The sequence below is a fragment of the Nyctibius grandis genome, chromosome 1 (genome assembly GCF_013368605.1).
Source record: "Nyctibius grandis isolate bNycGra1 chromosome 1, bNycGra1.pri, whole genome shotgun sequence".
In the NCBI taxonomy this organism is placed as follows: Eukaryota; Metazoa; Chordata; class Aves; order Nyctibiiformes; family Nyctibiidae; genus Nyctibius; species Nyctibius grandis.
The window spans coordinates 92,038,961-92,111,049 of NC_090658.1; the positions used below are offsets into that span (position 1 = coordinate 92,038,961).

At 40.8% G+C, this 72,089-nt stretch overlaps 2 protein-coding genes across 3 annotated transcripts; both read right to left on the reverse strand.

Moving 5' to 3' along the window:
- Window positions 1-8,561: 8,561 nt before the first annotated feature.
- CYB5R4 (cytochrome b5 reductase 4) lies at window positions 8,562-55,437 on the reverse strand. 2 transcript variants are annotated; one of them, XM_068402410.1, is made up of 16 exons: window positions 55,316-55,437; window positions 53,936-54,089; window positions 50,939-51,039; window positions 48,771-48,855; window positions 45,030-45,071; window positions 39,277-39,331; window positions 37,639-37,696; window positions 37,440-37,533; window positions 36,348-36,380; window positions 35,527-35,649; window positions 18,848-18,988; window positions 17,513-17,665; window positions 16,711-16,861; window positions 11,538-11,624; window positions 9,987-10,151; window positions 8,562-9,168 (listed from the first exon to the last, which is right to left on the reverse strand). In XM_068402410.1, the coding sequence occupies exons 1-16, from the start codon at window positions 55,388-55,390 to the stop codon at window positions 9,114-9,116; spliced, it is 1,572 nt and encodes a 523-aa protein (XP_068258511.1). In that variant the 5' UTR covers window positions 55,391-55,437; the 3' UTR covers window positions 8,562-9,113. The 2 variants fall into 2 exon arrangements, with proteins under 2 accessions (XP_068258511.1, XP_068258522.1); XM_068402421.1 differs by lacking the exon at window positions 45,030-45,071.
- A 1,731-nt stretch (window positions 55,438-57,168) lies between these two features.
- RIPPLY2 (ripply transcriptional repressor 2) lies at window positions 57,169-59,566 on the reverse strand. The gene is made up of 3 exons (XM_068415217.1): window positions 59,336-59,566; window positions 59,119-59,183; window positions 57,169-57,334 (listed from the first exon to the last, which is right to left on the reverse strand). The coding sequence occupies exons 1-3, from the start codon at window positions 59,549-59,551 to the stop codon at window positions 57,169-57,171; spliced, it is 447 nt and encodes a 148-aa protein (XP_068271318.1). The 5' UTR covers window positions 59,552-59,566.
- Between the last annotated feature and the right edge of the window lie 12,523 nt (window positions 59,567-72,089).

Genomic DNA, 72,089 nt, shown 5'->3' on the forward strand with positions numbered 1-72,089 from the left:
GCTTGTAGCTCACCCCATCTCAGATAGAAGGGGGCTGCCACATCCCTCCCTCACTGATGCTCAATCCTATTAAAAAAAAAAACAACAAACAAAAAAGCCCCCACAACTGCTCATGTTAGCCTAGAACCTGTGGAATTAAGGGTTGGTTATCTCTGAAATGTGAGTAGCTCAGGGTAGTAATCACAGTTACTCACAAATTCTTCATCGCCACATTGGTATACTGGTCAGTCTCTGAAAACTGTGTGCATTCCACATGCAGGGAGGCTTTTATGTACATTCAGAGGAAAATAAAGACTCCTGAGGCAACCAACTGTGCTTCAGACAGGTAGAAAACATTGCCTGACAGGCATGAACTGAAGGGGGGCAGGGAGAAGACCCTGTATATAAGCTCTGAGTTGCCACTGTACATCTCAAATGGTGCTGGGCACCCTCAATCCCACACCCAACTCAGCTGAACCAACTCTCCAACCTGCATAGGCTGGGCTGATTTGAGCTGTAATGATTGCAAGGGGAGCACAGAAACTCAGCTCAGCTGCAGGCACCTCATTTTAGGCATCTCACTTTCAAGCTAAATCCTGCTCTGGAAAGATTCTTAAAATAGACAGCCAAAACTCTGAACTGGAAGGTGTTTAAATTTTTTTAATGATTTTTTTTCTGTCATCCCCCCTCCCATATAACTTTTAAACATGTAATAATGTGTATGGATAAAAGAATGGGGAAATATCTCAACTTGACAAAAACAGTCGTGGTACTTTCAATATCATCCTACAAAGAAAAAAAAATTCTCTACAAGTCAGTGCTTATGTGAACAAAGATAATTGTTTTGTGTGTAAAACACATGCTGATATTCATCTAACTGCAGAATATATCCCACACACACAAAGAAAAATTGCTCCTAATTAAAGCAGAACGTGTATTGCATTTGCCTGCCTGCTGCTCTGTTTTCCTGTCTTTAACTCCTTGGAATTAAACTCTTTCTGGGCTCATGATGAACTGATCAGACTTTGACCATGGATCCTAAAAAAAAGCCTCAGACAAGCTTGATGATGGGACCATCTTGCCTAAAAATTGGCTGGTGCCAAGACGACAGGTTCTGCCTGAGCAAGTGTTGGCAAGAGCTATGGCATGTCAGTTCTGAGTTATAAGCAGGAAAATCAAGTTTACTTTTTAGTTACAGTTGTGGTAAAGCAGGGTATCAGTATCCGTGTACTTCTGTACACAGCCAGCACGCTTGAACCTCTGTAACTGAACCATCACAACTGACTCCTGACAGGAACTCAGTGGATGGAAATTTGGAACAGTTCTTGAAATTCCCCCACGTGGCTCCCACTGTATCTCATCCAGTTTGTATGCTTAAATGTCTTGATTAATATCAGGGGTGGTCCCTGCTGTGGAACTCATCAACTGGGTACATAGAGAAGATGTTTGTAAATCGTTAATAGAAATTGTAACTGCGGAAACAGTAACACAAGACCAAGGAGTCTTTTCTGCACAGTTAAGGTATTCAAGAGATGCTTTGTCTGTACTGAAGATAATCAAAAGCAATGGATTGTGCATATTCTGGACTGTTCACGCAGGACTGTTGGTTACAGGAACTGAGCAGAACTGGTTTCCAGACCTTCACCTGGTCCAGCTGATGACACTGCTGCAAAGCCCATTGCAACAGAGACTCCTGTCACCCTCCAGTTAGCAACTGACTGCCCTGCCTGGGAGATCCGATTCCCCAGCGTGGGTCAAGTTACCCACTAAATTACATTTTCTTTTTGAATAAACACAGTCCATGAGTACCTGAGCAATCCCAGCTAGACACTTGGCCTTTCCCTTATGTCAGCCTTGATATTCATCTTATTTCTCTTCAAAAGTTAATCAACTCAAGGTGGTAAAGAACTTACCCAGAAGAAGAAACAGATGAAAAAGCACTAGCTTAAGGACCTGAAGGACCTCCTCAAGGCTCTTCACTGAGCAGACTTGTCCACAGCTTGCAGGAGAGGCCGTAGGGGACACCCCTTTCCCCAGCACCCAGCTATGGGCTCAGCGCAGCCACATGAGGAAACACAGACAGTGGTTCCCCTGCTGCAGCTAATTGCTGTGGGTTCCTACTAGCAATCATCATTGCTTTGACCTCGTTACAATTTATCCTTCGCTGTTTTATCAAAGGAAACTGTTCGGCTGAGTCGAGTGACTTCACTGGCAAGGCCTTCCCCCCCTTATTTGTAATAGATGAGTATAGTTTCCTATAAACTAACACATTGCTTTCCAGCTGTATTATTTGATTATTACTGTCTCTGCAAGCTTTCACCTGTAATCTCTAATCACCCAGTCCTGATCCATTAGGATTTCCTTTTGTAAAAACCTGTCATCAGTATACACAAACAGTACCTACATTCTGTTACTTTCAGCAAAGAGAAAATTACTTAAATTGTGAATTAATTATTACTTTTAAAATTTTCCTAAAGAATACTTCTATACCTTCTATTAACTATTTATACCTCTAAAACCATTAAATATGATATATAGCTTTAACCTGATTTGCAGGTATTAAGAGTGACACATTAAAAAAGCCAGACACAGCCACTGAATATCAATACAACTCTAAGTCATAAGAATTCCTCCTTTTTATAAATACAAGTTTTCCTAAGTAAACTAGCACCATACCGTAAATAAAGGGACATTATGCAGAAAATACCTTGTGCTGGATACTCAGGTATCCAAATTTACAAACTTTGTCCAGGTATCCAGTACCATAGGCAAAGTTTCTTGTTATTTATTTACAAAAACACACATACAGCTACAAGGAAAAAATCAGCTACTGCTGCTGTCGTCCTTACTGCAAAACAACAAGTTATGTGAATACAGATGTGAAAAATTATGATAAACAGATGAGGTGTGTGGCCTTCAGAACATGATGGGTGGGTTATACTCTCTAACAACAGAATCTGCATGAAACTGAACTATGGACTAACAGGAATTGCTACCATGAAAAAGTACATTTGTGCACACATTCATAGACTCAAAGGATAATTTAGGTGTGAAGAAACCTCAGGAAGTCTCTAGTCCAGACCAGGGTGCTCAGGGCTGTATCCAGTCAGGTCCTGAAAGCCTTCGAGGGCAGAGACTGCATCACCTCTCCAGCAGGCTCTTCCAGCCGAAGTGTCTGCAGAATCCTATTCAAGAACCGCGCTGGAAGCATTCATCTGAAGATGTGAAGTACTTTATTTCTTTGGCGTGTTTTATAAAAGTCACAGAAGCCACTTTGCAACATGCCTTATAAACACCAGCTCACAGAGGAACACAGAGCAGTTGCAGGAATGTCAGTTTGATCACATCACCAGCCATAAAGGTTAATTACAAGAGAAAACCAGACTGTCACCAGCTCCATTTTAACAGCCACACAAGGTTGTGACGCTGCGTAATGCAAACAGGCAGACCACGAGCATCGCTGCCTTCAAAAAAAAAGCATTTTCACTTGTTAATATAAATTAGCCTTGATATTAGATGTTCAGCTTGATGTCCGTCACTTCAGGAATTTATTATAAAATTTATAATCTGCAACAAGTCTTTCAAGTATTAGAACAATATAAGTAAAACTTGAAGTTACACTTCAGCTACTTTTAACAAATAGTATCATATCTAGATTAGAAAGTTGAAATCATGTCAAATGGCCATTTGTTGCTAAGCTACTCGTGCAGAGCAAGTTGTGAGTAATAACAGATCTATTCAAAACTTCAAAGGGAATCAGAGGCTTTTAGAAATATGACAATTCATCCTAAATTACATCTTTAAAATCCTCAGAGTGCCTGAAGTTTTGAGAGCCTATCTTGCAGGAAACAAGCAACTCTGCTCATCTCACCAGAAAGTCCACTCTGGAACTTGGAAACAAGTGTCCCTCCACTACAGATGTCAAATTATGACTGCTCTCAACTACACACTTGGAAGTGATCTGGACTTCAATCATTGCAAAAATGCTTAAATAGATATTTTCCCCACTTGGAAATGTAGAATGCCATGCTTAAAAAGGTCCTCCTGAAGTGGTCTAGAAGGGATCACTGTAGGGATAACATCCTTGACAAGGTCAGAACAATGAAGACTGTAGGTGGAATGGAAACATTTGGGGACTATTCTCCTTTTTCCAAACCATGCAGCTCAAAGAGCCACATTACAGATCTATCTGCAAGAGAAGAATGAGAGAGGGGAAATGCATCAGTCTTCTACAACAGCATTTTATGAGATAGTGAGTTCATAAAAAATAGTTTGTTTCTGAAAATTCCCACTCAAATTGTGATTTCATGTGCAGATGTTGTGGGTGTAACTTCCACAAATCGGTGTGGTGGGTTTATGTTTTAGTTTGGTTTTGGTTGGTTGGTTTTAAAACTGCAAAATCAGGATGCAGCAGTCTGATGTAAAAGGCAGAAGACGTATTTCCAAGACATTGATAATATACCTTCTTGTGAGGGAGAAGAAACTGTTTATTTCAACTGCATGTAACGTGAGCCACTGATGTTAGGGGGTCACTGATGCATAGAATTTATGATCATCTTTTACAATAAGATGGGTGTTGCACAGTTTTGTAATGCAGGGATTTTTCTAGAAAAGCAGCTAAGGGCTAGTATGAAAAAAGATACACCTACATGCACGTTTCTGTGGCTTCTCCCCAAAATCAGTTTCACTCAGAAAAAAAAAAAAAAAAACACACAGGAGGAGACAACAGAGGAAATTTTCCCACCTTACTATGTAACAAATCTCCTCCAGAAGAGATGGAATGACTGATGCAGTGAAATAACAAACACTGTGTAAACAAAACATTAGAATGTTTTTTTTGTTGTTGTTGTTGTTGTTAATGAAGACCTACTGAATATTGCATTCTTCAAATCCCTTGTATTTACTGGGTGGTTTTGTTAGGGATGCTTTTCTATAAACAATTGTCTCTTAATGAACATACAAACATCTCCCTGAGCAGCAGCAGAGACCTGATCAACTACACCCCTTCATGTTGCCTCCTCTGACCTTGTTTTAATCAGTCTTTGAATATGTAAAGTATTCCAGAACTAGAACTGATGTATCTGCAAACTGGATTTTCCCATAAGCAATTGTCTTCCTCACATTTACTAAAGGCAACAAAACCCAAGAAGCTGAGGTTTTAAAAATACAACTGGAAATAATTGTTACAATTTATCATCCCTTTTCATGATAGCGAAAGCATGCAGCAGCTAGCTGCAAAACAGTCTTAGTAACACATTACAATGTATAATTGGGATTTCAATCTGCATATCTTCAACAACAAAATGCAACATAAACACTGTATTAACTATTGTATTTTTCATGTTTCTCATGTGTGGACAAACTTAAATATTTAATGAATAGTCTCTTGGCAGACTTATTAATATACTGTACTAAAGTATTTGCTTCTTCAAGCTCCTGTATATATCTACAGCTGCAAACGTAACAAATCACATGAAGAGTTCATCCAAGAATATGTTCCAAAGAGCTGGGAGACTGCAGAGGTCCCTTTTTCCCCATAAATGATTTTCCATACGAGTTCCCTGTTTGACCCTGACAACACAGTAATTAAGCCAGTGCCTTTGATAAATGTTTCAAATTTCCTTTCGGAAAACTAAAAAGGGTTTGTTTCCTGGTGAAATACCATCCAGAGATGGCACAGAGCATCAATTCAAGAGTGTTTGTATGACATTAACCAAGTAATAGGAGAATATTCTTCTGATGTCATCTACCACTTTTAGTCTTATCTCCTAGGAAAATGTAGCTCTTCTCTCATCAATCTCTGCACAGCACGTGAGAGCCTCTTCCCTCTCTCCTCTTCCCATTCAGTAACTCTGAATCTGCAGGCCAGCTTCAACAGAAGCTGGGTAGTGCATCATTTTGTTGAGCACAAACTTACTGTTTAACCAACTGAAAGCTTATGGGAAGATTCATTCAATTTCACCAAGGCAAGTCACTGCACTAATGCTGAAGAACTGAAAGTTGTACCAGTAGAGGACAAAAAACCCATTTTTTGGGAAAATAACATGTTGCATCCCTAGAGATGTGCAAATTCTTAAAAACTTACACACCACAGGCTGACAGTCTAGCTCGGGAAACATCAGTTACAAATATTGGATATACGTATGTAATTTTTTTTAACTTCCAGAAAGTATTGATCTCTTTCTCTGTAACAAAAAAACCCCATAGAATGTGACCACCAGAAGTTGCAAGATAACCTTAGGTACTTGTTGAGAACTAGATGCCACCACAACACAATTGTAGTGCAGATACATTAAAAAAAACCCCTCCGCTTCAACAAAAAAAAGAATAAATTAAGTTACCCACCCTAATGGATTACAATTTGTGACAGTCAAAATACCGAAGTATGAAGGTCTGCATAGGAATACTAGTTCTGTATTACTTAAAATAGACAATTTGGCAAGTCTATTTAATCATCTTAAAAGCAAGCAGAAACACTCACCCACTATTCAATGCTCAACATGTACACACCTACACACCTCAGGATCACCAGCCTTTTTCTCTCCCCCACCACAGTGCACTGGTCCAAATGGTAACTTCATGTTGATTCATGGATGATCTCGTGCAGGAATCTCCAGCCTCTCCACTTTACTAGGCCAGATTTAGATATTCCATTTTTATTACAAACAGAAACACTTCTGAATTCAGTGCTTGCCAGTGACTAACAATGAATGAATCAGAAACTACCTACCAACAGCAACCATCCAAAAGTTTTCAAAGGTAAAAAATTTGCATATTGAGACCTCCAAGGATGTCTCTTTTGCCTGTCACAGTCGTCTTTTGCTTCTCATCAGTAACATCAGCATCTCAGTATTACTCAGTTTTTGACTGAGTATTAATATTGCCAGGAAAAATACAGTTTCAACAAGCCCTGGAAATAGACTCCTCTTTCCCCTGTGGACAGATGCAGCCCAAGATCCAGGAAGTTTACTCCAACCCCATAAAGATCTGACCTGGAAGAACCACCACAGCAGAACACCTCTGCACTCAACATCTGGTGGGACTTGCAAGGGCAGCTACCAATTTGGTTGCTTTTCTTGCTTTGTATTTAAGATCCACATGCCTTATGACACTTAACACAACCAATCATATCAGGGTCTTCCTTGCTTTAGAATGACAGTCCTAAAGTCTCCAAGAGCACAACTTCCTTCAAGCTGCAACTGTAAACAGCAATTACCACTAGTAACCAGACTGGAAATAAACTTTCAGAAAGCAAAGGGGATGCACACTAACTGTACAAGCTTCTAGACCTACTCTGAAGTAGTTCCATATCCATGATCGCCACCTGGACTGCACGAAGCCTTCGAGAAGTCATCATCTATTGACAAATATGGCCTATGTCCTAAGGCAAAGGATAAAGTCATTGATGTACTGTGTCATAACAGCTACTTATCCAAAACACTTTCTTTTGTCCTTCTGGATAAAGGCAGATAAAAACAATCAAAGCAAAAAGGGCAAGATATTGGCAAAGTAACCCATTAAAACCAAAAAGCCCGAGAGGGAAGCAATTAATGAAATTCCTTTACACAGGAGACTATCCCATTACATCTTGGATGACAGGAACATGAGAAATTCCTTAGTATCCTATGGAAGATGTAAGGTTTAGTCATTAACACCAAAATGTAATTTTTTCAGTCACCACAGTAGTCTTGCATTTGTGACAGAAAACATGCTAAAATTCAATGAGTGCTTTGTTTTTCCAGCATAGCACTGATGTTTCTGCTCAGCAGAAGAGAAACCTGTTCAGAGGTAGAACAAATCTCCAAATAATACATTGCAAAATTGTAACTGAAAACATTTAGATTCTTCTAGATGACAAAATGATGACACTACCACTGTCTCTTCTGAAATAACTTGTGACCTACAGGCAACGACTGACAACCAGACCCTTTTCTAACTTCAAGTCTAATAAATGAGAGGGCACTAAAGAAACGACAGCTGAGTTTAGCATAGCCAGTCACTGTCAGACAGCAATTTAACCTTTTAAAAGGGTATTATTAAAACATTTTTCATGAATGCTGAAGTATTAATGCCACAACCGCAAGTCTGGCTTCTTCAGAGGAAGAAATACCCATTCAATACAACAGGAGGATGCAAACAGTACTAGATGTGATATGAAACAATGCCTACAGATATTCCTGACAACATGTAGAAGGCGAGTAGCTGCTTTGCTGCTTTTTTCTCCAAACTATTATTAGACAGTAGATTACTGCCTCATGGTAACATACTTTTAGTAATGGAGTAAAAAAATCCCACTGATTCAAATAACCTCATTTAATACTAATGGAACCTGTCAAATATTTTTAGGTACTTTTACAGTCCTTACCCTGGTATCTGCAGGCCACAAGCTGTCATGTTTTTACCCTCAGAATGGCTCATGACAAGGGATGCCTGATACCAGTGAGGTCACACAGAAAGTTTTGTGGGAGACCAAGACTATGTGCCTCTGTTCTGAGTTCTCAGCTGGCATCCTAAGTTTGTGCAAACATTTCTGTATGACATTATAAACTGAAAATACAAAAAATTTACAAAACTACACAAAGTAATGTAAAATTATTATTTTTTATTATTTTATGTAAATTTTTATATTTTTTCAAAGGAAATTCTATTCTTTGTTTACAAAGCCAAAAATGTATCTGGATCAACTTGCAAGTCAAATAGAGATTTCAGATGAAAAAGAACATTTTTCCATAAGTGGTTACCTGAGTTACAGTGCAATATTTAATTTCAGACAGTATCGCTCTTAAGACTTTTTACAGTCAGAAATAATAAGCTTTTCAAGTCAAAACTTGAATCAGTGCTCGTCATAAATTTAAGAATTCTCATAAACCAACAACAGGAAATATCTTACATAACATATACTGTACATTTTTGCTTGCCTCCACAATAAATTAGTAACCTGGATTAGCAAAAATATTTACAAAACCAAGATAAAACACAGTATAAAATTTTTTCAAAGATGTATTTCTTCCAAGAAACAGTTTGGTACCAAGAGTGAAATTTCAAGTCGTACAAAATTGCTTCTCACTTAACTAAATTCATGAAGGTAAATAAATAAGATTGAATTATACAAACATTGATATCCTCGTATGTGTTTATGCAGTAAAAGCATGTATCTCTTCCTGGGAGTATCCAAGATCCTTCAGATACCTGAAAGTAAAAAAACAAATTTGTAATATTAATATTTGGAACCCAAACCCCAACACAGGCACAGATGAAGCGTAACTTCAGCACCACTGCCTTGTTTTTATTCAGACATGCACAATGAAGTTTACCTTTGCAAATACATTTAGAAAACATTTCATGCCCAGGAGCTCGTATGTACTACGTTATCTTATAGGATACTGAAAGAATTTCTAAAAAAAACATATATCCGTTTAAAGTATCTCAAATTTCTCAAGAGGTTGGCTAATTCCACCCTCCATGCACTTGACTTCAGTAGGGCTGCAGAAATGCAAGCGATTTCCATATTGGTTCAATATTTTGAAGCTGGACAAGAGAAAGTTTTAGGTACAGACGTAAATAAATGCATTAATAAAAATCAAGAGAAGTGCTTGTGATAGGATAGCTGCTTTGAACTTTTAATAACTTAATTTGTCAAGCTAACACCAACAGGGAAATATTATTTCTTATTATAACAACTTTTCTATGAACATCAAATTAAAAAGCAGCATTTAAAACCTTTAGGAAAAAAGGTCATTGTTAAAGAGATGCTCTTAGAAAGTTTTGGACAACTTACTAGAGCTCATGAAATTTGCATATTGCTGATATTTACTTATCTACACACTAAATGTACTCCTAAAGTATGATGCCAGGTGCTTTTTTTAAATTCATTTTTAAAAAAATTAAAAAACGTTTCTTACAAAGCAGAAAATGGAGGGCCTTTTTTGAAAGTCTACAAAATCAGAAACACTATAGCTAGTTAGGTGATGAAATTTTAGAAGATTCCTTGTTCTCTAAATACTCACTGTACTCCTTGTTCTGTAAAAGGTGTTGGACCACAGATGCAGATAAGCACTTTGGAGTCTTTTCTGCTTCTTTTCACAAACTCAGAGAGAAGAGATGAAGAAATCTTTCCCTGTTTACCCACCCAGTCCTTTGTTGGTTGTGAAAGAATGAATTGAACCTCAAACCTGGAAGGCAGAAAAATATTTCAGAAATATTGCCTCCGATGAGAAATCTGCCACACAAAATGCAGATTTTGTTTCCTGTGATTCCTTTCTTGTTCTGCTCAGCTCCCATTGGCACAGTATCAGATCTCACAGACATCTAGTTTTTCCTACCAATCAAGTCAATCAAATCACCTCCAGTATTGTGCATTTAATTACTTAACCCAAACTTTCAATCTTAAAAATCTTAGCTGTGTATTTCACCTTACAAAGAAAAACAGCTAGTACCAATTAAGATTCTAAAGCACAGATTTTATTGTTCCGTTACTCACATAAATGTTGGTGTAGCTCAATACACAAGTAGTGAAACAAAAATGCTTAGCCAAACTTGTGAAAATGTCAGTACAATTTCACTGATTAACTGCTTTAAAAAACCCACTAACAGCATAGTTACTGAGTAAAAAACAAGCACTTGTGTATCTGAGGCTCCCAGTGAAAGGGAGAAAGGGTTTTTACTGTAAATTTGCACAGTGTCTAAACTATGAAGCTTTGAATGTGCCAGACATCACCAGGTCATGAAATAATATTGATTTTTCACTTCAATGTTGTGAAGGAACAAGTGAAATGAATTTGTTCATAAAACTTCAACTAAGAATTAAGTAAGCATATACAAAACGTACTTCTACCATGTAAAATCCAGGCAGTGACAACTTATCCAGTGATAAAAACAAGGGTACTGAAATTAAACAGCAACCTGATACTATCAGTAGTCCTGATAGAACTACTGCCTGCTAAACTAAGTTAACATTACATACACATGAGTGCATTTTAATCCATAATTACACTGTAATTGAGGAAAAAAATGCAAAAATTAGTAAGTAAAAATGAAACTAATGGGCCTAATTTAAACTTGATATTTCTAGATAAACATCGAATTTCTAGATAATAATTTTCTCAAGTACACCAAGGAGACTTTTCATGACTCTCCTCTAAATTCAAAATGTGGCTCCAAGGGTACACTACCCTTGTCTATCACTTCTGTGCTTCTCTTTGCATATCTGTATTTTCTATTGCTAACGCTAATTTTCTTCACCTTTAAAAAGCTTCTCAGTTTTAACGATCATCTCATCTAACATATTGTCTCCAATAAACATCTATTAAACACTGTCATATCAATTCCCTGGCTTCCTATGGGAGCTACAGAACATAATGACATAGCCTGCTGCTACGCATCTGTGACCAATATCAGGCACATCTCCTTCCGCTCCCCAGGGCTCATTAAATTCTTAGCTAAGCGTTTCCAGAATTGGGATCTGTCTTTGTGCTAAAGCTTCACAGTTAGTCTAAGCGCCAAGACTTGTTCTTCTATACACTGGCATGGTACAAGTTCTCCACCAGACTTTTAAATACCTTTCATCTTTAAGAGCTAATTGCTCTAGTTGGTTTCTCCACAGTATGTCATCTTCTGTTTTGTTGAAGAAGATCAGCTTCACTGCCCTTAAAAAAAAAAGTTAACTGCAGATTGTTTCTGTATTTGAAACACGTGTTAAAGAATAAGAACTTACTGCATTATACAGAAGCCTTTTACTGACATTTTGTTTGTTTTGCAACTCTACAATCCTCAAATCTTTTTGCCACTAACCCAATATAGTATCTTTCTTGCTGTACCTGAAAGTCTCTTGAACTTGTGACTTCTCTTCTACATGTCATAACCCTGTCTGTGTCTGCAACCTCTAGTTCAGAAACTGCTGTCCTAAGAAAAATAAAATCTCTTGAAGCTACTAAGACGTGACTGAGAATACAGTATAATTTGTCAAGTTTTATCTAGTGGTTTCTCAATATTGTTTGAGCACTACTACTTCAATAAACAGCTGGTACATGAACTCTGTACACCTTTTTAATATTACATACACCACCTTGTAGAGGTGAAAATGGAATTTCAAGAAGGTTATGTCAATGTTAATTTCATAAAGATGGAATCTAAACACATATGAGTAAGAGAAAATTAACTCATAACTTGAAGAGCAGACTACAGCTCTGTACCAGGTTATGTTATTCCTACTTTTTTTGTTGATTTAGAAAATCTATTTACCTGAAAAGCTACTGATTGCAAGCGTTATATTTGCCAGATAGTCCACATTAAAAAAAAAAATTATCTGTCATTAAGGTCAGTGCTATTATGTCTTCAGATTTTTACGCTACAGTGGAGGTAAAACACAAAGACTGACTTTATAAAACAGAATTTCGCATTTGATGAAGCCCCATAAACCTAACTTCTCCTTTATTGTTCATGACAGACTAATACCTTGGGACAAGTGATGTAAGACACAAGATCTGCTGTCAAATGCAAGCAGTTCCTGAACTGCACCCCACAGGGCTTTAAGTTACTGTTGTTTTTTTCCACTCAGGCACAGCTCTGAACAGAGAGAGCATGTTGCTGTGGTGCCAGAAGCACCAGTTCAGTGCCACACTTGCAGGAAGCTGGAGCACTGGGACAGAAACGCATGCAGAACCACATGGGTACCTGTCAGAGCCACCACTGAAGCTCAGCTAAGCCTGCTGGTCCCGCAAACCACAGAGTCCTGCAATTCCAGCTCTGTAACAAGGCACTCCACTACCCAGCATCCCTTTTACATGTGGCCGACCTTGCCTCTAAGAGACTAGCACTAGACACAGTAAGTTTATATGATGCTGCGCTAAAACTATTAATTCCCATCACCTCATCCTCTGCACCTTGCAAAGAGCCATCTTTCATGCATGAGCATCCCGTGTGCTAGGGCTTCTGCAGAGAGAGTTCATGATCTCCAATTCAACTGCAATTTAAAAGACTATATTCTCCCAGTCTGAAGATACCACATTTTTCTGACTTCTAACCTTTTCCCCTTTTGTAGTTTGGCAGCACTTCAAGATACCAGGAAACCTCTTACAAGCTACATCAGATGCCAAAGACAAGAGATTATCTTCTACTTATGAGAAGTACATTCATTTTCTGCTGCCAAAATATAAAGCTGAGGTATGACCGTTGTATATAATACACATCATCAGTAGTGTTATTGAGAGAAAGAAGTTCCAGATGCATTACAACTCAAAATAAGTTACAACATAATAGCTTTGGAAAACTTGCCTGGTATAGAACAAAACAGCCCCAAATCAGCTATGCTGCATCTTTAAATACTAAACATCAACTTATTCAGAAGCTAGCATGTGCCAAAAATCTAGGTTCCTTGCATGCTTCCCAGGGCCTGTTTCCCTGAAAACATGGAAAATAAAGCTCACTTCAAGAATGCAGTGCTGTCAAAGCTGGCATGGTGCACCACAGCATCAAGTGTTACTCGGGTGGGGGAAAAAGTCAATTAAAAGTGCATATTTGGAGACTAATGCTTTAAGAAACCCTTACTGATGGTCCCCAGTGAAGATAAATATATCTGCTGCAGTACTGCTCAGTACGCAGCACTATAAAGAGAACAGAAAACCCCAAAACTTGGAATGAACTGGTAATAGTTTTGCTAGAAATGAGGGAGAAAACAGCTAAAAGGAAGAGGTGGAGATTTAGATATGATTCCCACCAGTAGAGAAGAGCTGGCTGAGAGCAGTTTAGATGACAAATGAGAAACTTAATCAGCTCTTTGGAAGGAAACAGGGAGAATCTGACATACTGGTAATACTACAAGGGATGCAGGTTTTAATAAACTCAAAAACTGGTATGCAAGGTCTTATGGAAAGCTGCATAGGGAGAGAAGTTAAAGAGATCCTTAGGTGATTTTAACACAGAGGAAGAAGAGGAGGTAGAAAAAGTTACAAAATCACCTTCAAAACCAGAAAAGTGATGATGAAAGTTGAACACGATATTAAAAGTGAATATGAGAACAGAGTGGTAGTTTACAAATGAGAAGCTGGAGACAAAACAAGATATAACTATTAATGAGAATTAAGAATAGACTGCAAGCATCCTATACTTTGCGAAGAATGTTAGCCCTCTACCTAGTGCTTAGTGCCTTTGTGCCTCAGTCTTCCTTAAGAAACATATCCATCTGATTGCAGTTATACACCACCAGTAAAAAGGAGCAAAAAATCTCATCTTAAAAAGGAAAGAAGAGTATAGAGGACCGATATTCTTTTTAAATTAAAATTTTGGCAAAATACAATTTGGCCTGTAAGAGAAGAAACAAAACTGAAGGAAGATTATTATGACTTCATGCATAAAAGGATACTGCAGACAGGAAGAGAACAAATAGTTTTCCACATTTACTGTAGGCAAGAAATAACAGATTTAAAAGATAATAGGGAGACTTTGGCTAGACAGTCAGAATGGAAATCTAATGACCCAAGCCTGTTACATCACAGCAAATGCCACCTAGGGAAGCTGCAGGTTCTCCAGCGTTTGCAGTGCAGCCCCAGAGGTTCAGCAGCACTCGCCAGCACCACAGACAGAGGCTGCTTCTGCACCCTCAGGCGACAACTCCGTCATTACTCAGATCCTTCCTCAGCTTTCTGCAATTCGTGTTCCAGCATGTGCAATCCAAGTTTATGGCAACCATTACTTTTCGCAGTAAGATAATTTTATGCAAATTATTTCATATAATCTCATGTATACAAATAATACATATAAATACATATATATATACACATATATTAAAGACACTCTTGTAATATTTTCCTAAAAGACAAAGTGAGGGTTAAAGAGCAAATATAAGGCCAAGAAACTATAAGTTTCTATATAAGTTGCCTAGAGCAGTCAGAAAAACCAAGCTTTAAGTGTCTGCATATAAACAGAACCTGTACCAGATCAAGTCACTCCAGTGCCTAACAAGCTTCCACGGCGAGAAGGAAAAATCCATTTACTTCGACTAGTAAGAAAACAGATGTTGCTGCACCCTAAGCTAACTGTGAGCATTGAGTTCCCGCAAGAAATTGTGCTGAAGAGAGTGAAAATAAGCCACACTGGTCATCTTTCAAGGACAGAGTAGATACAAACACTATCCGTGCAGTAGTAGTCTTTCACACATTATCTACTCTGTTTATTCTGGTTATGGATAAAATGTCTAGATTTGCATCTTTTACTATGCTGTCCTTAGTTTTGCTTTCATATTATCACAGCTACCTTTACCTGACATACCACTTTTCCCCTCAAGAAGAACAATAATAAGTGTATTCTAAATTCACTTAGTAGTGCTTCCCAAACATTTTGTCAGATGGCAGATTTATCTTTTGGATTCACAAAGCCAGCCAGCCACATGCTATTCACTACTGACAAAACAAGACGCTTTGGAAAGAGCCAAACAGTACACAGTCTCTCTGCTCACAAAATAGGATTATATGTAACTGCTGGACAATAAACAATACACAAATAACGTCTGGGTTTAGATTTTTTTTCTAGAAACAGATTTCTGCAGTACATGTCATCCTTTTTAGCTTTACTATGAAGACCAGTGTCCACTTAATCTCTCTCTGTTGTTTCAAAATGTGCTTCATAAAGACATAATGAACCAAAACATCCTGTGCTTATATTGAATAAAACTCAGTAGTAGAAATTAATCTCCATTACAAGAGTCCAAATTCAAAGGTACAGGGAAACAGTAGCAAGTCTGTTGAACTCTCCTCTGTAACAGCTTTAAAGAAAATACAGTTCAGGCATTTTTTCATTTTTATACTCTCCCAAATTACAATAGTTCACATTGACAAAAATGTAATCTGCTAAGAAATTCTGCAAGACATGATTCTAGAGGAAGATTTTTCCTAAAAGCAATGCAAGCACACCTCATCTCTATCAAAGTATGACCCTACAGTAACTCTTTGCATTTACTTTTAAAGTTGAGCTATTGTATACTCTCTTGCAGTTGTAAATGGACAATCATATCAAGCAGAAGTACTAGTTCTGGGTTTCTGAAGGACGTAAGGGGCCAAAACAACCTGTTCATCTGACCAAGAACAAGTAATGCTTCCTTCTGTAGCATTTACGAGTGGAGTACCGAATGCATATGCAATACACACCTTTTTATGCATTTGAATATACTTAATGCTATGCTTACATAAGTCTCACTTCTGTGAAAATCAGAACTCACCTGGTAAAAATGTGTAACTGTTGCTTAACAGGTGAAAAAAGTATGCTAGCTATTAGAATAGGTTAAAGAGAAGCCACAACTAAACAGTTGTAAACCTCCTCAGTCAGAAAAACAGTATCTACATTGAAATATTTCAATTCTAAAAAAAAGGCACTCAAATGCAAAGCTAGTTTAAAAAAAAAACAAACAAAACAAAACAAAAAAAATAACCAAAAAAACACAACCCAAAAAAGAACCCCCTCAGATTTTCTCCTTGGTAAGCTCATTTGTATGATAACTAAAATGAAAATGCAAATCAGTCCATTTTCTTGATGGTAGCCAATAACCAAATGTGTCAATTCCCTAGGACTTTGAAAGACTCTTCCCTAAAGCATGCCAGCTTTTTGCATAAATTGAAGAAAAATGCCTTCATAACATTTTAGTTTGTTATTTGTTTTATTAACACTGAGGCTTGCCCGTTACATTTCATCCTTCCTATGGATTACTCTAGCTTGGGGTTAAATCATAAGAAGCGTACATACCAGAGGCAACTAACTTCAGTCAGAGCAAAATTCAGCAGTTTAACCATTGGTGTGAAGCCTGTGCCTGCTGCCAATAAAAAGAGATCTTCTGAAGTTTGAACCTGTGACTTCTTGAAGTTACCTTCAGGATTGCTGACAGAAATATAATCTCCTTTATAAAAAAAATAAAATAGAATGGTAAACATTAATGAGATGAAAACAAGCTAATTATTATTATGATGTTTTAAAGGCCCTTTCATATTGTTTTCATCTTTGTAGTATTAGGGCTCCTTTCAGAAAGGTACTATACATTTCACACAAAGATCATTCTTGTTAAAAGAACAGATGTTCAATTAAAATGTCTTGTCTTGATGGATTTTACACTATGTGAGTACACAAACATTTGCCAAGTCAGTGTTAAAAATCTACCTCCATATCAAACAGAAAAGGAAGTGCATCTTAAGTCCAATAAAACAGACCTAGCTCTCTTTATTCAAAAGTACAAAAAGTTGTTCTTGGAGTATACACAATCAAAGTGATCAACTATAATGTGCGATACAGTTGACATATCTGAACAGTTAAACATGAACACATTTGGAAGATCAGTCAGGAGAGCTTTATGTAATGGACGACTCCTACTTACAGTAAGGATAAGCCCATACATTTGGGGCATGGAGAATAAGGTTTAAAAATAAAGTTATAAGTATGTCCCGATGTATAAGTAGGTAAACAATAAGAACATCAAAAAACCCAGACAGTGAATCTGAAAAAGATAAAGCAATCACTGCAAAATCAAACACAAAAAACCTCAACATATACTTACCAATTTGTAGGTGGTCAAGTGCCTGTGTGAACAGTCCACAGGAATAAATTTTAATCATTAAATATATATGTGCACCATCATGATGAGATGGTTCTTTGAAATCCAGTGGCAAAAAAGGCAATACAGGTGTGTATGGTTTTACTACCTCTGTCCCTAGACAGAAGACAAAAAGGCAGCTGAAATAACATGAAAAGTACTCTACATCCAGCAAATTTACTGCAAACAAATACCAAAATAACCAAATGGTAAACAAATAACCTGTATATCCCATAAAAATAACATCATCACCCGCTTTTACGCAAGTACATTACTTTCCACTGCACCAGTTCTTATTACCGTAGCCTTCCACTTCCAATTAAAATCTTCAGGCCACTGTACAGTATGTTAGTTCTACACTACTTCGCAATTCAAAACACTGGAAGAAAAGATCTAGAGTCATCCCCAAAGAACATGAAAATCTAAACATTTGCATTTAATTCCAAGTACAACAGCTTGATTTTTTCCTAAATTAAAATAGCAGATTTTCAGTACTACATGATTATATTTTCTTCCACTATCATTTCAAAAAGCTATTGTATAATGATAGAAAGAAAGATTGCAAGAGTTGAACACCAGCAAAGAATTAGGTAGCAGGGAGGAGGCAAAACCAGTTTGCAATTAAATGGTATTTAAAAATTCTTCTGAGAAATCTCTCTACCATGCATAGTGCAATGCAAGTACAGTGACTAGCTTAATCACTAATATGTAAATTTTATAAAGTACCCTTGAAAAAAATAAACAGATATTTCTTTGATCTCCCATTTTGTTTTTTTAAGTTCGCCTTTTACAAAATTTTGAATAGCACTTAATGCTTTTCAAGATGCATTCCTCTCACAACCTCATGTTATCATTAATATCATGCAACTGGCGTGTAAAGTAGTGTTACCATGACTGCTATAAATCCCTCAGAAGAAGGAAAAAAAAAAGCTAAATTGCAGCATTACACTCCACATGCCAAAAAAAATAAAAGGAACTGACTAATCATACATAACACATATACAATGAGCTTCCCCCCCTTCGAAGATGAACAGCACTACTTCAGTAGAGAGAACGTTTTAAAGGGAGAGTTGAAAGAAGTGCCAAGAAGGTCAACAGTAAATGCCAGCCACCTCGACAGTTAGCTTTCCAGCAATATTAATCCAGTCAGTTCATTATTAAGCGCCGACTGTGATCCTGGAAGCAGAGACTTTCTAACCACAACAAGAGAATTAGTGGCCATGGACCTGGCATTCTCCCAAGACTATGAAAAGGGATTTATGTTAATATATCCATGGCTACATTTGCAATTTTTCTTACCTGCAATGTTTTGTTTGAGGTAAACATGTTGTCCAGTGGGAACACGGAGATGTGTGCTCTTGGGCAACACCAAGCAGAAGAGCTTGGTGTCGTGGGTGACTTCCTTCTTAGAAACCAATTTGCATTTTCTGTAGAACAGTCCTAAAAACATGGTTTTACTTGTTACTTAAGTCTCAATCTGTCTTTCTATTCTTACACATCCTTTAATAAGAGATAGAGAAAGGTATGTATTTCACTATAAACAGTTATAGAAGGACTATAAACAGATGCTTCTTGTATCATTACTTATAATTATTTTTCCAATTTTGGACTAAGGACTCATTTATAGCCTTACATTAGGCTTATAACAGACTGAATCTGTAAGTTATCAGCCTTGACTGGAAAGAAGTAGAAAAACACCAAATACTAGCAGAAAGCAGAACCCCCTGTACTACATTGCACCTGCGCTAAATTCACCATACAACTACAGCATGAACAGATGCAGACTAAAACCAGCTTGGTTAATGCAAATGAAACATAAACTGGGCACAGCACCACCATCTTCAGTAACAGACTATCTAAACCCACCCAGCATCCCAGATATTTATTGGGCTGACCATCCTGCATTGTTGCAGTTTCACTGCCACTAGCACAAGGAGAATTTCTGATATAGCTTTGCACAATTTTTCAGTACACAATACTTAAATGCTTACACAGGACAAAATGAAACTAACATCTGTGCCTACATAGGCAATGCACACTTTAGCATTACCAATAAATATTTCAGACATGAATTGGTGCCTTTTGGCTAACTAGAAATTAGGAACTCCAGTTATATGTTCACATGCTTAACTTAAATCAACTACATGGTCATTTGTACAGCACAAATTTGTGTTGATACAGCTGTTTTGAGGTAAGGACATGAGTTTCAAATACAGTGCTTTTCAATTTGTGCATCAACTAAACGCTATGCAAAAAGGTAGCTAAAAAAAAAAGAAAGCATTAAAAAAAAAATCACTACGCAAGGTCTGCACTTCCACCAAATTTTTTCAAGACACTGAGAAAGAAATCAGGGAAAGAACACGGCTTAATCAGAATACCTATAAAAAAATCTCAGTGTATATTCCTATTAGCAATGGGAATAAAAGACAGTGGGGGAAAAGAGAAGGAACACCCCACAATATTTAGCTTTGTTCAGGGACAAAAGGGAAATAAAACAGTTTCACCAATACCTTATGGAAGTTTAAAGCAATGTGTTTTCCCTAAAGCTGCAATGGGCTCAGAGCAAGATAAGCCATTTACTCTGCCTCTGCTACCGCAGATGCAATAACCTATCACTTACACTGAAAATGATCTCTGTGGCAAAGCTCTCAGACCTGCACCCATTTTACCTAAGCAGCCATCCTGATCTATGTAATCTGCAGGATTACATCACTTCACAGTCTAAGAGAGGATTTGAAAACACAACAAAATAGAGGGCTATGCCCTGCTGATTACAGCCAGAGACTGCAGAACGTAAGCAGGGGTGAAGCAGCAAGGAAGAAGTACTTCAAAGAACAGAGGGCAGGGATGCAAAAACAACCACTTAGTAGCTTTCACTCTGGAAAGAAACATGCTTACAAAGGTTAATTTAGCAACAAATGCCAAATATAGGAAGGTATTCCTCAACTCTCAACTATAATATTTTATTAACTGACATAGGCCCGTTGCCACTGCCACCATAGGTTAGTATTTGACTACTTGGGAACAAGTGTCCCAGCTTTCCTAAAACAGTGATGGGAATAATAATTGCCGCGCATAAGGCGAGTGACAGCATATTGTAGAAATTTAGATACAAAACCGGAGGTGTAAACTGAAGATGACCAGAAATCATTTTTCCTCTCCTACCTTTAGAAGAGCATTTTTCAGCTAAGCCTTTGTTTCAGCACTGCAGTATTTTAGCTCTAACCTGAAATATCAGCGTGATGATAGTACCACGCTACTTAAACAGGTCTGTAACTCAAGGGAAGTTTCATGGGCTATAAGATACTAGAAGCTCAGCACAGCAAAGAATTAAAAAAAAAAAAAAAGGCAAGCAACAAAATCCCATAAGCAGCACTATCGAAACTTCGTACTTCCAAAACAAGCTAAAAAAAAAAAGCAGAGAGAAGCAGCCTCTTCCTTACAACAATCCCACCATGCCATTTACTATTTTCAGTGTAAAGTTTATAACCACTTCCACTGAATATTTTCACGTCAAGCCTCTCAAAATTTGACAAGTTCATATATGAGAATACTTGAGCATGACACTATTCTAACAACACTTTCTGTATTGAAGCCATTTCAGTGAAGTAACATTTCTTCTCCCCTCTTTTTCTTATGTTATTGAAAAATACTCAAGTCACTACCATAAATAGCTGAGCTACTCATGAAACAGGATGAGATGCAAAGGACATAGGCTGCAACTCAGGGAATTCCAACTAGGCGTCACCATGAGGATGGTCTGGTCAAACACTGGGGCAGGCTGAATCACAGAATCAATCAGGTTGGAAGAGACCTCAGGGATCATCGAGTCCAACCATTGCCCTGACACCACCATTTCAACTAGACCATGGCACTAAGTGCCATGTCCAGTCTTTTCTCAAACACATCCAGAGATGGTGACTCCACCACCTCCCTGGGCAGCCCATTCCAATGTCTAATAACCCTTTCTGTAAAGAAATTCTTCCTGATGTCCAACCTGAACCTCCCCTGGCAAAGCTTGAGGCTATGTCCTCTTGTCCTACCGCTAGTTGCCCGGGAGAAGAGGCCAACTCCCACTTCACTACAACCTCCCTTCAGGTAGTTGTAGACTGCAATAAGGTCACCTCGGAGCCTCCTCTTCTCCAGGCTAAACAACCCCAGCTCCCTCAGCCATTCCTCGTAGGTCAGACCCTCCAGACCCTTCACCAGCTTGGTCGCCCTCCTCTGGACTCGCTACAACACCTCAACATCATTCTTGAAGTGTGGGGCCCAGAACTGGACACAGTACTCAAGGTGCGGCCTCACCAGTGCCGAGTACAGAGGGACGATCACTTCTCTAGACCAGCTGGCTACACTATTCCTAATAGAGGCCAGGATGCCATTGGCCTTCTTGGCCACCTGGGCACACTGCTGGCTCATGTTTAGCCGGCTGTCGATCAGCACCCCCAGGTCTCTTTCCACTGGCCCGCTTTCTAACCACTCTTCCCCCAGCCTGTGGAGCTGCATGGGGTTGTTGTGGCCAAAGTGTAAGACCCGGCACTTGTTCTTGTTGAACCTCATGCCGTTGGTCTCAGACCATCTATCTAACCTGTCCAGATCCCTCTGAAGGGCCTTCCTACCCTCCAGCAGATCGACACTCCCACCCAGCTTGGTGTCATCTGCAAATTTGCTGAGGGTGCACTCAATCCCTACGTCTAGATCATCTATAAAGATATTGAACAGCACCGGCCCCAGAACTGAGCCCTGGGGAACACCGCTAGTGACCGGCCGCCAGCTGGACTTTGCCCCATTCACCACCACTCTCTGGGCTCGGCCATCCAGCCAGTTTTTAACCCATTTAAGAGTCCACCCATCCAAGCCCCGGGCAGCCAGTTTGTCCAGGAGGATGCTGTGGGAGACAGTGTCAAATGCCTTACTGAAGTCTAGATAGGCTACATCCACAGCCCTGCCCTCATCTACTAAGTGGGTCACTTTGTCATAGAAGGAGACCAGGTTGGTCGAGCAGGACCTGCCTTTCATGAATCCATGTTGGCTGGCCCCGATGCCCCGATTGTCCTGCATGTGCCGTGTAATGGCACTCAGGATGATCTTTTCCATCACCTTGCCTGGCACCGAGGTCAGGCTGACAGGCCTATAGTTCCCTGGATCATCCTTCCGACCCTTCTTCTAGATGGGCGTTACATTTGCTAATTTCCAGTCAGCTGGAACTTCTCCAGTTAACCAGGACTGCCGGTAGATAATCGAGAGTGGTTTGGCAAGTTCATTTGCCAGTTCCTTCATTACTCTGAGGTGAATCCCATCCGGGCCCATAGCCTTGTAGGTGTCCAACTGGCACAGCAGGTCACTAACCGTCTCCTCCTGGATCATGGGAGGTTCACACAGCCCCCTGTCCCTAACTTCAGGCTCTGGGGGCCGAGTCTCCTGAGGACAACCAATCTTGACATTAAAGACCAAGGCAAAGAAGGCATTGAGCACCTCTGCCTTTTCCTCATCCCCTGACACTGCACTACCCTCCTCATTCAGCAAGTGGTGGAGGCTCTCCTTGACCCTCCTTTTGCTGTTGATGTATTTGTAAAAGCTTTTTTTGTTATCTTTGACTGTAGCAGCCAAATCGAACTCTAATTGAGCTTTGGCCCTTCTAATCTTCTCCCTACACGACCTGGCCACGTCCCTATAGACCTCACAAGTTACCCGACCCTTCTTCCAGAGCAAGTAGGCTCTCTTTTTTTCCTTAAGTTCTAGTCTAAGTTCCCTGGTTAACCAGGCCAGTCTTTTTCCCCGACGGCTTGCCTTCCTACAGACTGGGACAGCCTGCTCCTGAATATTTAGCAATTCCCTTCTGAAGCATGTCCAGCCTTCCTGGACTCCTTTGCCCTTCAGGACCGATTCCCAAGGGACTCGGTCCACCAGCCTCTTAAACAGGCTAAAGTCTGCCCGCCGGAAATCTAAGGCAGAAGTTCTACTCTTGCCCCTCCTTACTTCCCCCACTATCGAAAACTCTAACATTTCGTGGTCGCTACTCCCAAGACGGCCACCGACCCTCACATCTCCCACTAGTCCTTCTCTGTTCACAAACAACAGGTCAAGCAGGGCCCCTCCTCTAGTGGGCTCATTTACCACTTGCATGAGGAAGTTGTCCTCCACACATTCTAGGAATCTCCTAGATTGCTTCCTCTCTGCCATGTTGTATTTCCAGCAGACATCCGGCAAGTTGAAGTCGTCCACGAGAACAAGGGCCGGTGACGGGGCGGCTTCTGACAGCCGCTTGTAAAACGCCTCGTCCGCCTGCTCATCCTGGTTGGGTGGTCTAGAACAGACTCCCACCGTAACGTCCACCCTGCTGACCTTCCCCCTGATCTTCACCCATAAACATTCAACCTTGTCATCCTCACCATCTTCCTCAATTTCAACACAGTCCAAGCACTCCCTAACATATAGCGCTACCCCACCGCCTCTCCTGCTTCGCCTGTCCCTCTTAAAGAGCTTACAGCCATCCATAGCAGCACTCCAGTTATGAGAGTCATCCCACCATGTTTCTGTGATGGCAACCACATCATAACCTTCCTGCTGTACAGTGGCCTCTAGCTCTTCCTGTTTGTTGCCCATACTGCGTGCACTGGTGTAAACGCACTTCAGCTGGGCTAGCGGCCTTGCCCCTGACACAGGCCTGTCACCCCTAGGTTCATTTGTGGCTGCCCTGGTCTTATCCCCCTCCCCCATCGAACCTAGTTTAAAGACCTCTTGATCAGCCCTGCCAACTTCTGGGCCATAACCCTTTTCCCCTTCTGACTCAGCTGTTCCCCATCCGGCATAAGCAGGCCTGGTGCCATGAAAGCCACCCCGTGGTCAAAGAACCCAAAATCCCACCTCCGGCACCAGTCTCTTAGCCACATATTAATCTGTTGTACTTTCATAGTCTTTTCCCTATTTTCACCAAATACCAAAGGAATTGAAGAGTGTATCACCTGCGCACCTACTCCCTTTACCAAACGCCCCAGGGCCCTGAAGTCCCTTTTGATTGCCCTGGGACTTCTCTCTTCAATCTCATCCCTACCCACCTGGAATACTAATAGTGGGTAGTAGTCAGAGGGCCTCACCAGTTGAGGAATCCTCCTGGCAACATCCCTTACCCGAGCCCCAGGGAGGCAGCAGACTTCCCTGTGAGTCGGGTCTGGCCTGCATATGGGGCCCTCCGTTCCCCTTAGCAGGGAGTCGCCTATAACAATTACTTTTCTTTTCTCCTTTTTGGAGCTGGTTGCAACCCTCTTACTTGGTTGGTTCTGTTTACATAGCCCCATAGAGGATCTTTCACGTAGATTTGTGTCTTCCTGACACTCAGGAAGACGCTCAGGCTCCAGCGCCTCACACCTATTCTGCAGGGGGACGTGGGGAGGGGAGGAAGGTCGGGATGGGATTCGCCTGCCACCCCGAGCAGGGACCTGCCTCCATTCCCCCCCATCCCCTAGGTCTCCTCCTGCTCCTTGTGGAGGAGGAAGAGGATCCTCCACTACCCGGGGAGCATTAGGCCTGTCCGTTTTCCCCAGGACAGGCAGGGAACAGCACTGCCCACCATCCTCTTCCTGGGATGCTCTTGTACTCCTTAACCTTTCCACCTCCTCCTTGAGTAGGGCCACCAAGGAGATCAGGTCGTTGACCTGTTCATACCTCACACAGGTCAGAGTCTGCCAGAGTCTCTGTCCTTGGAGATATTCAAACTTTGACTGGACAGCTTTGAGCAAGACGTCAGACCAGATGACTTCCAGAGGTCCCTTTCAACTGAGTTAGTCTGTGATTCTAATATTTCTTTAGGTTTTAATAGAAGTAGAAGCACCTTGATCTTTTCCATTTTGCCACTGCAGCAGCAGATGCTGCTTTACTTCCTGACTACAAACACATGCTGGTTCTCTTTTGAGCAGGAATGGACTACCAGAAAATCTGTTACAAGTATACATCACTTGTACATGGCCTAAATCCTGAAGTCAGCCAAAATTCTTTCTCGAGTCATAGAATCATAGAATCATAGAATAGTTTGGGTTGGAAGGGACCTTAAAGATCATCTAGTTCCAACCCCTCTGCCACAGGCAGGGACACCTTTCCTCCAGACCAGGTTGCTCAAAGTCTCATCCAGCCTGGCCTTTAACACTGCCAGGGAGGGGGCAGCCACAGCTTCTCTGGGCAACCTGTTCCAGTGTCTCACCACCCTCACAGGAAAGAATTTCTTCCTAATATCTAATCTAAATCTACCCTCTTTCAGTTTAAAACCATTCCCCCTCAGCCTGTCACTACTTGCCCTTGTAAAAAGTCCCTCTCCCACTTTCCTGTAGGCCCCTTTCAGATACCGGAAGGCTGCTATGAGGTCTTCCTGGAGCCTTCTCTTCTCCAGGCTGAAGAGCCCCAACTGTCTCAGCCTCTCTTCATAGGAGAGGTGCTCCAGCCCTCTGATCATCTTCGTGGCCCTCCTCTGCACTCGATCCAACAGCTCCATGTCCTTCTTATGTTGGGGGCTCCAGAGCTGAATGCAGTATTCCAGGTGGGGTCTCACAAGAGTGGAGTAGAGGGGCAGAATCACCTCCCTTGACCTGCTGGCCACACTTCTTTTGATGCAGCCCAGGATACGATTGGCCTTCTGGGCTGCAAGTGCACGTTGCCAGCTCATGTTGAGCTTCTCGTCAACCATCACCCCCAAGTCCTTCTCCTCAGGGCTGCTCTCCATCCATTCTCCACCCAGCCTTTATTTGTGCTTGGGATTGCCCCGACCCACATGCAGGACCTTGCACTTGGCCTTGTTGAACTTCATGTGGTTTGCACAGGCCCAGCTCTCAAGCCTGTCAAGGTCCCTCTGGATGGCATCCCTTCCCTCCAGCGTGTCGACTGCACCACACAGCTTGGTGTCGTCAGCAGACTTGCTGAGGGCGTACTCAATCCCACTGTCCATGTCGCCGTCAAAGATGTTAAACAGGACTGGTCGAACACAACAACAACAGTCAACACAACAACTCTTCTTAAGTGAGTCTTGCCTGACAAAGGGCTTATGCAAGTTTCCAGTGAAGTCTTCATTAAATGCAAGACAAAATGTAAAGGAAATTCTAGGCATTGTTGCAGCTCAAGTGACCACTACCATTGCTTCCTTGCTCTTACCTCCAACACCACCACTAAAGGGAAGCCCAAGTCAGTAAGACTGGCTGAACTTTATCCTTAACTAGGGCTACAGTTCGAGAACAGACACTAATTGCTGGACTTAAAAAAAAACAAAAAAACAAAAAACCAAAAAAAACACAAACCAAAAAAAAAAGAGCTTGAGAGGGTCTCAATAAGCTAACCTGTCCATTCTCCTTCCCCAGTGTTCTCTAAGAGTCATTTAAGGACCACTTTTAGTATTTCAGTAATTATTCTAATAAATTATTATTTTCCAAATAAGTTATCTGTACTGCAGTTTTCTTATTGTAGCATTATTACCCCAAACATTTTGCTATTCCCAGATATTCTGGATTACAAACACGACCACAGAGTTCAAGATAGCTGGAGACTAGTTACAGACTGCTCTGCAACAGTGCTGTCAATTGCTGGAAGAGATGCAGAAGGATGAGCCATCACTATTAACATTCCCTTCTTCAATAAGTACAGGATCACAGCCTGTCAATTCAACCACAACACAAACGAAAGAATTTTAAGCAGAGAAAAGTTTTCAAACAAACAACATTTATGCACAAAATGCTTAAAAGTTAAGGGTTTAAACAAGATGTCCCAGCTCAGCCATGCTTTTTTCTAATTGGCTTTATTTCCAAGGGTATAAATAAACTTTGCTAGAACAGTCAAGCATCTAAATACATGTAGGTATGCCTGGAAATATACATCTCAGCTGCACATGCAATTTGTGCAGGGACTAAATTAGCATCAAATTCATTACATACCACTACTGTGACAGTAGCTGGCCATGGCATTTTTCTGCATACACTTGTTTTCTAAAATTATTCGAATACCTACTAGTGAGTTATCCACTATAAATGCCTGCAGAGACATGATGTAAAGTCTCTGACATGGAATAGATCTCTCTTCGTTAATATTTTCTCACGTCTTTCATCTAACATGCTATAAACGGCTTATTTTGAATGAGCAAACATTTCAGATGTACCAAAAGAATGCCTGCAGCCCTGAAAAATGAAAGGCAATAATTCTGTTTCATACCAATCTTGAAGTAAAGCAAAACCTCATTAGCTTTCTGGTTATACAAAAGAAATGTTATAAAAAGTTTGCTGTAATCTGTTTTTCTACCATTCTTTTGAAAAACAATATGTACTAAGATTGCAAAGTACAGTATACAAATAAATATGCCAAGATTGCTGCCAATTCTTCAGACTTAGGAATTACTTGAAAGGATACGGGAGGTTGGTAATATATCCCACAACACTGACTAGCTAATACTCTTCCAGATATTTGGGAGTGGAGACAGAAGTTAAAAAAATCATTTATCAACTGTTACTTTGTTTCCTGTCAATTGTCTGGCCTTTCCAACTTGACAAATCCCAACCTTTTCCACATGTAACAAACTAATCTTTACCTCCTCCTTTTTCTTTTTAATTTGCCATACAGAACTTTTGTCCCAATTCACTCAATCTGATTTTTTTAAAACAGAAACCTTTATAGGTCTAAGCAAACTCCTAGTTTAGGTTGTCCTGTTTGCTATATTCAATAAAATTAGTTCATTATCAGTGGTCCCGATAAAATCTGAAGCCACAAGCGAAAACAACTGGCAATGCAGAAAAGCCTTTCAACAAGCGAACACCAGCCTCTAGTAGCAAGCTGAAGGAGAACAGTTGCTTTCAGCAACCCCTGAAGCGAAGTGAACTGTCAGATGCCAAAGACATGTGATTTGACACTATACATAAGCAAAAGGCACTGCTCTGTTAATTCTGGAGCATGACACAAGTGCCCAGTAGCAATTCCAAATTTTCAAAGTAGAGAAAGCAATTAGGGAAGAGGTTAGGTTTGATCAAACTTTCTGCAGATATTGAGTGTCAGCATCATAGCTCCTGATCTCTGCTCAGAGAAGTCACCCCTCCAGCCCTCCCACTACCAAAACCTTGCCATGTAAACTCTATACAATCACAGGCTAGAGATGTCCCTCTCTAAACTGAACTTCCTCTTCTGCTGGAATCAAGAGCTACAGCACCTTGATTTATATGCATACGAAATGAGTTTTACTAACAAAACTGCTGCACAGATAATGATACCTTCTATATAGTATCATCCTTTTGCCTACTGTGTTCTTCCTCATTAGGAAATGGATTTTAATTTAAGAATTTTTCCTTGAATTATGTTTCTTGCTTTTCTTCAGCGATAAGACTTCAGTGTCAATTCTTATTTCTTCTTACTTGTTAGCCATAATCCTAGTAATGCTTTGGCTGCAGCGTTAGCCTGTTTGCTTGGGACATAGTTTCTAACTATAAAAGACGCATACCTCCGCTGCTCCTCCATCTCTCGTAGAAGAGTTCCACCCCATCCCTAGCAAGCATAGAATCATCATAGAATCACAGAACCGTTTGGGTTGGCAGGGACGTTAAAGATCATCTAGTTCCAACCTCCTGCCATGGGGAGGGACACCTTCCACTAGACCTGGTTGCTCAAAGCGCCATCCAACCTGGCCTGAGTAGGTACCACCCAACAGTGTCTGTCTGTCAGCTGAAAGTTAATCCTTATTTTGTTCAGGTTCCTTGATTACAGAGCCTCAGGTACTGTTAGTGCCAACATAATGGAGATTGGACCATACAGCTGAAGGAAGGTGGCTGCCTATCACTCCTAGCAGTAGCCCAGTCTTGGAGTTAAGACAACCACGAACCCTTAATGCTGACCATCAATTTCTCAGTACCCTCAAATGCTTCAGTTAATTACTAGATTTCACAAGCTAGCTCCTATTATCCAAAGAGATCAGCCGTGCTCTTCCCAGACGATCTCCCTCCCTTCCCAAAATAAGGCTTCCACTGAATCAACGCCTTCTAAACTCTCCCTGGTTATGCAGCAAATAGCACACCGTCACAGCATAAGTCTGGCTTATATAACTTAAGTGCTGCCTCAGCATTCTGCTCCATTCTATTACTTGCAACAAAAAAAAAAGACTATGATCTTCCACATAACATGCACTAAATCCACTGTATGAAACCACAACATTACATACCATTTCAGTCCTCAGAGGCAACACCTTGATTCTTTACTCAACCCTCTAAGCATCTGCCAATAGTTGCACACAACTGCCTATAATTGCACGCATTTTAAAAGAGCGGAAGTTGGTAATCAGGTTACTCTCCAAAACAGGGATCTGAGTAGAAGTTCTGAATCGCTTTCAGAAGGAAGAATTAGAGTTTATTCTCCATGGGAAAAATATACATACCCCCTCCACATACCCCGTAAGTCATCCCTACTAACATCTCATTTTTTACTTGCATATGGCTAGTGCTTTTATATACACGGTCATTCTAAAACATTTTCCAAACTGGCATGCTACGTACTTCGTTTTTCCCTTAAATTTCATTTTTGCTGTGTAGAAACAAATTTCAGGACAAAGATATTTGTTATTATCACATATGGCCCCAACATCAGTTGTTTATTGGCTAAAGCTGCTAAGAAATCAGAAAATATGTAAAAAACTGTGATTAATTCAAATAATTCAAAGTTTCACTTTCTGTTGACCACAAGTACAATTGTACAGCTATTGACAAGTTAAAAATAAAAGCCTTAGGTACACAGAAATACTTCTTTATGTACACAATGTTTTCTTATCTCATTCAGAGCAAGAAGTCTTTTGCAGGGACATCATGAGCAGATTTGCACTGAACAATGAAGTTTTATTTAAGCAGTCAGCAGTGAAGGTCTTGATTTTTTTTTTTTTAGTTTGGCAGAATTCAGTTTTTCCACAAAAACAACTAGCACACTAATATGGAAAAATCAAAGTAAAAAGATCTCGTTTTACCAACAAAGATAGCTCAAATTCATTTTTTTTTTTAAATAATTCCACAGCAAAAACTAATTTTAAAACATTTTTCCAGTTGGTGTCTTTTTAAACAATCTTTGACAAACTGCAGGTCTATGTAACAGGACTGCAGTGCTTGCCTGTCACCTCCAAGACTTGGCTGCAATTCCAATGCAGTGGTGATCACAACCTGTCCCCTCATGAGTGGGCTTCCAAGTCTTACTTCCCAGAAAAGGCACCCACAAGAAAATCATGTCTTAATAACTACAAGAAAAACTGCACTCTATGACGGTGCTGTGTGTTGGGTTTCTTTTTTAAATGAGAAAGTTCTACCTTACTTTTTTTAATACTACATTTAAATTTCACAGGATGCTGGCACTACAACCATTCGGTTTTATTTATGCTTCCTAATGACCAGTTTCATAATAGCTACGTAAGAGTAATGTCACCAACTTCCCTACACTGACAATCTAATTATATTGAATTGTGTTTTCTATGCAATACTGTTGGGTATAAATAATTATTCCTCCAGAAAAGTAAGCACTTAATCCTTCTTAAGGAGCAGAAGGAGTACTGAATATTCTTCTGAATCTACTGATACACCCTAAGATACAGGGTAGTTCCCTGAAATTAACATAATTTTTTTTTTAAATCCTCCTCAACTTCGAAGAAATTCCACGACTTAGTTAATTGTGAGGAAAGAATAAACAGATACACCAGCCAAAATGTTAGTCTAAACTCAGCAGGAATTTGAGAGTCCACAGGCAATTTATCATAGAATCACAGAACGGCTGGGGTTGGAAGGGACCTTTAAAGGTCATCTAGTCCAAGGTTGGGAGACCTTATAGCAGTGAGCAGGGACATCTTCAACTAGATCAGGTTGCTCAGAGCCCCATCCAACCTGACCTTGAATGTTTCCAGCAATGGGGCATCTACCACCTCCCCGGTCAACCTGGTCCAGTGTTTCACCACCCTCATAATAAAAAATGTCTCCCTTATACCTAGGTCTGAATCTCCCCTCTTTTAGTTTAAAACCATTACCCCTTGTCCTATCGCAACAGGCCCTGCTAAAAAGTTTGTCCCCATGTTTCTTACAAGCCCCCTTTAAGTACCGGAAGGCTGCTAGAAGATCTCCCCAGAGCCTTCTCTTCTCCAGGCTGAACAACCCCAACTCTCTCAGCCTTTCCTCATAGGAGAGGTGTTCCATCCCTCTGATCATTTTTGTGGCCCCCCTCTGGACCCACTCCAACAGCTCCATGTCTTTCTCGTGCTGAGGACCCCAGAGCTGGATGCAGTACTGCAACTGCAGGTGGGGTCTCACCAGAGTGGAGTAGAGGGACAGAATCACCTCCCTCGACCTGCTGGCCACACTGCTTTTGATGCAGCTCAGTCAGAGCTATCTTACTGCAGGATTTACTTGTACTTTACTAGTACCTTACATTATCTGGGAGTATGACTTCCCCAGCTTAAGGGGAAAAAAGTAAGGGCTTATGCTAATTGTTTCTTCATAGCATAAAGTTATCATAGGCTTCCAGTATCATCTCTGCATTACATCACTGTCTCTGAAGAAAAGCTTCATCACTTTTTTGTGGAACTTAGAATTGGCTGTTGTAAAAAGGAAGATTAAATAATTTAAAAGTATAGGGACTGGGGGGGATTGGCTGTGGTGGTCACTCTCCTCTTTACAAATTCATTTATGAATGCTGTCATATGAACAAGTAATAACAACATAAAATCAAGTAAAGTCTTCAAGTGTCAATCCTGCCTGTTCTTCAGCCATTTTTCCTGTGCTTTGAATACAATGGAAATGTTTGAAATGATCAACACAAAAGGAAATACTACAGAAAAACTCAAAGACAAGAAAAACCCGAGGAATTAAACATCAGTGCTCCCATAAGCACCCACTGTTCAGGTCACAAAATAACCTTGCCACCAAACTGGAAGTGTGGAAACATTCTGAGTAAAGTGATTACTTTTATTAGAAAGTGTCAGTAACTTACAAAAAGAACTATAATATGCAAAACCTGAATGAAATAAATAAAAAAACAGGTATAACAAAGTAACATAGCTACTTCCCAATCTGTTCCCAGGTTTTCAGGTATTTTCAAGAAGTAGAAATTATCAATTAAACTGTTTTCAAATAAGACTCTTATATTCAACAGAAATAAAAAGGAATGTTGAGAGTAAGCAGTGGAAGATACATAAATCCAAGTGAAAAAAATCAGAATATTTAAGGCAACGCATCTGTGCTACCCTGTATATAATGCCCCACAGAAATACCAGATATAAAGCTATTTTATAGCTTTAACTAGCCAGTTTAGGCCTTGGAAGCAAAAGCAGCTCTCACAAGGAACTATTTCAACACCGGTACTGCTTCTGCTGCTTACTCTCAAATACCACCATACCTTATGCCACCTGTTCCACCTGCTCTTTTCAGCCACGATCAAATTTGAGGAACTCTGCTTCTCAATGAAATAGGGTTAAGTTACTTCATTTACAGCACACACATTGCTGGGGGTTTTTAATAGCAACCGATGGATCATTTAAGTATAGTTGTTTACAAAGCTAGTATGTCCTTCCTCCACCCTGTTTATAGTCCTCACTGATCCTTCTCTCATCACAGCTACACACTGGCATAGTGTAAGAGGCTAAGTATATGTAGTGAATCAGACTCTGGTCAGCAGCATACACATTTATGCTACCTTACTGCAGGATTTACTTGTACTTTACTAGTACCTGACATTATGTTTTGCCTGTGTTAAAAGCGCTGCTAGTGTGGGCACAGGTAAACAGACAAACCACACGCGTACAACCTTCATAATAATACTATCCCAGCACGCAAAACAAAGTGTAAGTAGCATTAAGGGGAACCTCTGTATCTGCAACACACTTCATACTAAGCGTTTCTGCAGTTTATCAAAGAACAATCTAATCTTCTTTCCAAAGATCTATTTAACTTCATATATAAAATGCACCCATTAAGATGTCAGAATTACCAGGCTGGAAGTCTTGATTATTTTATTGCCAGAATAAAGTTATTTTGCTTCAGAAAAAGTAGTTTTGCATACAAACCCAACTACACACCCAATAAAGACAAAGGAATTATCTAGAGTTGTGAATTACTATTTCTGTGCTCACACTGCGCAAGGTATGAGTTTCTTCACCCATAGCATTATTTTTGCCCCGATGGAAGTGGAAGCAAAATTGAAAACTGCAATTTAGAGTGAGGGGGCATAATTCTGAGCAGAAACGTAGAGTGGCTACTTAGGACTGAGTGAACAGAAGCCTCCAACACATAGATTTTATGGCCGAGCTGAGAACACATGGTTGGAGTAAAGGAAAGACATCTAGGCCTGAACATTCTTCCTCTATAAAACATCTGGCATGTTCAATTTTAAATTTGAGGGTTTTAAAATTAAAAAAACTGCAGAATAAAAGTTTCTGGAGTAGGGATTAAAAAGCCTTAGATATCAATATATTTGCTAGATTCCTCACCTTTGTAATCAGGGAACTCAAGAAACTCAGACTCAGCAAGCCCTTTAACTTAAGTTTTCTGGAGATTCAATTTAAACTGATCTGAACCCAGTCAGTCGATGATACATAATAAAGTTATCCAATACCTATAACACTTCTCTGCATAAAAGGACAAACGCTACGTTGGAGACCGACTTCTTAGAAAAAACTGCAGAATAATAATAAGGAAGCACTGGTTACTAGTGCTCAATTTGGATTTTTGTCCATTGCATCCAATCATCTTCACCTTCCTCGTTTGCAAAGGATCTATTTTACACCTCTTGTTCTTTCAGGTTATCTTCTCATTTTGTTTTCCATAATCATGAAAAGTGATAAGAAGGGAGAAAATGAGCAATGGACAGTGGACAACTTACAGGCTATATCCCCTTAAATACAGAGGATTATACTGAAAAATCTAATATTGAAGTGGATGACACAACAGTTTCTGAAACTCTCATAAGGAAAATTACATTCTATATAAGCTAAACGTAGCTACGTAGATGTGCTTTTACACAGTCCATCTTCATTTTTGTACCATAGTAATCTCTCAACTTTAAAGGCCTAAGTAGTATTAACTGAGAGCTAAGAGGTGATCGACATTTAATTGGCTCTTAAAAATGTACAGCTTTGCTTTCACACCTAATAAGGTAGACTAACAGCAAACAGTCAGCTTTTGAGCATTATTAGATAAAGGGCCAAGAGGGCTTTTGAGAAACAGGACAGCTGCAATAACAGGAGCATGCTTGCATTATATAATTTAATTGTGCAGAAATTTTTAATATAGCTGTTAAAAAAAAAAGCAGCACAGTGAGCAGAGTAATGCACTTGGGTGCTGCATCAAGTTCATGCTATTCTGTTACCACAAAACGAACTCATGTAACATCTACTGCTTATTGCAGACACCTCAGCTTATTCAGAGCTGGCTTTGATATCTACACATGGCTTGAAGTGCCTTATTTAATCATAGCTCAAGTTACAAAGATGCAGGGTGCTAGAACAACATTACAGTGTTGAAAGATATTACTACATCTGTAGTAACAGTTGGAAATGGAGGTTTTTGTTCCTCACTACAGTTACTTCTATAATGATTGACACAAGGCCATGCACTATCTCCTGAGGGTCTACTGAGGTTTTCATATGGACAGAAAAGATATTAAGCACACGTAGCCATGAGACGGAACAACGCTCAAGCAGTCTTCACCTTGCTCTATTAGGTTCTTCCAGTCTTGCTGCAAGCCTGGAAGACCTCCAATTCCATTGTGGGACACAACAAACCAATAAACCAAAGCAAAGCGAAAAAACACATCTAAGCTGAACCCTTTCAAGGAGAATTCCTGAGCAGCTTTCAATAAGACCAGACAACATTCCTGAAAGAAATGTTTAAAATTCCTGAAAGAAAGGTAAGACTACAGAAAAAGAAAATCCTGCAAGAAGCCAAATATGTCTAACAAGCTCCAAAAAGACTTAAACCAGCTGGTAACATGGCCATGAAACTGCTTACCTCTGTCTGTGCGTTTGATAAATGCATTATGACTCTTCAAGGACTGTCCCAGCATTTTCCAATGAATGTTATCCTTTTTCTTTAAGACAATCTCTACTTTCCCAACTTTTTCAGCAATATTTACTAAAAGAGAAGAGGTTTCACACTGTTAGTTTTAGCTACATTTTGTACAAGAAAAAATATTTTACTCGTCCATTATAACGAAATTTTAGAAGAATTAGTCATTTCTCAAGACACACAGAATTAAACTGTTAAATTAAAATATCAAACTAAATGTACTTCCAGCTATCTCTTTATAATGTTTTAAATTTAAAATTTACATAGCATTTAAAACAACAAGCACTAACTTAATATGCATAATTAACATACCTTATTTACTAAATACATTATGAAAAGCCTTACAGCCCATCTGGTCAAAAAGAATGCTCATGAATTCAGAGTACTCATTTACTGGAAATTGGTAACTACCACTATTTACTACTTCCTTTCTTTAGAAGGCCATTTGAATGAATAATGAAATACAAGAAAATCCCAGTCTAAGCAAATAACAGTTTACAAATACACAACAGAACTAACTTTTAATTATTTAACATTTAGTCATACTCAGAGGGATCAGAGCACCATCAACTTATTACTTTCACAGGCCCAAATACCACAATTTAAAAAAAAAGAAATAATTCAATGTTCTGGTTTGATTTGATTGTGTCAGAACCTGGTGGTAAGCAAAACTGTAAAGTATCTGACAAGTCAGAAAAACAAATTGAAGTTCCACATTCCGATATTAGAAGAGATACAGAAGTGCTGCAAGAGACTGAACTTACCAGCCATGTCTTCTTGAACTGCATGATCCAAGTCTGAAACAAAGAGAAACAAACACCACGTTAAGCAAACACAAAATTAATTCTAGTCATCATATATACATACAGTTTAAGGCTAAGAATACTGAGTGAACTAATGAGCCTAGAACCCTATGCATCTTTACCTGGCCCTGAAACGTCACTCGTGACTTCTGCAGGCCTAATACATAACATTACGTATATAACATATGTATTGTTGGGAGTGAGTCCAGAGGAGGGCCACGAAGATGGTCAGAGGGCTGGAGCACCTCTCCTATGAAGAGGCTGAGAGAGTTGGGGCTGTTCAGCCTGGAGAAGAGAAGGCTCCAGGGAGACCTCATAGCAGCCTTCCGGTATCTGAAGGGGGCCTACAGGAAAGCAGGAGAGAGGCTTTTTACAAGGGCAAGTAGTGACAGGCTGAGGGGGAATGGTTTTAAACTGAGAGAGGGGAGATTTAGATGAGATATTAGGAAGAAATTCTTTCCTGTGAGGGTGGTGAGACACTGGAACAGGTTGCCCAGAGAAGTTGTGGATGCCCCCTCCCTGGCCGTGTTAAAGGCCAGGCTGGATGAGGCTTTGAGCAACCTGGTCTGGAGGAAAGGTGTCCCTGCCCATGGCAGGGGGGTTGGAACTAGATGTTCTTTAAAGTCCCTTCCAACCCAAACCATTCTATGATTCATTAAGAAAGGCATCATCTTTCCCATTACTTTTAACAATGACTCATGTAAAGCTAGCAATCTGCATTTATCTATATCATTCCACTTCCCTTTTTTGAATACAGGCATTTTAATAACCATCAAAAACACACCTGAAGACAAGTTTTACGCAACTTTTACATCCATTTCTTACTACACTTTACTCCACATATAAAAAACTAAGAACATACTAAACAAATGAAGATGTGAGTTGATAAACAATGTAATTCCTTTACATCAAGGTACTTTAAAGTAATCTTCTCTAATGAAAGAGGAATAAAATACTAATTGGTATACATAAAATGCATATGGCCTGATGAGAGGGTTTTAATAAAGTAGAATGAAAATTCAGTACTTTCAATTGCAAAATTACAGTACCTACCAATTTCGACAAGATATGAGTGGTCACCCATTACGATCTCTCCCCTTAATCGTTTGTCTTGACAGTCAACTATCACCAACTCTGCATTCATATCCTTTCTCAGGCAAGGAAAAAAAAAACATTTTAATAAAGTTCCCCCAGAATTCAAGCTGTATCACAACTGGATCTTGTAATTCTCCCTTCCATAAAATACACTTACCTTCTGCTTAGTATATATGACAATGGTGACCAAATTATCTGTTTGGAACCAGTCATAACTGTAAAACAAAAAATGCAGTAAAGAAAAAAATATATTTTGGTATGCCCCAAAAAAGTATATATTTAACTAGCAGTTCTCAAGCAGAGCTTCTTTCATGAATTTACAAGCCAAATACCTCTTAAAAAAATAGTAAATAACGTAAGTCCAGAGCCAATAATTTTGAAAAGACTATTAAAATAACAACAGTCTAATTATGCATCCTGATCATCAGCACATTGTAGCTAAAATTACACGGCATTGGTTTTACTTAAAAAGCACGTGCATCCTCTTTGCAGTATATGAACCTTCCTAACAAGGTGATTAAAATCTTGACTCCAGACAGAAGTATTAGATACCCAGGGTGGCTTCCAAGAGTTATAAATTCCACGCAGAAAGCACAAAACCACACTTTCCTGCATCTCCCCAAATCAAGATTTTACACTTCTATGTTCCCAAGCTGCCCAAACCTTGTAACAAATCCAGGGTAAGGTAAGAAACAGAAAGCCTTCAAATGCTAATTGTTTGTATGGCCTTACACTTGCCAAGAAGTAACTTACTCACCCAACCCCAGAAAAGCTACTCCTTTCTCTGCCGATTTCCATGGGGACCATACATCTCACAATGTCATGCCTGGCTCTCCACCATAGACATCTATAGTTCTCACCTGACTTCCACCTGGTCAGCCATTCAGCCATCGAAAGTCAACTCTGTACCCACAACAAAGTTAACCCCTCACACCTACATTACGACTGTCTTCTCCCCTTCCCCAATGCCCTAGCCACTTCCTTCTACTCTTTGGACTCTTGGACCAGAAAAGAAGGTGGAGAGGGAGGATGCCCCCTCCAGCAGATACTCCTGACAGCCAACACCTTCTAGGCTGCACATTCTCCAGTCACACACCAGAACATGCCAGACATACATGGGAAGAAAGGCAGCAAGGTTTGGGGAGTGCTCCAGAAGATAAGTCACGTTTCAGTTGTTCACAAGCCACAGCATTTTATATGACTGCATGTAACCAGCCCAGAGATTACACATTCACTGGAGATTTTGATGCAAAGTGAGAAACTGAACCTTGGCGACTCACGGCATCATGGAGTAAAATGATACCTCAGTGACAACAGCAGGCATATCACAGTGGGGTTTTAGGGCCTACTTTGCTTTGCATATTGTAGAAACTTGAATATAGCTTCACATCTTAATATATTCCAGCTTGAAACGAAGTACTTTTCCAAGGCATCCCAACTCATACTAAAGTCGAAAAAGTAATCAGCCCAGTTGGAATCACTTTCCAGGAGTTTTCTCAAGAAGCAAGGCTGAGAAGCCATACATTCGTATACAATGCAAGGCACTGAAAGTGTTAGAAACCAACACAGCAAGACAAGAACCCTGCATCATCATCTGACTATACGGTCAATATGACCTTTGGCAAGTTGTTTAAACCTGAACCTCAGCTTTCCTACTTATAAGAGGATGGTAATGATACATACTCATTTAGCTGAAACATCAAGAACTAACCATGACAGAAGTTGTCTGCATTTACCAAGAACTGCACAGAATTATCAAACAACATTTAACAAACAATGAAAGACAAAGGTTTACCTTGGAGTTAAATCTTTAGCAGAAGCACCCAGTACTTTGTTTTCAGGAAGCATACCTACAAAGAGCAGAGAGTCATTAAAATATTTGCTGTGATGCTCACTTAATAGGAATCATAATCAGATACATTTTGGTTTTTTTTAAATTGAATGTTCAAAATAGCCCTCCACAATATTTAGTGGCTTTATTTCCACAGGCAGCCAAAAGTACCTATGTACTTTTTAAATTTTGGTTTTATTCAGCACTTCCTCTTGGAGAGCAGGCTCCTAGAACATTAAGTTCTACTTCAGAAATTAAAAGTTCCATATACCACAGAACCTGTGCAGGCAGCCCTTCTGGTACATGTAGCTTGGTCTCGGTTTCATCTGTTATTACCTTGTGCTTTCATATGTTGTGATAGTGAAGCATGGAAAAAAGGTTATCTGAATGAATTGCCTTTAACAGAACTATTTGTTAATGCAATTCAGATGAACAAATTCTTGGAATGTCTGGTGTAACCTAATTCACAAGTAAAATTTCACATCAGTCAGTAAAGCAAAGATATCAACCTTAATCTCTCTACTTTGCGCTTCGCTAGGAATTTTCACAGAATTCAGCTACTCACTTATATTATTAAACATGAAAGTCTGAAAAAGCCTTTGCTGGGAGGCAACGCTTGGTCAGTCTTTGAAAATGTCAACTGTACTAATCTCTGGCCTAATAGAAACTGAACATATTTGGCAAAAACTTGAGCAGAGATGACAGATAAAAGCAACTGCAATCCTTCAACAATTTTAGCACAAACAATTTATATAGAATCATGATGGAGGAAGCTGCACGGACTGAAATATAGTATGATTTGTAACGCCACATGAACAGCAAGAGTTTTCCTGGACAATGGTTAGGCAAAGGTCTAATGTAACAGTTGGTAAGTGGTGGTTTCAAGCCCATTCAAAGGCAAACCTTGCACATCTGAAATGGCTATGCACAAAATAATTAACATATGAATGTTAAATGAATGTTTCATTCATATGAATGAAACAGGCTGCTCAGAGAGGTTGTGGAGTCTCCTTCTCTGGAGACATTCAAAACCCGCCTGGACGCGTTCCTGTGTGATATGGTCTAGGCAATCCTGCCCCGGCAGGGGGATTGGACTAGATGATCTTTCGAGGTCCCTTCCAATCCCTAACATTCTGTGATTCTGTGATTCTGTGTGATTCTGTGATTCTGTGAATTCCCAGTTACCTAGATGATTATCTTCTTATCTTCAGTAAGTTTTGTAGATTGACTACAAGCTTAAACACAGTAATTGAGTGGCTCCACCATGTGGGAAGTTGATAAAAACAGAGCATGCCACTCTGGTCTAATCCAATCTGTCAAAACTATTTGATCATCCACATGGGGAATTAACCCAAAGCAATTAAAACTTGCTGGAATTACTAATTCTTTGATCCTTAATTACCCTTAAGTACACACCATCTGCAGCTGCCAAGGAAGCTAAATGGCAGAGTAATCAGATCATTGCAAAAGAAAATCAAACACCTAACGATAAAAGCCTTCTCAGAGGCCAAGCCTTTCTTGAGGACATGTATCTTATGCTTAGGTTGGCCTCCATGAATAAAAGTAATTCAGGGTCATACACTCTCCTGTTTGCTTTTGCAGGTCAACAAAAATATATGAACAGCCACAATAAAACAGAATGTTCTGGCAAACCAAGCTATTTATGAATTATTCTGAAATACTGTAAGATGCTATGTGAAAACAAGAAGTCACATTGCAATAAAAAGACAATGATTCAGGTGATCAGTGAACCAGTTAAGGAAAGTGCTCTCCTGTTCATGGTGGTCATAAAAAAAGAAAAGCTGGTGGTGAAGCCAAAGGCTGATGGAAGGCATGAAATGGAGAAGTTTAAGGTGACCAGGATGAACTGCAGAATTACAACTCTGCATCTCACAAGAGCAAACTTCAGCTTGTTCTGGGAACTGTTCTGCAGAATCCTGTGGGATACCAAGGCTACTGATAAAGTTTCTCACATTATCCTTGTAGCCATATTGGACAGAGCTGGGTTTGATAGGTGGATTACAATCTGGATAGAAAATTAATAGGACTGCCAGTCACAAAAGGTGTGATCAGCAGTACAAAGTCCAACTGGTGGCTAGTTACAGCTGGTATTCCCTATGGAACAGGGAATGTTGATACTGTTTGATACTGTCATTAGCAACCTGAAGTGCACACACTGTCCCACTGTCAGGAAGTACACGAGCAATAACAAATCATAGGAAGCAGCTGAAACACGAAAGGTTACGGCTACTATTCAAAGGGACCCAGACAGAGTGAAGAAATGAGTCCACAAAAGCTCCATGAAGCTCAAAAGCAAATACAAAATTTTGCACCTGGGGAAAAAAAAATCTGATGCAACAAAATAAGCAGGAGGCCTGACTGGATAGAAAGCAGCTTTGGAGAAAACCTTCCAGGGACTTAGCAGACAAGCTGAACTTGAGCAGATACTGCATCCTTTTGGTGATGAAGGCCACCTTTATCCTGGGCAAGAGCACAGCAATCAGTTCAAGGGAAGCAATTCTTTCTCTCTGTTCAGTATTTGTGAGACCATATCTGGAGTACTGTGTCCAGTTTTGGCTCCCCAGCACAGGACAGACATTGATAGATCAGATCAGGTCCAGGGAAAGGCCACCGAAATGGTCAGCAGCTGGAGCATAGGATATATGAAAGGAGGCTGAGGGAACTGTGTGTGTTCAGCCTGCAGAAGAAAAGGCTAAGGGGGAAATCCAACTGCAGCCTTTGACTACCTAAAGAGAAAAGTGTGGGAGAGAAGAAATTATAGAGAAGATAGCCAGACTCTTCTCAGAGAAGGACAGAGGCAATAGAATAGTAGCAGCAAAAATTCTGGTTATGTATATGGGGGAAAGGAAAAAAAAAAAAAAAGAAAAAACTAAATACTACATCTCTGCTTCCCATGAGCGTGGGTTGCTCATGAGTGATCTGATCTAGCATCAAAGTTCACCCTGCTTTGAGCAGGACACTGGACCGAATAAGCTCCAGAAGTTCCTTCCACCAGGATGCTCTGAAAGCTTTCTGTACCTATTGTTTTCTTTGTTGTTAGAAGGCCCAGAACAAAGTCGACCCATATTTGTAAACTCCAAATATTACTAAGAAAAATAGAAACTCTTACATTACTTAGCTAAAGAATTCCAGCTAGTTGAACCACAAGGTTTTCTGTACTTGAAACTCTAGGTCAAACTCTCCTCCCATCACCCTTTTCCACACTATAAGTTTTTTCAAGGTCTGATGTGCATATACTCAAACACCAGCTTGTTTGCAGATGGTGGAACTGCCCAAGTCTTTTTTTTTTTCTTCACTATTAACATCACAAAAATCATCATAATAATAGCTTGGGTGAAAGAGAAATTCAGTTTAGCTCAAAAGTGCAAGGCTGAAAAGATCATTTTAAAAATACATCTTTGATACATATTTGTTCTCAAGCAAATATGAAGTTTTCAGACATGCTTTGGTAATGGCTGCATTTTGAAATGTTGATGTCTTTTGTTTGAAACTCAAGTATGAACAGATGTTGAAGAGCACATTAGGCTACACCCACACTGATTGTTATCACTAGCAATATATTCTGAAAACTGCAGCTTTAATTGCCGCTAACATTACATACAATTGACGTTCACAAAAATCAAAGATACATTAAGTTGATTGATCTGAGCACACTCCAAATACACTTATTATTTATACATCTTAGCTTGGTAATACAAAAACGTCTCCACTAGTGCCAACAACTTCCAAAAAAATTAGAGCCCCTGCCATAGGCTTCTCTTTCCCACTTTCAGAGAGCAATGATTATTTCTAGACTCACTTTGACTTAAATTTACAGGAGCTAAGCACTGAGACACAATGACCGAATATGAAAAACCTCATGGAAGGTAACCTCAGAAACTGACCTCTCCTATTTTGGAAAAAGTCTTGCCAAACAGGTGAACTGAATACAACAAGCAAGCATGAGTATTTTGGCAATTTTGTTGGAAACTACCATCAGAATAATTTCCTATGTCTCCTAACAAGTCACATAACCTGGACAAGAAAAGTTATTGCTAAGAGCAGGAGGGGAAGCAAGACAGAAGAGGGGGAATATCATTTATTTCTCTTTACCTGGATTCACTGTGAATATGAAAGATGCATAGGAAAGTTCTGGACAGCTAGACAAGCACAAAAACTAAGGAATTCATGAACCAAACTAACCAAGAGAAGAACATTGAAATAGATGGTAGTCTTCTACTTGAACACAAAATATTTATTGTGTTTAATGCCTACTAGCTGCTAGTGACATCGTTCTGATAAAGTAAAGCAGAGTTTGTTCTCTAATTCCCCCAGTCCTTCAAAGAAAGATGAACAGGTTCCAGCAACTTGTTCGTTGCTGAAGAAAAAAAAAAGGAAAAACAGGCAGCAGACCCTGTCAAAGTTTAGTTTAATATCTTATCAGGCTATAGAGCAAAACAGGAACAAATAGAATCAGTCTTGCTTACTTTTATATGATGTATCTTTAACATTTTGTGTAGCTCAATGCTTGTGCATACTAAAAGGTAAACTGCCTTTTAGAAGTCAAATACAACATTCACAGAACACAAAGGGAGGGCAAGGAAGACAGTATGAGAAAAAAAGAAAACAAATGGGAACTCAAATTCACCAGAGGAAGCGTGAACAAGTTATCTTCCCCTCACTATGCCTGGACTTGCTAGGACACCACCCTGAGAACTTCTCTGGCTTCATCTTAAGACACATCTAGGTTTTTGCTCCTCCTGCCACTCCAAAATTTGACTGCTCTCAATGCCTTTTCCAAAGTTGCAGCCTAAACTTCTCCATGACCGATTTGCACCTGTCCCCTTTCATGCCAACAGGTCAGCCTTGAGTTCAAATTGTATTACTTCCCTTCAGAGGTGTTCATCTTATTTGCTGCACCAACACACCACCATCGCACCTCATTTGATGGGACTTCAAAAGCCATACTCTTTTAGGAAGCCTCTTATACTAATATGACTAATCAGTCTGTAACATTTCCCTAAAAGCATCAAAATCAAATGCATAGTTCTTCCATCACTAGCAACCAAAGCTACCTCCAATACTCAAGGGCTCAGTGAAGGCTTGAATGCTTCCCCATCTCTACAAGGATTACCGTCAACCTCTTGATACATTCACCAGACTATACTTGCTTCTCTTATAGCTACACCAATTGTCAGCCCACTCATTTTCACAGTTACATCTCAAGCGTTCAGTTACGCTGTGATCAGCTAATTCACCTCCATTTCAACTCGTTTCCCAGTGATGACCTTCCAGCTTTTATTAGAGACTTATTAATTCTAAGTGTTCCCCAAGATGCTGTCTTGCCTCTGCTACTCCAGTCCCACGGCCACCTAGGTTTTATGACTCAGAGAAGGATCAAAAAGCCTGGCAATTTTGCAGTGGCAGATTTCATAGCACACAGTCATTTGTGACCTATCTTGTCTGACTCGAGCAGAAAGGTTGTCCATCTCATACCTCCCTTATCTAAACTACTCTACTGCAGTCTTCTAATACTTTTAAACACTGAATTCACAATACCTGATTAGGATTTTGCCTTCTGTAATTTCCACAGATCACTAGAGCCTCAACATCAGATTCAAATATAAAGACAGACAGAAGTCTGAATAAACACTGCTCATTTGATAATATTCAAAGTTTAAGATTCACTCCCCACCTCACTCCAGGTGAATACTTACCATTAAGCTGTTTCTTCTCTTCAGACAGAGTAGAAGAAATCTCTACAAGCATTAAGAAAAAACAACGAGCACCACAGTAAGAAGTTACAGCACAGTACTTGCACACATCATGCTAAAGAAATAAGCCAAAGTAAGGATCTCCAAATAAACCTTCCAAAACATTAATAGATTGACCATGACGCTTCAGACATCAAGAAGTCACAAATAAATGCAGCACTGATTACCATTCCAAAAGACTATGTATAATTTAAAAAATATTACGTTAAAAATGCCAAAAGTTGCACAGCACTAAAGGGTAGGAAACGCAAGAACTCTGGCACTTCAAAACAAACATCACAGATTATCTTGTGCAATTATAAACTTCATAGCTAAGAAGCTCGCTAGATCTGCCAGACTTTCAATGACCCTTGCCTCAAACACATAGTAGACACTGAATCTGACCAACCCAATCCTTGGAAATCTAAACCAAATCCTTGATAGAAACCCAGGAAAACGACAATCTTTCTATAAGCTTCTTCTGTCAAATTATTTTATTTGACAAGTTATCTGAGTTTTTCATTAAATCTACAGTACACTACAACTACTCCAAACACACACACACTAGCACAAAAAAAGAAGATGAAGACCAAGCAGGTGAATTACATAGTGTCTATTCATATATAAGGTCCTCAACTCGAGGGGAAAGGCGCTGCACCCTCCCAGCCACATATCTTTCTGCTTATAGCAACCCTGTGGGAAAACTAGTCCTCTGGATGTACCCAGGCCCCTTTCTGCCTTCTCTACATTGCACATCCCAGAATGTCCCAATAAGAAGGCCCATTTTATATTCTCTTTTATGGGAGCCAGGTTTGGAGAAGTGGGAGAAACCAATGTGTTCTTCCTGCTCCCTTTTACGAAAACCAAAATGTGAGCGTTCCTCCCCTGTTCTTCCAAATCCCTCCCAGTGCTCTGCATCACAACAGTCAGCGTTAGAGGAAAAATGACATTGTGAGAGAAGTGAAGGAAAGGCTCCTGGAACAAAGCACCAATCATACAGTATTGCAACATGACTTCAGAGATGACCAAAAATTGCCTTCATCAGAGGCTTTCATGCTGTGCCACTATAAGGTAAAAACCAAACACTGTCCAAGATGAGCGGGACAGTTCACCCCAAATTTTTGGTTGAGGCTGTATTTGTCTGTGTATTCTACTATACACCACTTCAAGCCTTCCGCCAGGATAGGTAAGTCATTCACAAAAACTCATTTCTGATTAAAGGTAATTTTTTGTGTTCAAAAGTCTACTTTCATTTCACTACGTTTTAACACACTGCATCAAAATTAGCATTCCAATTTTAAGGACAATTTGAGACATTTCCAAGACACAGCCCTACCTCACTTCCTTGAATGACACCATAGCTGAGTCTAATCTCACTGAATCAACATAATGCAACATGCATTCCAATCCCCAAGTTATGTTACCACTGAAGTAACATACGGACATGTACTAACATGTGTCTATGAGAAACATTAGCAGTATTAAAAGATACCAGACAACAAACTAATGTCCATCCTAATGTTTACAGCTGAGTACCCTGAAGGGAAGGCAAGAACTTTAACGCTGTACAGGTTTGCCGAAGGAAATACTGAAATCATCTCTTACATGCCTGGGTACTGCTGTTGTTACTGCACTGGCCTCCTCAGCAAGTACAAACACTACACGTTTCAGTGCACAGCTCTACTGTAACACCACAGAAGGGACACGTCAGAATTTCCTATTAGTCACCACCATACCATCAAGTAGCATTCCCAAAAGACAAGCTGACAAAACATCAACTATGACCAACATCTTCAAAAGACTCTTCTTTCTTAAAAAAACCCTAGAGTTCGCAAGGATAAGCTTCAGCTTCCTTAAACAGTTCAGTAAGCAAATAATTGCACCATCTTCCAAAAAACCACCAGAACACAGGAAACAAAAACTAAGCTAAACAACCACAAATCTTCCAGCAATACCCTAACAAACCCACATCTGCCTTACTTGCACCGTATCGAGACCATACCAAACAGCAAGTACCGATGCTTGCCCTACTGCCAAACACCCACCCTCTGCCACAAAAAGCAAGCAATGTATTCCATAATTTGAAGTCCTGTCTTTCCTCTATACTTATGGGCCCATTTAATCCTACATTCAAAAACATGCACCTTAACTTAGTATTTTACTCTTCCATTTTCAAGTGCAAATTTGCTGAATATGGTCTTCTGGAAGGATGCAAGACTAGAATTATTGCTGGCTGATAGTGAAGTTACGCAATCAAGTTTTTGATAATTCAAAAGAGGAGGATACATAACCTACCAGGAATCAAAGTAAACTTTTGAGAATTTTACAGTGAAGAATTTCAGCAAATCCAGTCTAATCAGTTTGATTCTTAATTAACAAAATTACATTTTTTTCCAAGCCTGAAATGGCTAAAAGAGACACAGGCAACAGAACTGCTTTTATACAGTTGGCAACCTTCATCCTGCAAATTTTACTACAGCAAAATGGACAGAACTGTCCTATGATGGAGGAAAGTGGAAAAAGTGAACAGCAGAAAATGGACTGTCATAGCTGGTAGCGGCAAAGACATGTTTATTTTTTACTGACTGGCTGTCACAAGAATTCCTTCCAGTTGCAGAAAAGTTAAGATTAATGAAATCAGCAAAAGTCGGGTTTACTTTTAAATTTCTAACTCAGCTGACAAAGTAGCAGTAACTTATCTGTAACACCTCAACTGCATGAAGCAGTTACGCCGTCGAGGTTTCTTCATACTTTACAGCATTTACCTTAAAAGCACCACACTGGAATTAGCTACCCAGCAACAGAGAGATATAACATACTATTCCACTTCATGTACAGACCAAAACTCAATGTTACTGCTGTGCGATGTGATCTAAGCACTAAGCAAGCATGCAGTGCACCTTGTCAGAAGTTGAAGAGCCACAAGAGATGGCTGAATATGTGAACTAAAGGATGCCACAGAATTTGAGAAAAATAGTTGCAAATGTTAATTCTTTCATGTTTTCACTGCAGTTTTGCTAAGGGTCAATAGTCAGTAACAGTGCCTGCTTCCTAGGTATAGGAATTTTTTGCTGTGGCCTGCAAACCAAAAACAAATACTGAAGATTAAAGTCTCTGGAAACCATTACTAGCATTTTAAGACAATATACTACATCTCTTACTGTCCTGGCTCAGAGGAGTCTGTTGTATCAGCAAAATTTTCTCCAAGTAAATTCAAACTAAAGGATCCAATAGAGTGTTCTGTAAAGGATAACTGTCCATAAAGTGTATTCAAATATTTCAATACATGTGCAACTTCCCAGACCTATGTCTGGGCCTGAAATCACCAGATTGAAAATACTGACTTTTATTTCAAGATGAGAGCGCTGCCTATGATAGTTTGTCCCCTGGGATCAGAAGAAGATAGAGGGATCTTGGGGAGAACAAAAAAAATCCTATATACATATGCACATAACACACACACATCCGTTTTCTGATTACTAAAACCAAAGAAGAAATGTAGCAGTACATTACTTATGAAAGTCTTCATGCATAAAATAGTTTCATCTTCAGTTATCTGCTGTAAAGAGACTGAATATATGCAACAGCCTTCATCTCTGTCCAAGAATAGAGACTCTCCTCATAAATATGAGGATTTAGGATTTCTCAATTTCCAGACGACTTTGAAAAAGACATAACAAATTATTTCATTCTTAAAACCCTCACCTTTTGGTGCAGCAATAGGCTTGACAGCCATTCTCCCAACAAGACATTCCTTCAGCATCGATTCATAATTGACCCAACGATGAACCTGTATCAACAAAATTGGTTTTCACAAAATTTGTAATTCTTACTATGTTGTTCTATGCACTGAAATAGAAAAGTTTATTTTTGTACAGTGACTAACATAATTCATTTAGCAGATTTTTTTTAAAAAACACAGAAATTCATTCCATCATTCAGTACTTATTTTTACTTCTACTATAGATAGCATGTAATTAAATGAAAAAATAGGACCATGAAAAAGTGATAATAGTTTAATGTATTCATTTTATGCTTTGCAGTATCTGAACATTATAACCTTGAGCTACAGAAAATATTTCAGAAGAGCAGTTTTATGATATACACTACACAATTAACTGAATAAAGACCTTGTTTTTACCACAAGGGTAATTAGTCTTGTTTAGATACAAGTCAAGGGAAAAGGGATGAAGGAAACAAAGATAAAGAAGAGTAGTTTAGGCACACAAACACCTCTTACCGAGTTGGTGTATTTCTGTTTGTTGCTGTCTTACTATCACTGAATTATTTGGAAATTACCTATTTTAGAAAGTCAAATAAAGTGAAGAAAAAGCAGCAGCTTTACAGACCAGAACTGGAGGACTTGCAGAGGAAATGGATGGCAGAAAAGCCAATTCTGATAAGGCATCCAGGATAGTATCACAAGAAGAGAAAAGGAAACAAAGTGCTGCATGACAAATTTGAATAGTATGTAGAGATTTAAAAATAAAAACTTTAAACTGGACAAGCTAAGGAGACAAGATAAAGAATCCCATCCACAAGTTGCAGTTTCCTCATATAGAGATAACAGAAAGAAATTAATGATTTTGGATGACAGTTATTTTTTCCAGAAATTTCAGAAACACTAGCAACCTACCAAACTCTTAAAGAGATCAGTATCTGACACAGAATGCTAAAGTAGAGGGGATAACAACAGAAATGCCTCCAGAACAGGGAAGACATCAGCAAGAAACAAAAATGTGAACAGCATATTTTAAGGATCTGAACACCGCTTCCCACTCCCATGACAAAACAAAGTAAAAAAAAAATGTAGCAAGTACCCAAACTTAGTAACAACTTGAGGGGCTCCCCCAAATATTCCTGATGCCAAGACTCCCGCTCCCAAGTATATCATACAATACTTAACAGTGATCCAGCTACAGAATTCCAGGCCACAGCTTGATACTGGGTGAACTTTTAGGAGAGAAACTCCAAATTTCTTGAAACCAGAGAATTATGTCTGAATTGGGTACTTCATTTGTGAAAGAATTAAAGCTAAAACATCATCACACCTTTATTTACACTGATTGTTAAAAACATTTTGCAAATAAAGGTGTAACACTGATGCACGAACTGTGAAAAGATAAACATTTCTTTTCAGAAACAGGAGATTTCCTTTCTGCTCTTTCCCAGTTTCTCAGACAAATCTTGTGAGCCAAGGAAACTCAAAGAAAGTCTGTTTCTGAAAGACACCATCTCAGTAAATCATCTTTTACACCAGCAGGTTTGCAAGTGATTCGTTACAGAAAGTACACCCACTCTGCAGACCCTTTATTTTCTGAGTCTTTTCAAAACATTTAAAGAAATGGTAAACAAGGAAGAGACCAAATCACAACTTGTGATTTGTTCACAACCAGTTAATAGCAGCCCCAGCATATTTTCTTAGTACTTTGTTCGCTGATAATGTAGCGGCCAAGAAATAGACAAAAGACTACTACAAGCATTTTTCAAAAAGTTAAAAGTTCTGAGAAGGAAACACCTCTCAAACAACAGCAATTAGTCGTCGTAGTAATTTATTAAGAAGGTGGTATCTTAAGTTGTTGCTAGCTTTGTTGCTATTTCTGCTAAAAAATTAATAAAGTGGTCAAATTGAAGCATCATTCCAACAACATAAAGTGACATTTTCATTATTGCCTTTTGCTACAAAGTTTAAACTACATGCCTCTTTCAGCACACATAAGCACCATTCTGAGCAGTAACCCATTGCCCACCCTTAGACCTGAAAAAGTGCAAATCACTATTTCCACTGGAATGCCCCAAAAATAATCAGAAAACATGCATTTTTCAAAACACCTTTCAGTGAGCAAGTGTCATTTGCTGCCAATTGTGCTCACCTGATCAAAGAGATCTGTTCCATCAGTTCCTGCTGCTTTCATTAGTTCGTCCTCACCACCAGGATGATACTCCATGTATGGTGTGACATTATATACAAGTCCTGCAGAAAAAGGAATAAAGAAACGTGAGCAGCATTTCTACAACCACTAAAACCACTCCTATCCAAAACCAGCCGAAAGGTTAGTGCATATTAAACGGTGTAATGGCAAACAGTAGACATGATCGCAACAAACAGTATGACCTTCCAAAAACAGGAACATAAGTTACACAATCATACCGAGCACAAGACATATCTTATTACATAGAGAGGCCAATCCTACAATGCCATACCACTTTTCCCAGTGAACATCTGGAGAAACCTGCAGGGTTATGACTTTGATAAAATAAACCCTTGAAGCTGAACATGTTGTATCCTAGCTAGGGTGTAAAAGAACCAGAGGCTGGTTTAAACAGAGACAGAAAACTGAGCCAGTTAGCACATAGAATTGTTTTCACTCTCCCTTTCAATTAAGTTACTCCTAAAGTGCTCTCATAGTTGTTTCCCTATCACCCATCACCTATGGAATAAAATGCCTACTGGAACGTACTGTCTCCCACAATGAAAAACTACTACCATCAGCAACAAAACTTCCAGATTCAGCAATATACACAACTAAACATAGCCTATCCTCATTAAAGGCTTACAACTCTGGTATCAAATTTGTCCCAGTAAAAGGGCTCAGCGTTCTTTTTACATGAGTACTATTCTTAGTATTTCCAGGGAGATAAAACAATGCTTCTTCATAGGTCTGAAATGATGGAGTCTAATTATTGTTGCTATGCAACCAGAGTAGTTAGAGCCTGGAGAATGCAGCTATAAACAGGTTTAACTACAGACATATTGCTACTAACAGGACTATTGCAGGCCTGCCTAGCAGGATATTTAAAGATATATAACATCATCAATACAGGAAGCTACCAGAAGGGGAACTGTGCCAGCGCTTTCATAAGAAGCTTTTAACACGTTAAGAAGTATACATTAATTACTTCAGAAGGAGAGGTAGGCATTCAGCGCTGGGTGGGAAGGAGACATAGCTGGGACAATCCTAGTTGGTAAGAACCATCCCAGACAACAAAGGAAGGAACTTTGCATATTTTACTGACCTGATCTTCTGATGAATGTATTCACTATGCCACCTTGTGTGCAGCACTGATTACTGCACGCAACAAAATATAAGTAACTAACTACATATTTAGGACCTCCCAAGTATTAGCCAAATGTCCAAGTTACCACCAAACTTGCAGGAGCAAAAGACATCTCATTTATATACCCTTCATGCTTTTTTTAACCCCCCAGACATCTTACTTTTTATATAAATTTGTGGCCTATATGACAGCTTGCTTTGACGATGATCATACTGGGTTTTTGAACAAAGTCAGCTCCTGATCTTCTTCTACTTCACATTCCTCTCATCAATTTCTGCTCTTCTTCTAGAGACATAGTCTAACTACCTCAGAGATCTCACTTAGTGTTTCCACAATGGTGTTATTTTACTACCTGTCCACATATCAGGTCTACAGATAATCTACCCGGATTCTCAGTCATGCTGAGTTTTTCATTAGTAGTTCTAGAACGAAGAAAAGGCAGAGACAGAAAAATTTAAATACAGATACAGAAGCAGCGTGATGGAGTTCTTGTAAAAACCAACCTCAGAGATGCAGTCTAGGGGGAATAAGAGATTAAAAACAAACAGAAGCATTTTTAAGCAGTGATTCTGTCTGCAGTAGTAGATGTCCCTTTTTGAGAGAAAAAAAATAACAGAGCTCCACAGTAAATAAGCTTTCTTTAGCTCTCCTCCCACTATAGTTTTGCTAGCATGTGCAAGAGCAGCACACAGAGCATTAACAATCTTATTATTTTGTTCAAAAGCCAGTCCTGAATGACATTTTACCCTTACTTTCACTCTAATCCCCTTTAACACCCAACAAAAACACAGTCATCCTCATAGGGAAATACTTAACTTTCTTTTGCTGGCGTTCAGAGATGACATTATGTCAAATATCCATGCTGTTCCTCACCAGACCAAAGTTACCACCAAATGAACCACTCTTCCTAGAGAAATGTCGCACTAGCTACTCTCATCTTCTTAATCTATCTTCATAGAAGTGCTGTTATCTCATAACAAATTTAAGGTGATATTAATGTATTTTAGCCTCTAGATAATTAAACTGGAAAGCAAACATTTTACTCATTTCTGTAAGACAACCAGGAACTTCATTGTCAGCACTGAAAATACTCTTCTAGCCAGGGCTATTGCTCCAAACCACCTTTCACACATTGTTAACTTACAACATATGATACTTTCAACTTTTGAGCTAAAATTTCACAAAAATATCAACATAAACAGAATGGCTTAGTTACCACAGGTATTTGTTATGCTAGACAGAGATTACAATTGCCCTGTGCAGCAACTATCATTTGCCTTACTAAGTTTTATGAAGTAATATGTGGGCTTGTACACTTATTTCCCAAAGACCATTCTACAAGTTTAAGTAACATTTTTAATATTTATACGTCTCTGGATGCTTTAAAGCAATCACTAAAAATAGTCAACTACTAAGGATAATAGTCTCCACGACTGAGGAGTGTAAGCACATGTCAGAATTTTCAATGCCTTATTCTTGCTAAGCCCTTGTTGTTTGAGGCATCACCTACAATCTTGTGTTTTATTATTTTCATATGCAGATATAAAATAGGCGTAAAATACACCCACTTGGAAGACTTCTTAAAAAAAGGCTTGAAAGCAAAGAAAATCTTTGTGACACAAAATCCCTAACTTGAACAAAGTTGTGTCCAATTATGTCAAGATTACACCTGGCCTAAACATAGAAGGTGCATAGTTTGTTTTGGGGTGTGGCTCATGTTGTTGTTGTTGTTTGGGTTTTGTTGCTTCTTCTTTAAGTACAGAAGAGAGAAGCTATGCAAAAAACGTAGAAGCAACATCACAGCAACCAACCTCTTATACATATCCAGCAGTCCTCCTTTTTGTTGTGTTTAGCAAGCTCATCTTCAGTCACTTCAATTAGCCTCCCTTTCAAACCAGTCAAGTCCTGCCCACTTTTAGTTAGTCGAATCCAATCCATAAGACTCCTTCCTGGTTTTAAAGGTACCTGAAAAATAACAAGTGTACAAACATTATTAACTCTAGAGGAAGAAAAAGCCATTCAATACACTTTTTTAAGCTCCCAAGAAGGACTCAGGCAAAACAAGAATTAACACAACCCATATTTTTCACTGATATTTGGGAGCCCTACTCAGCAGTAAGGGCGCTTAGGGAAGCTTCCTACGTAGTAATCCACACAAGGGAACTACTGAACTTCAACAAACATGTAGACAACTCTTTCCAAAGCAAACTACAGATACCAAGTCCTCCTGTGACGGTAAAAAGTTTTTATCAACGTCATTTGAGTTATGGCCTGGAAAACTATGACCAACAAAGAGGGACTTTAAAATCATAGCCAGGTAGGAGAAGGTAGGAAATTTCACCTTCATAGCATTCATAAAACCTTTCTGCAAGCCCTACAGCAACTGGAAATCTCAACCAAAGAAAGCTGAGCCAAAGTCTTCTAGCTTACCAGGAAGGTATTATCCACAACCTGCCTGAAATGCAGAGCAAAATCTTCAGGGTGTCTAGCACCTTCCTTTTCAATACCACCACAGACTAGGAACCCCTTTGATCCAACTGCTAACAGCAGGGAGCAGGGTTAAATAATCACGGTCTTACAAAACCAGAACGAGAAAACTAAAGGGCTCACAGACCCACATCATTTGATGGTACTTTAGTCTAACAAGGAGTCTGCTTTCCAAGCAAGGTCTGCAGACACCAAGTGCCCCCAAAACCACTCCAAAGATGAAGACCCAACACGTTAAGTGTAAACTGTGTGCGGTAATTTCAAGCTGAACAGGCCCTGTCTGTGCACAGGAGGAACCCCGAGACAGCCCGGGAAGGCAGAGCAGGAAGCGTTATCATCACCGCCTTCAAAAAAGAGAAGTATTAAGTATTTTCCAGCAACGCAGCAGAGCCAGCCCCTCGCCCGGGGGCCCTGCCCCAGCCACTGCCTCCCATCGGCGCTCACTGGAGTACGAGGCCTCTCGAGGGAAGCGGCCAGAGGCCGCGCAGCCGGCCGAAACGAAGCAGGGTAAACGCTGACCCTGCCGGGCCGGGGCCTCGGCCCGCACCCGCGTCCTCCACCCCGCCCCGAAGCGACGGTCACCGGCAGCCCCGCGACCAGGGCTGAAGCAGCCCTGCTGGGCTCAGGGCCGCGGTGCCGGGGAAGGCCCCAACGCCGGCTGCGCCTGACCCCCACCCCCGCAGCGGCGGCCGAGCTGTCCCTACCTTGGCGCGGCCGCCCGCAGCCACCCGCTGCTGGGAACTGGGCGCGGGGAAGGCCTGCGGCGGCACGTTCAGCATCCTGCCGGCCCGGGCCGCGGCCTGAGCCCCGGCGGCCGGGCGGGCGGGCGGAGCGCTCCGGCACAGGGCGCAGGCGCGGCGGCGGGCGGGGCCCGGGCGGGGCTCAGTAGTGCGGCCTACGTCGCCTGGCGGGGGTCTGGCTGGAAGCCGCATAGGACCAGAAATCCCTGCTGCCATCTCGGGCCAGCGGGGCGTGGGGGTCCCTCTGCAGGGCGATGCGGGGCGGCGGCGGGCTCCCCGGGCGGGTGCTGAGGAGGGAGCGCCGTGTGCCGCGGACGCCTCCGTGCCTCACGCTGGGGCGTTTGTCTGCCGTTGCACTGAGGTTGGTTTTACGTCCAGGTCTCCCAGCGCCAGCTATGGTGGTCGAGCCCGAAGGTTTCTATAAGGAGCACTATTGCTGCTGCGCACGGTTCGAAGGCCAAACGGTGAGAAGGGCTGTGTGTGAGGCCCCGCTCCTGCCTGCCGAGCTGCGCCGGGTCCCCTGGGAGCGGCTGTGACAGGGCAGGTGCTCCAGGGATGCTGTTGACAGGCTGTCCTGGTTTCATTGGGATTTGGTTTGAGTTTGTGGCCAGCCATGGTGATCAAGGCCCTTAGCAGTTAAATCCAGGGCAGCTGACCCTGGCTGGCCCACAGGTGTATTCTGTAACATTGACATCAAGCTCACTTTGAAAGAGAGGGTTTGGTGGGAAGGGGGGGGGGGGGTCTCTTCCTGCTTTGCTTGCCTCTTTTCCCTCTTCCTTGTTGCGATTCCTGGAGCAACTTGCCAGTGATATGTGGATAAGTATACTTTTGTGTTGTCATTTATATTGATTTCTTAATTTCATTAAATCTGGTTAACTTCAACCTACAAGTCTCCCTCCTTTTCCCCATTCCCTTCCTCATTTGGGGAAGTGAGTGGTATTGTTTAGTCCCAGGTGCAGGCTAAACAAAGACAGAGGCTGAGCCAGCCAAGCCCTCAGCAACACACACACACAAGAGCACTCTGGGAAGGGCAGGGTCAGGTATGTACACAAGCTGTACCTGACAAGAGGCATGGGCATTTGGATTAAAGTTTTGGATCTTTTTGTCCCTTTAGGGGCTTTGGCCTGCATGATGATTGGTACCAAACTTTGATTATCAAAAAACAAACTCACAATCAAAACAAATCACATGGGACCTTTTCCTCATTTCTTGATGTCCATTTTACAAACAGTGGTAAATACTGTTATACATAAAAACTATGTTTTATTTATTTATTTATGTATAACTATACAGCTCATGTACGTGAGAGAACATGAGTGACTTAAGGCAAACCCCTTCTCTAAAAGTAGAATTTGAACAGAGTTGAATTTGGACCCTTCTTTCCATCTGGAAAACGGCTATATAATTTCTCTTTTCCATTGTAACAGCATTAGAATACTTAGTCCAAAGATTCCTTGATATGCTTCCACATGGAGCCTATGAAATCACAATGAAAAAGCTTTCCTCGTCTCCTCAGACTTTGAGGAAGTCACATAACCATGGACCCCTTTAAAGCAAGACATCCATTTCTGCTCCTCAGATTGATGTCCAAGTTATAGTCTACAAAATATAGGACCTTAGATAAAAAGTACTAATCAATACCTTCCCTGCCTAAAACAGGAATAGAACAAAGGAAGAAGGCTCAGATAAAGTTACAAAATGTTTCAGTTTTATTAAGAATAACTTACACCCAAATAAATTATCTTTAAAAATACTATAATACATTTTTATATTAAGTTTAAATTAAGTCTTAAAAGTCACGTTGGCCTTTCCTGCAATCAGCAATCTGATTCTGTTCTTGAATCTTGTTCCAGTTCATCTTCATCATCTTCGCTATCCGAGTCTTCATAAAAGGAAATTGTAGCTTGAACTGGAAAGTTTTTCAGAAGTGCTTCAGCTTCCTGATATAAGTAATCATAGCACCTTGATTTGGGCCAAAATAGTCTGAAACAAGTATAACAATTAGCAAACCTATTGTATTGCATATTCTACTGGGAGGCTGACAGACAAGAAACAGCAGTGAAATTCTGTTAAGCATCCTACAGAGTTTTTCCTCACACGCTCCATTACTCAACTGCTTCCTACATTTAAACAGAAAAAAAAAACCATTATCTGGGAGATAAAGATGCACTTAAAAGTGCTAGTTTTGCTGCAAAACTAGTCCAAAGCCCAAGATCGATCCACTGCATCTGAAACTTCCCACTCCGGTACCTCATTAACAGTATTACCTGGGGGTCTGATCCAAATAGCACTGTCCTCACTGGAACTATTCCTAGGGAATGTAATGGGTGTCAAACAGGATCCCCAGTATATTTGGATTAAATTAGTAGTTTGGTTACTGAAGGTCCCCAACCTAAGTAATTGTTTACAATGGTCCGAGACAAGTCTCAGATGAGTGTTAAAGATCTAAGGGTATCAGACTTTGATATTTCACCCCAAATTCCTGTCTTTTCAGGAAGAATCATCCAATAGACTCCTTACACAAGATGTCCCATGGGTCTAGATTTTAAAGCAGACTGTGTCGTATTGAGAAATTAACATAAAAATTGCTGATAATATCATGGTGTAGCAAGGGCTTTCAGCTAGTGAGATAATATATTGCAATTAATATACTCCACAGTTCCTGTTCCTTTTCAACCAGCATCCTCATTTGCTTACAGTTTGGAAGCAGCTGGAAGAAACAGACAATAGAGTCCCAAGAGCTAAGAGAGTAGCACATTGCAACATAATTAAATGCTGATTACAGATTGTTTATAATAGAAATACATTAAGAAACAGAACTAGATGGTTTTCTAGCAATTAAAAAGTGCTTTCTAGGCTACTGCTTAACAGAACACTGCTTCCTTTGCAGCACAAAGCACCTGACACTTGCTTTATAACATCTCTCCATTCACAGTGTTCCCTGCACTTATACCTAAGCACAGGTACAGCCACAGTGAAGTCAGAGGCCGTGTCGTTGCTTAGATAGTCTGTGCATCAGTATTTGAAAGATCAGAGCCTAATTTGTGAAAAAGCTGCATCTTACCTGGAAGCATTACTTGTGCAATTACCTTAAACACCTTGCAACACCTACTAGTACTTCTGAATACACTCTCCTGCAGATTCAGCTCTAGTTATTTCCTTGTCAGAACTGACAGTGTGGATACTATCATTACCTTCATCATTATAGCAGTAGTTACATGAGTATTTTTACCTGAAATGCTGGCTTAGTCAGTCCATACCCTCTCCTCCTGCTGCTCTCTCCCGTACCTGCAGCTACTTGCTTGCACCAGGAGGACACAGGAGGTTTGCACAGCCAGACAGCCTAGGAGCTACCCCCCACCACCACCTTTTTTTAATCCTGGCCACAGGAACGAGTAGCAAGCTGCTTCAGCCAACCCTGCCACCACAAAAAAACCCACTGAACTGTAACATGTCTAAGTCCCACACCACGGAAGCATGTCAACATCTCCTCGTAAAGATCTGGTAAATCCACAAGTCCTGGCAGTCATTTGCCCCAGGACCTGTCAGTTCAAATGCACTTAGATGCCTAAATCACTCCGAAGGCACTTTAATATCTACATAAATACATGGGTAGGATCAAAAGGGGTGTGGGAGCCAGTGCTTGGCCAGCCCTACACTACGCTGCCGGCCAAGGGACTCTTCCCTCCCGGCCGCGCAGCGCCGCGGGCCCCCGGGTGCCCGGAGCTCCCCCGCGGGAACGGGCGGCGGCCCGGGACAGCACTTACCTGACGGGGTGCCTGTACTGCGCCAGCTTTCGGGGGGCTCCCGCCAGCCCGCAGGGACTGTGAGGCTGGGGAGGAGAGAGCAGAGATCAGCCAGCCGCCACGGCACCCAGCCCTCGGGGGGGGCCCACCCCAGCAGCCCCCGCCCCGCCGCGACGCCCGAGGCGTTAGGACGGCGGTGCCGGCGGCAGGGGCTCCGCGCCCCACGCCTCCAACTCACCGCGGCGGGGCCGGTGCCGGTGCCGCTCCGCCGGCCCGCCTCAGGCACCCAGGGCCTCCAGAAGGGCGCGGACCTGCGGGGCAAGGGCAGGACCGTCAGGGCCGGGCCGGGCCGCGCCCCGCATCGGGAGGAGGAGGCGAGGGGCGAGTACCCCTGCGGGGGCAGGGCCGCTGAGGGCGGGCGGGGACAGCGGCACCCCATCCCTCCGCCCTCCATCCTCCGCCGGTCCGCGGCCGCTTGGCTGGCCCTGCCTGCCCCGGGACCTGAGGCTTTTATAGCCGGCGGCGGGCGCTGCGCGGCGCGGAGCCCACCTCCCCCGGCTCATGTGCCAGCGCCATCGACAACAAGGCTCCGCGCGAAGGCGCCGCTGTGTAAACACGGGGCGCGGGCGCGGGCGTGCCCCAAATGGCCCGGGGGGGGATTTGGCAAGTGGGTGTTAATCGCACTTGAGCAGACACATGGCTGCTGCCGGGGGCGGGGGGCAGCCCCTGTGGGAACGGAGCGGCGGGCGGCGGGCGACGCAGCACCGGGGCCGTGCCCGGGCCGCTCTCCCGCCCCGGCGGCGGGGCCCAGCCGCCGCAAGCGCGGCCTTTTGTCGTTAAAAACGTGTTTGTTCATCTCCTGAAGCGGCAAGGCACGTCGTGTGGGAAGGGACGGCCAGCGCCTCCGCGCCGGTCCTGGTAGCGCCGGTCCCCGCGGCCACGGCGATGGGAGCAGGGCTGGCGACGGGGGGGGGGCGGGGCAGCGCTTCCCGGGGCGGCCGCGCAGGCTGCGCAGTCACCGACAAAGGGGTTTCACCGTGGGGTGGTGGAGAAAACGGCGCTCCTTAGAGGGGTCCTTGTTTCATAACGCGTCACCCCCCGATACGCCCCGTGACACAGCCCCCTAAGATAACATTGCTTTCTGTGGTGTATTTTTACCGAGGAAACGTGCCGCCTTTTATTATTTTTTCGTGTGGTCCCGATGCTTCATTCCGCTGCCAGCATCAGATGCTGTTGCTACATGTGCAAGGTTTTATGCCAAACTCGGACCATTTCCATGTTCCCCAGTACCAAGGGAGCTTGTTTTCATGTCTTTTTTTTTTTTTTTTCCTTTTTTTTTTTCCTGAGGTTGCAATGACTGATGCATGTGAGGAGGACAGAAGCAACAGTGATTGTATATAAGAGCTAGTAAACAGTAGTAATATCAGCCCTGGCAAAGCTAGGAGGGTTGGTGGGATGGAGCTGCCCTAGATTCTGAAAGAGGGCTTCAAACCCACGTAATTTATTGGCCCATTAAAGAGTAACATTACTGAGGCACCACAAAGACAGAGGCACTGTACCCTTTGGAATAATATTTTGCCTTTTTGAGCGTAGCCATAAGGAGTGTGTCTACCTTAGCACTGCCCAAGAACAGCTGCAGATAGAAGGTTACTTGTGCCTTCTCCACAATATCTTCAGCACCAGCCGTTTCACTAAACAGTATCAGCAGTATCAGTTGTAAAAAACATTACCTATTAGAAGCTGTGTGGGAAATGTAATCAGATTAATAGCATCAGATTCATAGCATTTTTTTCAGATCTTTAAGTCAAAACCAGATGTAGACTGAATACCTGCCTTTCTGAAGAAAAGCAACCTCTTACTTTGAAAGAGAAATAGATTAAGAGTGCATGCACTGAAGCTTGCACATGCTGTGATACATTCCAACTTCATCAGTGGATGTATTCTGTCATTTCAGAGGTTTCTGCCATTTGACCTCTTGGAAAAAATTATAATTATTATGACTTTAGGAGTTATTAAAGGAAAAATGTATCTCATAGTGAAAAACCCAACTTAGTAGGACATTAGGGTTAAGCCAAATGTTTAAAATAATAAGATTTCCAGAGTAATTTTACTGCACTGTGATGTTTGTAGCTGTTTGCATTTTTTCCCGACTCATTTTCACTGTGGCCTAGAGACAGATTAATTAAAATCAGAGCGAACAAAAGGCTCAAACTCCCAGTAAATATTCATCTTACAGTTAAGAAATGGAGAACAGAGCAAAGTAGCTCATGCAATAAGTTGAGTTTCATTGTAAGCAAAAATTTATCTATTTTTTTCTCTGTTTCCAAATGGCTACTGTGAAACCTTGTCAGATGAGGTAAAGTGTAAAACAGATGTTCAAAAGGTGTCTGATGGTAGATTCTTCTTTTGCCTGAATGAAGTGAAAGCAATAATTTTTGTAGTTGGTATTTCTCTTTTCAGAAATATAACACAAGCTGTGTAAGAAAAAAAAAAGGAATAGAGGCTAGGTTCATTGTCTAAAGAAGAAAAGCAGAAACATCCTCCATCACATCATTAGTAGTGATAAAGGACTAAGAGAACAAACATCAGCTTTATCTGTTTGATAAAGCATAAAAATTAGTTTCAATGTCTACAGTAAAAGCAACAAAAGAAGGGGTGTCTTTGGCCAATGACTCTTAATTGTCTCAGGATTCTTTTTTGTACCTGCCCGAAATGAGAAAATGTCCTAGGGAGAAAGTGTGATTTACCCATTAGAGAGCAAACTGAAACAGAGGTGTTGAAGGGATAAGGAGGAAATAATGACTAACAGCTGTTGTTCCCCTGCATATTTTCACACTATATGACTCTTCTTGGCTTTATAGTTTAGTAATGCTGTCCTGTTTATTGAGAGAAATACAAATATCTGTCTTTGCAATAATAACTTATTCTCATTGACACCATAAAAAACCCAAAAAAACCCCTAACGTTTTGCCCTCTTCCCACTGGCCTTGAAATACAGGTTATAAATTGTTAAATCAAGGCTAGAAGATTCGTTGTCATGGCTGTCTTGTCTTCTTCAGTTTGTGTACAGAGCAAGAGTAACAGTGCATTGGTAAGTTACTATCCGAGCTGCGGTTTCATTGTGCTAAAACCTCCGTAGGCAGGACCTACATACAGCCGCTGAGCAAACGCTTCGTCAAATGGGAGTGATGGAACAGGCTTAAAAACGTTTTTTTGCATATGGTAGTGGAAAGTGTAGCTCTGAATTCATCATGAAGTCTGGTAGAGGCAGTCCCCTCATGCATTCTTGACTCATCTAATTAAAATGATATTCTCCTTTCTGTGCCTTAGTTCCTGCTTTTTTGTATTTCAACTTTAAAAAAAAAAAGTATAACTCCTGAGCTGAAGGTTGCTCTTGGTTGTACATATATAACTAGACTGCCTTTAGTAAAGCAAGGCTGGGAGTCAGGATCTAGTACACTGTGCTTTAAATATATAGTGGAATTAAAACTGAAATATGGTGTTATATGGTTTTATTTACTCTCTTACACAATAATAAAAATATCTAGGCATTCCAGCAGTTCTCAGCTTCTTGAAAATTTCTCTCAAGATCATAGATTTTTTTTATTTCCCTATACCACTTTCCAAGCAGGTCATAACTGGCAATTTACAGGGTTCAATGCTGTTTAGCCACAGGTTGATTTTTGTAGGGATTTTTGTATAATTGCAATTGAACAATTTCAAATGCAGTACAAAAAATTCTTGTACAGTCACTCTGGATTTACAGCAGTAGAACTAAAAACCCAATTTTGTTTTCTCAGAATGTATACCAAGCAGTATTTATCCAGAATGAAAGTAATTCGCTTGGTTTGGTTTAAATTGATTAAAAGTGCTTTTGTGGCTTTCTGCGGTATGACATCTTGAAGTGTAATGCACTGTTAATAGGATACACAGAAGAGCAAACACAGAGGTCTGTGCAGATTTGAGTGTACTACTATAAACAAAGAAGGTGTTCACAAATGGCTTAGAGCTAAATTTGACAAGACAGTGCTAATCACACTTGGACATGGGAATATCTGGACAGAGGACACTCAGCTGGGTTTGTATTAGCCTCTCCGAAGGCGGTGATAGCTCTCACTTATTAGTAAAACAGGGACATTGTATGAAAATTATTGCATGAGTTGATATAGGGAGAGAATTGGCTTGATCTCGTTAGGACTTTGTTTTAGTGAGAAAGGCAAGGTCAAACGTGTGGAACTGCTCCTCTGCTTACTGAGACCGGACTGAGGAAACTGATTAACAGACAAAATTTGATCTTGGGTATTTAATAGCCTAGCTTCATCTTGGTGCTTCCAATTTTGGCAACACATTAGGACCAGGTTTTGGAAATTAAGTGTATGCCTGGTATTTGCATACGGATACTGACTGTAGATGCATGTGTCATTTATATACATGTTTGGTCAATTAGCTCATGAATGTGTCTCTTTTTTTTGCCAGTAAATGCAAAGTTTGCATAGGAAATTTATATGTACAACTTTGGTTCATCTGTGTGCAATTATAATTACTTTACTGGAAACGTTACAGCAGTGTCTTATGAGGCATCAAACATTTTTTAGTTGTGATATGATATATAAGGCATTTTTTTCTACTATAATTTGAAAGTAAAGCATCAGTTTGTAAAGAACAAAGAACAGCACAGATGGTTTTACCAACCTCTATCCTCACCATTTTTTGTTTTTGATACAGGATTTTTGATATCACTAATGTACCTGACAGTGGGCTTGGTTCAGCGTTTCCACAAAATGATTTTTTTTGTCAGGAAGTAATATGAGATCCAAACTAGATCCTAAGAAGTAAAATAAATACAAGTTAAGTTTTCTTATAAAAAAAAAAAAGGACCAGAACTTAATCAGCAGATCAGTCTATTCACATTACCAAAGGCTATAAAGCTATTGGTTGGCTAATAAAGACCATGCTTGTCCTATTGCTGTTGTGTATTTTTTCCATCCTATTTACATATAAAAATGCAGCACATATTCAAACAGTGTCATTCCACTTAAGCCCAAGTGCACGGTGTTTCTTATGGAGAGGTACGTTTGGAGGCCTATGGCTAACCAACATGAAATGCTCTTTCATGCAGACATCCATCCCTCTTCTCCCCATCTCTCTGGATTTTGAGCAGGCTGTAATACTATTAAATGTCATTCTTTCATGTTATGGAGAAAATGATTCTTCCCCTTCCTCTCTTTGACTGGAAATGAAGAGATGCAGGAACCCTGGAAGGAAAACTTTGTGAGAAGCAGGGATGCGTTTGCAGGAAAGCACTCGTCTTTTAACCCTCTTTGTGCTATTGGGAACCTAGTTCCTGGTGACTTGGGGAGCACCATCACCTGGGGTTAGAGGATTCAACAGCGAATGGCCTCACTCAAAGGGGAACAGCTCTACAGTCCGCTCCTTCAAGGAGACTGAAAACCTCCAACTTTCCCAGATTTATTCCAGCCCTGATGCCGCCATAAACTTTGTGGTCACATGAATGTGTCCGGGTGGTCAGTGGTATCTGCTGTGGCATAAGCAATACGTTTGTGTTTGTGTGTGTGGCACACGCACACCTACTTGTGTGTCCATGTGGCAAGGTGTGACTCCACGCAGCAGGTTGGGCTTCCTCATTTCCCTCCCTCATTGCACTCCGCTCCCAGGCCCAGGCTGGCAAATGGTAAAGGATAATGTATCCACATGGGAAAGCAACACATTAAGGGACTGAGAGTGTGTAATGGGATCAGCCACCGGTTACAGGGATCTTTTAAAAAATAAGAATAGCATTTGCTGTTGAGTTCTGGGCACTTTAAATTGCAGGCAGATAAGAAATAGAGACATCGGTGCTGAACACCAATCTTGTAACTTCTTTTAATATAATGGGAGTCAGTGAAACACTGATACATCATTAATGCCGGGGCTCAGCAGGAGCGTCTGGCTCACTCAGCATAATGCAGCACAATGGCACGGTGTTCGCTGCAGCTGGAATGCGCGGTGCTGCAGTGTGGCAGTGGCAGGATTTGCCCTCTCGCCTCCAAAAAGAAGTGAGAGGCAGCCAAATTAAATGATGTCGCTCTAGCCCAACAGCTATTGATAGAAGAGATAAAGAAATTAGATAATCATTGGAATGTCCTGATCTGACTTGTCTGACTGGTAATACAGTCCCTAGCAGTGTCATCTCGCCTCTCACAATGTACCCTTCAATTAACTGTTCCTTCAGATGTGTTGCTTTCCTGGCTACAAAGATAGACATGGAAGCAGAGCGGTTGCTTTTCAATTTCCCCTGTACCTCTACGACATCAGCACAGCATCAACTCTCAGAACAGATGCATGCCACTAAGCTGGTGATGTATACAATGCAGCATTTAACCTCTGGCAGGAGGGAATGAATTGCAAGAAAGAGTGATGTGTGAGCCATACCTCTGACAAACAAGCACCTGCGAAAGGCAACGTGAGTCCTAAAGATAGCAGCGCCAGCCCTGAGAAGTACACACGGTGTCTTGTACTGCACTGCGGGGATGTCAGAGCTCTTACACAGGCGCCCAGAGATAAGCGCTGACAGGGACCCCCTAGCCCTGCGGTTCCTCCCTGGCTTCTGGTGACTGATGTTACGAGGCTGCAAATGCCATCGTGGCAGAATTTCAGTTCTTCATTGCATGCTCACAGCCCAGGGAACCTTAACGGTAGCATGAACACAGGGAATAGGGAGCTCATTGTATGGGCTGGTAGTCTGCCTGTCTTGATGGAGGTGCAGATAAATGGCAGAGGTAACAAAGGTAAATATTGGTGTCACTTATCTTTAAGGCTGCCTGTCAGTACCATTAAAAATCACAATTTCTGTTACTTATAACTTTCCAAGTTTTATCTGGACTTAATTTTCCCACGGTAGGTTTATTCAGGCTTAGTTTGAGGGGGAAACTGCAATCAAAATAAGACAGCTCAAATTATTGAGCCATTTCCAAGAATGAGGGAGAAATGGTAGAAAAGTCATCTTGCAACATAGAAAACTTCTAGTGCCTTTTTTAGGGAGGAGTTTAACAAGTACAGGAGCACTGCACGCTTTTGGACCGTGAAGTTTGCCATCGCACCAGGTGTTTGCCTTTTGGTCTTTCTCTGAAAATCCACTCAAATTCAGCCAATTTCCAGGTCTATAAAAATGATAGTTTTAGTCGCTCACTAAAACGACTTTGAAGAATTTACTTGCTAAATTCCTTGAAGAATTAAATCTGCCTGGGGCTTATTTCATCCAGAACTGACCAGGGCTCTCCTTGCAGCCTCAGCTTTGTGTTGCTGAGGCTGGGATAAATCTTGAAGTGAGTTATCCAAACTGGGAGGTGATTGCTTTTCTTCTCTCCTCCACTCCCTTTGCGTAGCCCAAACACCTAGGCCGCAGCAAGAGGAGAGTGGCAGCAAGAGGAGGAGGACGAGGGGAAGGAGTAGACAAGTGCTTTGGTGGCAGACACACTGGGAAGTAGGGTTGAGGCTGAGGTTTGTGGGATATTGAGAACTAGGACTAGAAATTAAGTTCAGGGAAGGCAGTGGGGAGGTTTAATTAGCCTAGTGAAAGACTAAGCCTGGAAAAGGAGATGAAGAGGAATTGGGACTGGGTCACAGGACCCCGACTGCAGTAACAGGATCTGCAGCCTCTCTTTTCTCCATTCCTCTGCTTACAAGAAAAAGACGTCTTCTCATACTTGGAGCAAGCAGCCATACACTGCTTGGGAACCACAGCAGACACCATTCCCCAACCAATGCACCCTCAGCCAGGCATGGGGGCTGCTGGAGGACACACCACCTGACCACTTGGGCAGATGGGTGGCCCAGAGCATGAGCCGATGTAGTTGGTTACATCCTGGCCTACGAGACCTGTGCCCACACCAACGGCCTCTGCAAAGGCCCCAGGGCTCTCAGAGACCCTCTTCATACCTGCCTGTCTGTGGCAACTCGTACCCACGGGTTTCACAGTAGACCCGTCCTCTCACAGGGAATACAACCATTCTGGTTGTTGTGGACCTGTTCGCCAAGACAGCTCAGTTTCTCACCTTCAGGGTGTTGCCTGTGGCCCTGCTGACTGTCTAACTATTCCCACCATGTTTTCCCATGCTGTGGCCTGCCACGTTGCATCATTACCAAACAGGGGAGCCCATTCACAGATTTTGGAAGGAGTTCCTGGACCTCCTCTAAGGCCAACTCACCTCTCCTCCTCACGCCATCCCATGAACAGACAGACAGAGACAATCAGATCCTGGAGCAAAGCCTCCAGGGTCACAGCAACTTCTTCCATGCTGAGTGGGTCACCCTTCCCCCTCCAGCAGAGACTGCCCACAAAGATAATGCTTCCATATCTGCACGGCAGAGCCTGTTGGTGCACCCAGAGCCCTGACACTGGAACCAGGCTGGGTGTGGAGAGAGGTGAGGAGAGAAGGAGAGTCATGTGTGCTGAGTCCAGGGGACAACTGGACCAGGGCTTGAGCTCATGAGGGACATCGCAGTTGGCTGACCAAAGAGGTTAAGTCCTGGGGAGGCATCCTGGAGGAGTTGGCTCCAGTAGATGTGGGGAAGAGTAGTTTGAGGATATGGGGAAAACAGACCGTGTTTGAGCAAGGAGACTGGATCCAAGTCCCCAATGGGAAGTAGAGAATAGGAGGAGAGAAGGGGCACACAAGTCACCGAGGACCAATGTTGCAGAAGCAAAGCAAGAATGGCTGGAACAGGAGCTAGCAAAAGAAAGCATAGAGCATGGGAAGGACGGTTTGGACTGGAAAAGAGTAATGTGATGCTGTCAGACAGGAATAGGCTCTATGTGAACGGTGAAGGATGGATGGGAGGAGAAACTGAGAGAGAGAAATAGCACTAATAAGGTAAGAAGACTGAGGTGAAGGACTCAGGACAGGAAAAGCTCCAAGTGCCTACAAATGGGGAAAAGACTGGGAAAACAGTCAAAAGGCATGAGACAGTTTCTTCCTAGTGAAGGTCATTGGGTCTGAATGTTTTGGTCCCAGAGATGGTCTGGAGAGAGGTCTGGAGGGTAGAATCTGGGACTGGTTAATAAGAATTGGGAAGAGACATGACTAGTACATTTGAGGGGAAGGGAGAGAGGAATCAAGTCTGGAAAAAAGTAGGTATAGGATTTGTGGGCCCAGTTGTACACCTTTCCAAAGCCTGGGGTGGACCTTGGGAGACCCTACTCCAACCAAGTGTGAGAAACCTGCTGGCAAGGTCCCATCACCTTCTACGAAGGCTTCAAGTCGGTACCACTAACAGTTACTCTGTTAGTTCAAGTAACAAGAGCCTGCATCATAGACCTGAAGTTTTCCTATCCAGGTGCTACTATTGCATTACCTGAGGACTTTTTTTCCCCCCAGTTGTTCCGTTTGCATTTGTACAAACATAGGAATCCACCTCCAGACTGTGATGGGGAACACTTTCAACACTGCAAAGTCAATCACTCAAAAATCCTGAATCTTTTGGGAAAAAAAAATTCTGTGAGGTTCACATGTGAGTTATATCTCATCCAATTTAAATGTTTAATGGTTAGTCATCTAAGTCTAAGATGGTGAATTCAGGCTGCTGTTAGATAGGAACCTTCAGAGGACAACTAATTTCATCCTAAGATGAAATGTCTAGGATGTCTAAAACTTACAAGGCAGGCAGGATGACAAGCTCTCTGGCAGTCTATGTCTCTCTACTGACTCTAAAAGATGACTAGTTTAGCTTAGAAACATCTAGTTTAGCTTAAAAATAGCCTTTAGATGCCTCAAGCTAGGTAATGTGAATCCCAATGACATGTTTCTATATTTATGTGTCTGATGTGAGAGTCTGCAGTATGATTTGTAAAAATGTTTAAGTCCAGCCCTCCCAGGGTTTGTAAGTGCAAATTCCCTCTTGCATTTCTCTGTCCTAAATAGCTTGGACGCTATGGATCTGAGGCTCATGACTGCAGCTGAAATTAACGAGAATCACGCCTTAAATGCAGTAGTATTTTCAAGTAAATTCAAGGCTATGGAAAAATGAGATCATCATTATCTCAAACTGGCCAGCCAGGTTTAAAGAGCCTTTTTAACATTAGTGTGTGTCCTTAGTTACCCATGTATAAAATGGCAGCAGTAGTAAAGCATCCCCAATACCTGAAGGCTCTGTGAAGTTTGTTCATTAATTCCTGTAGCCACTACCATTACTGGCACTGCAGAAAACTCATCAGAGCAGCATTTTGAAATGCTGTCTGTAAGGTTTTGCTATGCAAGAAAACCATCAGAGTGTGCAGGCTGTACAGACAACAAATGATATATTGAATAGCAATTCAGTACATGGTCATCAACTACTCTGGGCATCGAGAGAGGGAAGGGACTTGTGAAAAACAAAAGATGGTGATGCCATTGACTGCCATAAGGTATATACTACAGAAACTGAATTTAAGTTGTGTAGACAACCATGTTTCTGGCATTTTTCTAACTTTCTAGTGCTCACTATCACAGTCTTAATAATGTTGTTTTGACACAAGATTGTCTGGGAGTGTGAGACAGATGTGTCTCTGGTTTATTCCGTCTGGAGATTTTGCCTAAGATCCTCCCCTTTTTAATTTCCTTCAAAAGCTTCTCTGCATGTCTTTATATGCCCCAATTTAATATTCAAGATATTAGAGTATTCACTATAAAATATATCAAAATATTCAATATATGTTATATCAAGTGATAAACTATGAGGTACAATGTTTGGTTTTGATACTAATATATATACTCAGATTACTACAGGGAAAAATTTCAAAGTAGATGATAGCAAGTTTTCTCTGATAGGCATAAATTTACCAGTTTTAAAGAACTTGAAGATCACTATCACAACATTTTTAAAGCTGCATCCTCAACATTTTTGTCAGCTTCCTGTGCTCAACGTTTTATTGATTTCTTTTCTCTTTAACTTGCAGCCACAGTCTCATTGTCACACACTGCATTCTTGTACATCCTAGCATTCACAGTATGAAATACAGAATAGCAAATCAGTGTGATATCACATTATTGAAAATTTTCTTGTCTCATCTTTTAAACTTTCTCCTGACAGATTTTTTCAGCAGTACCCTTTAAAAAATCCAGAGATCCCACTTTCCAAGTTACTGATGGGGCTTTACTCTGTGGAACAGAAGTCTCCAAATAATTAACATTTTGCTAGTCAGCCAAGGATCTCTCTGGCCTCCAGGCATTACTGCAGCATAAGCATAAAAAAAAGTCTGAAATTTTTCCATTACATTTACCTCCTGTCTTCTTAAACTAGTACTTTCTCCAAAATAACAGTTCGTATCATATCAGGTTTTTTTGTTATTGAAATAATTTATGGCTATACTAGCCATTGTAAATTCTTTCTGTTTGGTTATTCTTGCCTTCACAGAATATATATTTCTATTTCTATTTCTGCTGTAAAAATATATTATATATAAAATATATATTATATAGAAGAATATATATATTCTTACCATCCCAGAACATATATATATATTATATATACATGGATGCCATGAATGGCATATGGTGTGTTTATATATATATGAAGTACATATTAAATTAACTTCTACCTGAATATATATGACCTAGTTGGAAACTGACACATCACAAATCTGAACCTTGTCAGATATGTCTTCCTAAGTATGTAAGTTTTGACAAATATATATTTTTAAAAATGGTCATGCTATTAAGAATGAATAATTTAAAACACAAAGAATGTTCAGAGTGTTTTCCAGCTGAAATGCAGAGCTCATCATGGAAATTATTAACTTGGGTATTCATTATCTCAGCACTGCAAGAGATCACTCATATTGTGGTTTTATTTATTTACTGATTTACTTAGAGAGAATTCAGAGGACATGATTAGGGAGTGCTAAGCATAATTTGTACAAATATTAAGGGAACACTCTGTTAATGCAACTTTTATACATATATGTTCTTAAGCACCTTATTGAAACAAAGTCTTTTTCTTTGAATTTGGACCTATATTAGTAACAGATGAAAAACAGGGCTATGTAGTAACTACAGAATAGGTGGGGGCTTAATTTCCTGGTGTATTTTCTGCTTTCAACAGAAAAAAAACCTTGTGTGGACTGGCATTAAGCTGTCAATCTACAAGGGATTCAATGGCCTCAAAAGCAAACGCAGTTTTGAAGCCTGCCCTGGCTCCCTCTGAAACCTGCAGCGACTTTACTTTGAACTCCAAGGGAGTTGTGTCAGTTCTCAGCTGATGCCACAGTGCCAATAAATACGTTCCCATTGGTGAGAGGGAAAGAAAGTGGCTCTTGACACTGCAAGACCTGTGTCTGCTCAACCAGACAAAGAGAAAATACCAGCTTCTGAGGATCCATCCTTTCATTTCAGTTCTTCAAAGAACGGTAGAGCTGAGATGCCCTTCATAAGATTGCTTATATCCATGAGCAAGGAAACTGTGGAGGAGCAGTGTTTGTTTTTCCCCACATTGAGGCCAAGAAAAAAATCTGTTTGAAGAAAAATTGATGGAGTTTTCCTAAAGAGGTTACTATTTTTCTTCCCTTTCCTGCTGCAGCCTGTGTTCTCTCTTATTGCTCTCTTTCCGTGTCAGGAGAGCAGGTGTAAGGCAGATGCGTTGGCAGATAAAGATGTTCTAGTACTATAATTATAATCAACATTTCTGTGTAAAATACCCAAGGGTTTCTGCATGAACAACACATATGAGAAGTTCCACAGGCAGTTTTCAGTACCTTGCTCTCAGTCATCATATCATAAATGCTAATAGCTTTAATCTTCTGGAGAATTCCAAATTTTTTGAAGGGGATGTGAGGTAATACTCCTGGGAAGTACTGGCTTGACCAGGCTTAATCATCCCTTGCATCCAAGATGCCCTTGATGTAGTGGAATGAGAGAGGAAGCGTTGGGAATACTCTGCAAAGGCTTGGATTTATGGATGGTGTCAGCCTCAGCCTCCCCAGCACACCCTTTAGGTTTGTATGTAAGGCTGACGGTGGA

Bases quoted from the DNA above. Each gene is read 5' to 3' on its own strand.
- CYB5R4 (XM_068402410.1), bottom strand. From the start codon at position 55,390: ATGCTGAACGTGCCGCCGCAGGCCTTCCCCGCGCCCAGTTCCCAGCAG. The intron at 39,332-45,029 runs GTAAGTATTCAC...TGCTCTTTGTAG, and splicing joins AGAGAAGAAACAGCTTAATG to GTATGCTTCCTGAAAACAAA. The intron at 18,989-35,526 runs GTAAGCAGTTTC...CCATGTTTTTAG, and splicing joins TATCAAACGCACAGACAGAG to GACTGTTCTACAGAAAATGC.
- RIPPLY2 (XM_068415217.1), bottom strand. From the start codon at position 59,551: ATGGAGGGCGGAGGGATGGGGTGCCGCTGTCCCCGCCCGCCCTCAGCG. The intron at 59,184-59,335 runs GTGAGTTGGAGG...TCTCCTCCCCAG, and splicing joins CCGGCACCGGCCCCGCCGCG to CCTCACAGTCCCTGCGGGCT. The intron at 57,335-59,118 runs GTAAGTGCTGTC...TACTTGTTTCAG, and splicing joins CAGTACAGGCACCCCGTCAG to ACTATTTTGGCCCAAATCAA.